Genomic DNA, 71,758 nt, shown 5'->3' with positions numbered 1-71,758 from the left:
TGCTATGCTGATGGACAGTGACTGTAAAGGGGTTTATAGGGTGGACCTGATATAGGAGAGAGCCTAGTAAACATAATATTCATCATGTAAGTGTAGATTAGTGATACCAAAAAAAAAAAAGGCAGTTACTGTGTGGTGACTTCCAATGAGTTCTACACAAGGGTATAAAGGGCATATAAAGGTGCAGGCAAAGGGTCTGTTTGTGTTTATACAGAGGATCAAAGCCTAATTGGGCTACCCCGAAAATGAAGTAAGATACAATATGAAAAGTAACTTCCAACATCAGCACTCTCTGGAAGACTCATGCCAGAAGATGATCATCAAAAAACCCCAACAAAAATCCACGCACTGCTACAGCTGTAGATGCACTCATCCCACCAGTTCCTGGACTTGCCATGGGAATGAAGAAGGAGATATCTAAGCTGGCCTGGGCATACAGTAAAACAACAAATTTGACTGGATCTATACTGTTGGAACTCAACCAAGAATTAGGAGAAGTGCAAATTGTAGTGCTCCAAAATCTTACAACTACAGACTATTTACTGTTAAAAGAACATATGGGATGTGAACAGTCCCCAGGAATGGGTTGTTTTAATTTGTCTGATCTCTCTCAGACTGTTCAAGTTCAGTTGGACAATATCCACCATATCATAGATAAGTTTTCACAAATGCCTAAGGTGCCTAACTGGTTTTCTTGGTTTCACTGGAGATGGCTGGTAATTACAGGTATGCTTTGGTTATGTAACTATACTCCTAGTATGTTAATGTGTGTGCACAATTTAATTAGTAGTTTAAAACCTATGCATGCTGAAGTTACTCTACAAGAAGATATGTCAAAGAAATAATCAATCTTCCCATGTTTTCTGAAGCCTGCTACTTCTATAGCTTTTCTTCTTCCTTCCTAATTACAACCCTTGAATAGAATTTGTGCCTCATATCGAATTTACCGAGTATCATAATTCTTCCAAGTGGTAAAGATACCTCAAGACAAATGCTGGCCATAGAAGCCACAGGGCATAAATATGCAAAGAAGTAAAAAGCTAACCTTTTCAAACAATAAGGCTTCTCTCTCACTTACCAACTTTACATTTCCCTGTATGGCCCCGGAAGATGACTGGTTAGCCAGAGACGGGTAAGATTCCTCAAGGGCGGAACAAGCTAAGACAGGCACAGTTGCAGGGGGGTTATCAGGTGAGAAATTGGGGATCAACAGAGGTGAGGCTTAGAACCTCACCCCTCCGTTCTGAGAGAAATCTTCTGCATACGTAGATGTTTTATTGCCCTTGTCTAGCTTGGATTAACACATAGTCTACAGGCACACACCTGATCATCTACATTTGCTCTCTTACAACACTAAACTATGTTTTCTACCCTTTTCTTGTATCTACCTACCACTTCAGCATTTTATTAAAAATAATAATAATAAACAGAGAAATGTGGTATCCACATATAAATCAAGTATAAAAACCAAATGAGTATTCATATTTGAACTGACTCTTTATAGTTCATAATGCATGAGCAAAACCGGAAGTTTCTGTGATGACTGCCCTTGTACTGTTCACTATGTAACTTATTCATTATGTAAGAATTTGTTCTCCATGTAAGAACTTGTTTGTTATGCCTCAGAAGATTGGAGACTGACGAAAATTAGGCTTGGGGTGGATTAATGACTGTGCATTGAGCATTGACTCCCCTCTACAGAATTTTATTGTTGTTAACAACCATTTGATCAATAAATATGTGAGATGCCCTCACAAAAAACAAACAACAACAACAACAACAACAACAAAAAAGTAGACACTTCCAATTCTAAAATAAATGAGTAACCGGGATGTAATGTATAGCATAAGTAGTATAGTCAAAAAATTGTAACAACTTGGTATGGTGATAGCTGGTACCTAGAATTATCATGTATATAAATGTTGAATCACTGTGTTGTACACCTGAAACTAATGTAATGTAATACTTTGTGTCAACTACCCTTCAATAAAAAATAATTATCTACAAAAAAAAAATCAAATGAGTATTCATATTTGAGCTGACTGTTTATAGTTCATAATGCATGAGCAAAACCAAAAGTTTCTGTGATGACTGCCCTTGTACTGTTCACCATGTAACTTAATCACTATGTAAGAATTTGTTCTCCTTGTAAAAACTTGTTCATTATGCTTTAAAAAATTGGAGACTGACGAAAATTAGGCTTGGGGTGGATTAATGATTGTGCATTGAGCATTGACTCCCCTATACAGAATTTTATTGTTGTTAACAACCATTTGATCAATAAATATGAGAGATGCCCTCAGAAAAAAAAACAAAATACACACTTCCAATTGTAAAATAAATAAGTAACCGGGATGTAATGTATAGCATAAGGAATATAGTCAAAATATTGTAACAACTTGGTGTGGTGATAGCTTTTATCTAGAAGTATCATGTATATAAATGTTGAATCACTGTGTTGTACACCTGAAACTAATGTAATGTAATACTGTGTGTCAACTACCCTTCAATAAAAAATAATTATCTACAAAAAAAAATACTCATCCTTATAGCCTCAAACATGCCTTTGCGATCACAGCTGAACAGTACGTTAACCCTACTGCATCCTGGAGCGCGAGCTCCACAGGGGCAGACTTGCTGTTTGCTTTACTTTGGACAACCAGCCCCTAAAAGGATGGGACACAATTGCTGTTCAAGAAGCATTTGTTGAAAGAATAAATGCTTCTGAATGAATGAATGAATTTAGATGCAGAAGCAAATGCCCCCTAAAACTTGGACATAGGTTATCATCTGGAAGTGAAACTAATAATAAGATATACTAAAAGACCATTGCTATCTGTAAAAAATAATCCAAACGATTGCCTGTGTATGGAAGGATGAGATTTGGGACTGCTAAGTATAATCAAGATATGGGGTACAGTATCAAGCAGTCATGATATAAATGTGATTATAATCAAGCAAATAGAAGATTAATTTTTATATGTTGCAAGAAAAAAACTATTGTATATAACAGAATGGGATCTGGGACATAGGGGATCAGCAAGAAATTTTCATTTCTATGACTCTCTTACTAGCAAGAAGTAAACTCCATGAGGGCAAATATTTTCTTTTTCTGCTTGGCTGGCTTACTGGCTGGAGAGATGGTAGGACAGCGGGTAGAGGGATAGAGGGATGGAGGATGGATAACTGGACAGGTGAAGGGAGGGAGGAGTTGACAGGTCATTCATTCATTCATTTATCCATGTACAGAAGAATATTTCATGGTAATCCAGCACAATCCAGGAGAGAGAAATGTTGAATCTATTGAACAGAGGGGCTTCTAGCCACAAGAATCTATTTAGGGAAAGAGATTTACCATGGCTCAGTTCAGTTCATAAACATTTATTGACCACTTACTATTGAATAGTTCTCAAATGAGCTGTCAAGATTCATGGATGTTCATTAGAATATAGAATCGGCTGGCTGTGATTAAAACCAAAAACAACAGTGGCCTCCAGAGGACAGCATTAGATTTTCTTCTTATGCATACGTCTAAACTGCAAGGCAGCTCTGCTCCAGAAATGGTTGGTGCACTCTTTGGGTTAGGTTAGCCATGCTCCAGGAAAAACAGCCCTGAAATCTCAGTGGCTTCATTATAATCATTTGTTTTTCCCCTGTTCTTGGAGGGCTGCTGAGGCCGTCTGACCATCCTCTGGGAGAGCTCCCCTCAAGCAGTGGCATGAAGATTCAGATGGAATCAATCAATTGGTCAAACACAAGGCAGATTCAGCCAGTGAGGCAGCCAAGAGCCCTCTTGGATTTAGACAGTTTATCACTTGCGTGGACCGTGAAGAAGCAGAGCCAAGGATGCACACTCCGAAGGGTTTGCCCCACACACTGAAAGGATGAGCTGAAACAATATTGGCTAGGTGACAGCAAGACAAGCTGTGGGGCACCCAGTGGCTGAAGAGCTGATGCCAACCTTCAGCCCAGGTTTTACAGCCTGCAGCTTTACTCTGAAGGGCTGTGGCCAGCACTGGGGAGCAGCCGTACCACCTAGCAGGGGGAGAGAAGGGCTTGAGCAAGGACCTCAGAGGACTCCACGCAAACCTCCCATACTCTCTCGTTCCAGAAGGATCTAAGGCAAGCTGCAAGACAGCTTCATGGCACAAACCTCACGTGCAGCTGTTCCTTCCACCTGCATACCCAGCACCTCCACCTGCACTGGAGCAGGAGAATAGAAGTGGGAAGGGTGTGCAAGCTTCAGCCCAGGCAGGAGTGATTGTAGGTCACAACTGGATTCTGACCTTACATCTCTCCAGCCAGCAAGCCAGCCAAGCAGAAAAAGAAAATATTTGCCCTCATGGAGTTTACTTCTTGCTAGTAAGAGAGTCATAGAAATGAAAAATTCTTAATCTCTGATCCCCTATGTCCCAGATCCCATTCTGTTATATACAATAGTTTTTTTCTTGCAACTTGGCATGCTCTGCCTGCTTGCCAAGGAAAGGCAGGACACAGGGATATTTGAGGAACTGTGACAAATATGTCTGCTGTGGCAGGTGCAGCACTTCAGCTGCAGGACCCAGACCCCAGTCCTGGTCAGCTACCATTCCCAGAGTATATGTCTTGTCTGTGTGGTCCATGGTGGCTGCATCCTAGGAACCAGGAAAAGAACCCATTTCCATTCCTTTTAAGGGAAAAGCCATGAAGATGCATGTACTGCTTCGGCTCATAACCCACCGGCTGCATGGGTAGGAAGTGTAGCCAGGAGGGAGGGGCAGAAGGGGGGACACAGGAGGCAGAATGCATCACAGGCGTGTTGGGATCATTTGCAGGATGATTTCTGGGTAATGTGGCACCAGTAAAAGTTAAACTATGGGAATGATTTTTACAACTTGCAAATTTTCTCTCTATCTCTGTCTTTTCTCTCAACAAAATCCAATGCTGAGCCAAGAGAGAGGTGTGAAACAGCAATGAGCACATCTGGGTAAATGAGCCCAGCTTTGGCGGGCCCACGAACTGCATCAGGTGGGAGGGTCACAGCAGGGGAGCAGGACTGGGAAGGCCCAGAACCCCTCTGTTTTGTTCCTTCAGAAAGATACCTAGAAAATCCCCACTCACTTGAAAACTAAGTAATTTAATAACACGTGAGTTATTTACAATAGCCAAGAAATGGAAGCAACCTAAGTGTCCATCAGTAGATGAATGGATAAAGAAGAGGTGGTGCATATACACAATGGAATATTATTCAGCCATAGGAAGAAACGAATCTTACCATTTGCAACAACATGGACGGAGCTAGAGCGTATTATGCTCAGGGAAATAAGCCAGGCGGAGAAAGACAAATACCAAATGACTTCACTCATCTGTGGAGCATAAGAACAAAGCAAAAACTGAAGGAACAAAACAGCAGCGGATTCACAGAACCCAAGAATGGACTGACAGTTACCAAAGGGAAAGGGTCTGGGGAGTGTGGGTGGGGAGGGAGAAGGGGAATGAGGGGCATCGGGATCAGCACACATAATGCGGGGGTGCGGGGAGGGCTGTGCAACACGGAGAAGACCTGTAGTGACTCTACAGCGTCTGACTACACTGATGGACAGTGACTGTAATGGGGTGTGTGGGGAGACATGATAATGGGGGGAAATCTAGTAGCCACATTGTTGCTCATGTGATTGTGTATTAATGACACCACAATAAAATAAAATAAATAAATAAAAATAACGTGGGGCATCTCATGAAAACAAAGTACATGGAACAAAATCAAAGTCCCCGCCTGACAGCCCTCGAGACCAATGAGCGTGCAGCGTCCCGCGCAGGCCCGTCTCCTTAGGACGGCCGTTGCTGCCAATTGCGTGGAGGGTTCCGCTCAGGCCCTCCCCGACTGACGGCACTCGAGGCCAATGAAGGAGCAGCTCCGCGGAGCAGCAGCCATTGGGCGCGCGCGTAGATAACGTAATTACGGCGGCTGCGTAGTAGCTGCAGGCGCCGCCGTCGCCGTATTGAAGAGTCAGTAGGTTCGCGAGCGCCGCCAGGAGGAGCTCCTCCCGGAGCTCTGTCCGTGCTGCGGTCAGCCAGCCCAGTTCCGGCGCCTCCGGCCCGCCGTCCCGTCCGCGAGCGAGCCTGGCGTAGCCCAGATGGTGGCCCGGCGCTGTGCTCGGCTGCACCTTCCTCTCGGCGTGCAGGCCCCGGCGGCACGGACCTCGCTGCCCGGCCTCGAATCCCCTCCTCGCGCCGGCTGGGCCCCGGCGCCGCACTTGCCCCTTCGTGGCTCTCCCGCGGCGGGCGGAGGGCGGCGAACGGCCCGCACTTGGAGGCGCCGCCCCGGCCTGACCTGCGCTCGTCCAGCTCTGCCGCCTCCAGCCTGGTGCCGTCGGACCTGCGGCGGAGCGTCCAGAGCGGGCCCCGCTTCAGGGGTGAAGGCGACAGCGACGGCTCTGCGGGCCGGAAGGTACGTGGCCACGGGGACCCCTGCCTCCGCCTGCGAGCGCGGCGGACCGTTGAGGGGGCGGCCGTGCGTGGCCCGCGGGGCCGGGGGCAGCCGACGCGAGTGGGGGGCTCGCGGGGCTGGGCCTGGGGCTGCGCCGCCGACCTGCCACCGCCGCCCGAGCCGGGGCCGCAGGCAGAGGGGCCGGGCCGGGCCGCTCAGACGGGGAGGCCGGTGGGCGTCTAGCCGTGTGCACAGTTTTCCAGCGGCGGCCTCGGGGGCGAGGGCCGGGCGAGCTGAGGGTCGGGTGGGACCCGCGGCGGGGCGGCGGGGGAGAGGCCGCCGGAGGCAGCGCCTCCTGTATTAACAACTGTTTCCTGAGGCTCCTGTCGTACTTGTCATTTGGGATTACCGGTTCCGTTTCCTTGCTGGTCATTGGTCTGTTCAGATTTTCCGTTTCTTCCTAGGTCACTCTTGGAAGGTTGCATTTTCCTAGAAAGTTGACCATTTCTTCTAGGTTGTCCTGTTTGTTACTATATAATTTTTCATAGTATTCTCTAATCTTAGTATTTCAGTGGTGTCAGTAGTGATTTTTCCATTCTCATTTCTGATTCTGTTTATGTGTGTAGACTCTCTTTTTTTCTTGATAAGTCTAGTTAGGGGTTTATCTATTTTGTTTATTTTCTCGAAGAACCAGCCCCTGCTTTCATTGATTCTGTTGTTTTATTCTTCTCGATTTTATTCATTTCTGCGCTAATCTTTTTTATGTCGCTCCTTCTACTCACTGTGGGCCTCATTTGTTCTTCTTTTTGTAGTTTAGTTAATTGTGAGTTTAGACTGTTCATACGGAATTGTTCTTTCCTGAGGTAGACCTGTGTTGCAATATACTTCCCTCTTAGCACCGTCTTCACTGCGTCGCACAGCTTTTGTGTTGTTGAATTATTGTTGTCATTTGTTCCCATATATTGCTTGATCTCTTTTTATTTGGTCATTGATCCATTGGTTATTTAGGAGCATGTTGTTAAGCCTCCATGTGATTGTAGGTTTTTTCGTCATCTTTGTGTAATTTACTTCTAGTTTCATACCCTTGTTATCTGAGGTGTTTGGTTGGTATAATTTCAATCTTTTTGAATTTACGGAGGCTCTTTTTGTGCCCTAGTATGTGATCTATTTTTGAAAATGTTCCGTGTGCACTTGAGAAGAATGTGTATCCTGCTGCTTTTGAGTGGAGAGTTCTGTTGGTTTGTAAGGTCCATCTGTTCTAATGTGTTGTTCAATGGCTCTGTCTCCTTACTTATTTTCTCTCTGGTTCATCTGTTCTTTGGAGTGAGTGGAGTGTTAAAGTCTCCTACGCGAATGCATTGCATTCCATTTCCCCTTCTAATTCTGTTACTATTTGTTTCACATATGTAGGTGCTCCTGTGTTTTGAGAATAGATATTTATAATGGTTATATCCTTTTGTTGGATTGACCCTTTTATCATTATGTCATGTCCTTCTTTGTCTCTTGTGACTTTCTTTGTTTTAAAGTCTATTTCATCCAGTACAAGTACTGCAACACCTGCTTTTTTCTCCCTATTTGTTTTGTGCAGTATCTTTTTCCATCCCTTCGCTTTTAGTCTGTGTATGTGGTTGGGTTTGAAGTGAGTCTCTTGTAGGCAGCATCTAGATGGGTCTTGTTTTTTTGTCCATTCAGTGAGTCTATGTCTTTTGATTGGTGCATTCAGACCATTTACATTTAGGGTGATTATCGATAGGTATGTACTTATTGCCATTGCAAGCTTTAGATTCGTGGTTACCAAAGGTTAAAGGGTACCTTCCTTACTATCTAAGAAGCTAACTTAACTCACTTAAGTATGCTGTTACAAACACAATCTAAAGGTTGTTTTTTTTCCTCCTCATTATTTATGTATTAGGTATCATATTCTGTACTCTTTGTCTATCCATTGTTGTTACCTCTGGTGACAGCTATTTAACCTCAGGAAAACTTCCATCTATAGTACTCCCTGCAAAATACACTGTAGAGATGGTTGGTGGGAGCTAAATTCCTCAGCTTTTGCTTATCTGGAAATTGTGTAATCCCTCCTTCAAATTTAAACGATAATCTTTTTTTAAAATTTATTATTATAATTATTATTTTGTATGATTAATTTACAATTACATGAGCAACATTGTGTTTACTAGACTCCCCCCATTGACAAGTCCCCCCCACATACCCCACTACAGTCAGTGTCTATCAGCGTAGTAAGATGCTATCGAATCACTGCTTGTCTTCTCTGTGTTGTACAGCCCCCATATACCCCCTACATTGTGTCTGCTAATAGTAATGCCCCCTTTTTTCCCCATATCCCTCTCTTCCCACCCATCCTCCCCAGTCGCTTTCCCTTTGGTAACTGTTAGTCCTTTCTTGGGTTCTGTGAGTCTGCTGCTGGTTTGTTCCTTCAGTTTTTGCTCTGTTCTTATACTCCACAGATGAGTGAAATCATTTGGTACTTGTCTTTCTCTGCCTGGCTTATTTCACTGAGCATAATACCCTCCAGCTCCATCCATGTTGTTGCAAATGGTAGGATTTGTTTTCTTCTTATGCCTGAATAGTATTCCATTGTGTATATATATCACATTTTCTTTTTCCATTCATCTACTGATGGACACGTAGGTTGCTTCCACTTCTTGGCTATTGTAAATAGTGCTGAGATAAACATAGGGGTGCATCTGTCTTTTTCAACCTCAGCTGCTGTATTTTTAGGGTAAAATCCTAGAAGTGGAATTCCTGGGTCAAATGGTATTTCTATTTTGAGCATTTTGATGAACCTCTATACTGCTTTCCAAAATGGTTGAACTAATTTACATTCCCACCAGCAGTGTAGGAGGGTTCCCCTTTCTCCACAACCTCGCCAACATTTGTTGTTGTTTGTCTTTTGGATGGTGGCGTTCCTTACTGGTGTGAGGTGATATCTCATTGTGGTTTTAATTTGCATTTCTCTGATGACAAGCAATGTGGAGCATCTTTTCATGTGCCTGCTGGCCATCTGAATTTCTTATTTGGAGAAGTGTCTGTTTAGCTCCTCTTCCCATTTTTAAATTGGATTATTTGCTTTTTGTTTGTTGAGGTGCGTGAGCTCTTTATATATTTTGGATATCAACCCTTTATCAGATCTGTCATTTATGAATATATTCTCCCATACTGTAGGATGCCTTTTTGTCCTATTGGTGGTATCCTTTGCTGTACATAAGCTTTTCAGCTTGACATAGTCCCATTTGTTCATTTTAGCTGTTTTGTCCCTTGCCCGGGAAGATAGGGTCATGAAGTAGTCACTCATATTAATGTCCATAGATTTTTGCCTATGTTTTTTCCTAAGAGTTTTATGGTCTCATGACTTATATTCAGGTGTTTGATCCATTTCGAATTTACTTTTGTGCATAGGGTTAGACAATCATCCAGTTTCATTCTCTTACATGTAGCCCTTCAGTTTTGCCAACACCAGCTGTTGAAGAGGCTGTCATTTCCCCAGTGTATGTCCATGGCTCCTTTATTGTATATTAATTGACCACGTATGATTGGGTTATACCTGGTCCTATTGTGTTCCACTGTTCTGTTGGTCTGTTCTTGTGCCAGTACCAAATTGTCTTGATTACTATGGCTTTGTAGTAGAGCTTGCAGTTGGGGAGCGAGATCCCCCCTGCTCTGTTCTTCCTTCTCAGGATTGCTTTGGCTATTTGGGGTCTTTTGTGGTTCCATATGAATTTTAAAACTATTTGTTCCAGTTCGTTGAAGAATACTGTTGGTATTTTGATAGGGATTGTATTGAATCTGTAGATTGCTTCAGGCAGGATGGCCATTTTGACAATATTAATTCTTCCTAGACAAGAGCATGGGATGTTTCCATTTGTTAGTGTCCTCTTTAATTTCTGTTAAGAGTGTCTTGTAGTTTTCAGCGTATGGTAGGTCTTTCACTTCCTTGGTTAGGTTTATTCCTAGGTATTTTATTCCTGTTGATGCAGTTGTGAATGGACTTGTTTTCCTGATTTCTCTTTCTGCTAGCTCATCGTTAGTGTCTAGGAAGGCAACAGATTTCTGTGTATTAATTTTATATCCTGCAACTTTGCTGAATTCAGATATTAGTTGTAGTAGTTTTAGAGTGGAGCCTTTAGGGTTTTTTATGTACAATATCATGTCATCTGCAGATAGTAACAGTTTGACTTGTTCTTTAGCAATCTGGATGCCTTATATTTCTTTGTTTTGTCTGATTGCCATGGGAGGACCTTCAGTACTATGGTGAATAACAGTGTGGAGAGTGGGCATCCCTGTCTTGTTCCCAATCTTAGAGGAAAAGCTTCTTGCTGTTAAGTGTGATGTTGACTGTGGACTTGTCATATATGGCCTTTATTATGTTGAGGTACTTGCCCTGTATACCCATTTTGTTGAGAGTTTTTATCATGAATTGATTTTGAATTTTGTTGAATGCTTTTTCAGTGTCTGTGGAGACGATCATGTGGTTTTTGTCCTCCTTTTTGTTCATGTGGTGGATGATGTTGATGGATTTTCGAATGTCGTACCATCCTTGCATCGCTGAGATGAATCCCACTTGGTCATGGTGTATGATCCTCTTGATGTATTTTTGAATTCGGTTTACTAATATTTTGTTGAGTATTTTTGCATCTATATTCATCAGGGATATTGGTCTCTTATTTTCTTTTTTTGAGGGGTCTTTGCCTGGTTTTGGTTTTAGAGTGATGCTGGCTTCATAGAATGAGTTTGGAAATATTCCCTCCTCTTCCATTTTTTGGAAAACTTTAAGGAGAACGGGTATTATGTCTTCTCTGTATGTCTGATAGAATTCAGGGTCAATCCTTCTGGCCCGGGGGTTTTGTTCTTGGGTAGTTTTTGATTACCGATTCAATTTCATTTGCTGGTAATTGGTCTGTTTAGGTTTTCTATTTCTTCCTGGGTCAGTATTGGCAGATTGTATTTTTCTAGGAAGTTGTCCACTTCTTCTTGGTTATCCAGTTTGTTAGCATATAGATTTTCATAGTGTTCTCTAACAATTCTTTGTATTTCTGTGGGGTTGTAGTGATTTTTCTTTTCTCACTTCTGAATCTGTTTATGTGTGTCAATTCTCTTTTTCTCTGAATAAGTCTGGCTAATGGTTTATCTATTTTGTTTATTTTCTCCAAGAACTAACTCTTGGTTTCTTTGATTTTTTTCTATTGCTTTATTCTTCTCAATTTTATTTATTTCTTCTCTGAGCTTTATTATGTCCCTTCTTATGCTGACTTTGGGCCTCATTTCTTCTTCTTTTCCAGTTTCAATAATTGTGACTTTAGACTATTCATTTGGGATTGTTCTTCCCTCTTTAGATAGACCTGGATTGCTATATACTTTCCTCTTAGAACTGACATCATTGTGTCCCATAGAAGTTGGGGCTTTGTGCTGTTGTTGTCATTTGTCTCCACATATTGCTTGATTTCTGTTTTAATTTGGTCATTGATCCATTGATTATTTAGGAGCATGTTGTTAAGCCTCCATCTGTTTGTGAGCCTTTTTGTTTTCTTTGTATAATTTTATTTCTAGTTTTATACTTTTGTGATCTGAGAAGTTGGTTGGTAGAATTTCAGTCTTTTTGAATTTACTGAGGCTCTTTTTGTGGCCTAGTACTGTGGTCTATTCTGAAAAATGTTCCGTGTGCTCTTGAGAAGAATGTGAGTCCTGCTATTTTTGGGTGTAGAGTTCTGTAGATGTCTGTTAGGTCCATCTGTTCCCAGTGTGTTGTTCAGTGCCTCTGTGTCCTTACTTATTTTCTCTGTGGTTGATCTGTCCTTTGTAGTGAGTGGTGTGTTGAAGTCTCCTAGAATGAATGCATTGCATTCTATTTTCTCCTTTAATTCTGTTAGTATTTGTTTCACATATGTTGGTTCTCCTGTGTTGGGTGCATATATATTTATAATGGGTATATGCTGTTGTTGGACTGCCGCCTTTACCATTCTGTAATGTCCTTCTTTATTATCTCTTGTTACTTTCCTTGTTTTGGAGTCTATTTTGTCTGATACAAGTAGTGCAACACCTGCTTTTTTCTCCGTTGTTTGCATGAAATATCTTTTTCCATCCCTTCACTTGTAGTCTGTGTATGTCTTTGGGTTTGAGGTGAGTCTCTTGTAAGCGGCATGTAGATGGGTCTTGCTTTTTTATCCATTCTGTTACTCTGTTTTCTGGTTGGTGCTTTCAGTCCATTTACATTTAGGGTGATTATCAAAAGGTACGTGCTTATTGCCATTGCAGGCTTTGGTTTTGTGGTTACCAAAGGTTGAAGGGTAGCTTCTTTACTATCTGACTGTCTAACTTAACTCTCGTATTAGGCTATTATAAACACAGTCTGATGATGATTTATTTCTCTCCCTTCTTATTCCTCCTCCTCCATTATTTATATGTTAGGTGTTCTCTTCTGTACTCCTTTGTGTTTCCCTTGACTGCTTTTGTTGGTAGTTGATTTTATTTTTTTGCCTTTAGTTAGTATTTGGTTGGTCTGCTTTCTTTGCTGTGATTTTATTTTCTCTGGTGACATCTATTTTGCCTTAGAGTGCTTCCATTTAGAGCAATCCCTCTAAAATACCCTGTAGAGGTGGTTTGTGGGAGACAAATTCCCTCAACTTTTGCTTTTCTGGGAATTGTTTAATCACTCCTTCAAATTAAAATGATAGTCGTGCTGGACAGAGTATTCTTGGGTTAAGGCCCTTCTGTTTTTATTGCTTTAAATATATCATGCCATTATCTTCTGGCCTGTAAGGTTTCTGCTGAGAAGAATGATGATAGCCTGGTGGGTTTTTCTTTGTACGTGGCCTTATTTCTCTCTCCGGCTTTTAATAGTCTGTCCTTATCCTTGATCTTTGCCTTTTTAATTATTATATGTGTAGGTGTTGTCCTCCTTGGGTCCCTTGTATTGGGAGATCTGTGCACCTCCATGGCCTGAGAGACTATCTCCTTCCCCAGATTGGGGAAGTGTTCAGCAATTACTTCCTCAAAGACACTTTCTATCCCTTTCTCTCTCTCCCTTTTCTTCTGGCACCCTGTAACATGAATATTGTTCCGTTTGAATTGGTCACACAGTTCTCTCAGTATTCTTTCATTCCTAGAGATCCTTTTTTCTCTCTGAACCTCATCTTTGTATTCCTCTTCCCTAGTTTCTATTTTCATGTATCGTCTCATCCACCGAATCTAATCTGCTTTTAATACCCTCCAATTTGCTCTTCAATGATTAAATCTCTGTTGAAAATTCTTTCCTGAGTTCTTGAATATTTTTCTGTACCTCCATGAGCATGTTTATGGTTTTTATTTTGAAATCTCTTTCAGGAAGATTTATTAATTCAGTCTCAGTCCTTTCTCTGGTGTTGAGATTTTGCTTTGAACCAGCTTCCTTTGACATTTCATATTTGTATGTGGCGCCCTTTAGTGCCCAGAAGCTCTCCTCTCTGGATCTGCTCAGCCCCTGGAGCAATGTCCAGGGTCGCAGGGGAGTGGTGCTGGTGCCCTGTTCTGTGAGGTCCGCTGTTTTCTCCACGTGTGTGCAGTCTGATGCAGCCTCTTTCCTGGTGCTTTCAGGACTTGCTGCGTTAATTATGTTCTCATATTATATGTGGTTTTACAAGGGGTTCTCTGTCTCACCTGTCACACCACTGTCTTTAATCCAGTCTCAGTTTTGATGTTCCTCCCAGAACTTGAGTTCTGACTTGTCAACTTTGTATGGTTCTGTTGGGTGCAGTTAATTTACTGTCAGGAGAGGAACTGCTGTGATATCTGGGATTTACCTTTCTGCTTCAGACTGAAGAAGTATTAAGATTCTTAACTTATTCTTTCACAGACAGACAACAACTCAGCCCACCTTGTGGGCTGGGCAGGCGGCCTTGTCTCATATGCTCCCCGATAAAGATGCTGGTATCCCAGGGAGAAACCAGAGCAGTATATTTCGTGTGTTAAGTTAATTTCAAATATTCAGGAACCACTTAACAAGTGCACACCGTTAAGCCTTTATCTGGTTCCCAAAAATTCTTAACTGCACATAAAACCCCTACACAACGCACAACTATGGGCTCTCTTGTCCCCTCCTGGCGTGGCGAGCCAGGAGCTCTGGCCTCTTACTGTATCTCTCACTGAAAGCCCCTCCTACCTTGGGTGTTTGCTAAGTTCATTCTTTCACTCCGCAGACAAGAAGAACCCGAGGATCATTTTGTGGGGCTTGTCCAGGAGAACTTCGGAGATGAGTTATCAGCATCCAAGCCTGCCTTTTCTTTCACTGTCCTTATAGAAGGAAGCCGTCTATGGCACAGAACATCAGCCACTTAAATGGAACTATCCCGGCTGCTGATCTCAAAGTCTCGAGTGACAGGATCCACTCTGTCACCCTCAGTGGATCCCCCGTCTCCCTTGGGAGCCGGGAAAGTCACCTGAGTGGAGGCCAGGATTTCCCTTCAGAGGCATCTCCCTGGATGTGAGGGACTGAGGAAGGCCGTGGGCACCTGCGAGAGTCTAGGCTGAGGCTACACTTCAGCGGCTTCTCAAAGGCCCGCGTGTCTGGAATCAGACCCCGACAGCACAACTGGGTATCATGAGGAGTGTCTCTCTTTCTGTCTCTCTTTCACTTCCAGCCTGCTTCTTCAGGCCCCCCAGCCTCTGAGTGAGGCAGGGGGCATCTCTAACTCTTCTAACTTCATCAATGTCATGGAACCCGATGTTCACCACTGCAAGGTAGGAGATGTACGCTTCACTCTTATTCCTGACGAAATGCTGTACTTTTTATCTCATAAAAATATGTCTGGTTCATTGAAGAATGCTGTTGGTATTTTTATGGGGATTGCATTGAATGTGCAGTTTGCTTTAGGCAGGATGGCCATTTTGACAATACTAATTCTTGCTAGCCAAGAGCATGGGATGAGTTTCCATTTGTTAGTGTCCTCTTTAATTTCTCTTAAGAGTGTCTTGTAGTTTTCAGCATATGGTAGGTCTTTCACTTCCTTGGTTAGGTTTATTCCTAGGTATTTTATTCCTGTTGATGCAGTTGTGAATGGACTTGTTTTCCTGATTTCTCTTTCTGCTAGCTCATCGTTAGTGTCTAGGAAGGCAACAGATTTCTGTGTATTAATTTTATATCCTGCAACTATGCTGAATTCAGATATTAGTTGTAGTAGTTTTGGCATTGAGTCTTTACGGTTTTTTATGTACAGTGTCATGTCATCTGCAGATAGTGACAGTTTGACTTGTTCTTTAGCAATCTGGATGCCTTGCATTTGTTTGTTTTGTCTGATTGCCGTGGCTAGGACCTCCAGTACTATGTTGAAAAACAGCGGGGAGAGTGGGCATCCCTGTCTTGTTCCCTATCTTAGAGGAAAAGCTTTCAGCTTCTTGCTGTTAAGTATGATGTTGGCTGTGGACTTGTCATATATGGTCTTTAATATGTTGAGGTACTTGTCCTGTATACCCATTTTGTTGAGAGTTTTTATCATGAATGGATGTTGAATTATGTCGAATGTTTTTTCAGCATCTGTGGGCATGATCATGTGGTTTTTGTCCTCCTTTTTTTTGATGTGGTGGATGATGTTGATGGATTTTCTAATACTGTACCATCCTTGCTCCCCTGGAATAAGTCCTACTTGTTCATGGTGGATGATCTTTTTGATGTATTTTTGAATTTGGTGTGCTAATATTTTGTTGAATATTTTTTTTTTTTGCTCAGAACCACTTTCATATTTTGTCTTTTCAATATACGAAGTGTTTTTCCCACTGTACCTGCAGCACACACATATATATATATATGCATAAATATAGAGTTTTCCTTTAGAGAACACATAAAATACAAAAAATTGCCATTGCAAATCTGAACTGTTAGCATCAGGAGCATATAAAATGTGTGTTCCCCTGCTTTTTTTTTTCACAAGGCTCCCTTCAATGAAGTGGCCAATTGGAGTTTGTCTCCTCTTCTCTCTGGTCCATTGATTTTAGCCTGGACATACTGATTCTAGACTTTCTAGGTGGTTCACAATCAGTTCAGGTTAAATTAACTTGAGGACAGTGTTTGAAAATGCAGAATTACTCACACTTTTTCATGCCTGTTATTAAGTATTGTTTCCAGAAGATCAATCTTTTAATTACAGTGAGCTTCCCTACTGGTGGCTCTCAGTAACAAGAAGTGTGTTGTGTGAGCTGACTGGAAAAATAAAGAGAAGGAAAAAAATTCTTTATAGCAGATTGCCTTTGCAAAAGTAACATCTCCAGGGTATTTAATAGAGTCTGGTCTTCACCAGCCTATCTAAGGTTGGTCCTATAATCTCCATCAAAAATTTACCTTCATGAGTTCATGTTTGATAGGAAGGTATTATAATAGATACATGCTAATACTTATTATGTGTTTGCTGTGCAATGTGAATTGTGCTAATCATGTTAAATTATATACTATGAGGTTGGCTCTGTTATCCTTCTGTATTTTAGAAGTGAAGAAACTATGGCTATTGTACAGTTAATCTGTGGCATTATAACAATAAGTGGAGCACTATGTTAAATTTAGCTCTATCTTACCACAAATGTAATGGTATTAACTCTGATGCTCTTCTTTTATTTATTTATTTTAAATTTTTTTGAATTTTGTTATCATTAATCTACAAATACATGAAGAACATTATGTTTACTAGGCTCTCCCCTTCACCAAGTCCCCCCAACAAACCCCATTACAGTCACTGTCCATCAGTGTAGTAAGATGTTGTAGAATCACTAATTGTCTTCTCTGTGTTGCACAGCCCTTCCCATGTCCCCCCACATTATACATGCTAATCGTAATGCCCCCTTTCTTTTTCCCCCTTATCCCTCCCTTCCCACCCATCCTCCGCAGTCCCTTTCCCTTTGGTAACTGTTAGTCCATTCTTGGGTTTTGTGATTCTGCTTCTGTTTTGTTCATTCAGTTTTTCTTTGTTTGTTTTACTCCACATATGAGTGAAATCATTTGGTGCTTGTCTTTCTCCGCCTGGCTTATTTCACTGAGCATAATACCCTCTAGCTCCATCCATGTTGTTGCAAATGGTAGGATTTGTTTTCTTCTTATGGCTATATAACTTTCCATTGTGTATATGTACCACATCTTCTTTATCCATTCATCTACTGATGGACACTTAGGTTGCTTCCATTCCTTGATTATTGTAAATAGTGCTGAGATAAACATAGGGGTGCTTCTGTCTTTCTCAAACTGGGCTGCTGTATTCTTAGGGTAAATTCCTAGAAGTGGATTGTTGCATATTTTTGCATGTATGTTTGTCAGCAATACTGGTCTGTAATTTTCTTTTTTTGTGGTGTCTGCCTGGTTTTGGTATTAAGGTGATGCTGGCCTCGTAGAATGAGTTTGGAAGTATTCCTTCTTCTTCTACTTTTTGGAAAAGTTTAAGGAGGATGACTGTTAGATCTTCATTACATGTTTGATTAAACTCAGCGGTGAAGCCATCTGGTTCAGGTGTTTTGTTCTTAGGTAGTTTTTTGATTACCAGTTCAATTTTGTTTCTAGTAATTGGTCTGTTAAGATTTTCTGTTCTTTCTGGGTTATCCTTGGAGGCTTGCATTTTTCTAGAAAGTTGTCCATTTCTTGTAGCTTATCTAGTTTGTTATATTTTTTCATAGTATTCTCTAATAATTCTTTGTATTTCTGTGGTTTCTGTAGTGATTTTTCCTTTCTAATTTCTGATTCTGTTTATGTGTGCATGTCTTTTTTTCTTGATTAGTCTGGCAATGGGTTTTCTATTTAGTTTATTTTCTCAAAGATTCAGCTCCTGCTTTCATTGATTCTTTGTATGGCTTTTTCTTTTCAATTTTCTTTATTTCTGGTCTAATCTTTATTATGTTCCTCCTTCTGCTGACTTTGGGCCTCATTTGTTCTTTTTTTTCTAGTTGTGATAATTGTGAGTTAAGCCTGTTCATATTGAATTGTTCTTCTTTCTTGAGGTAGGCCTGTACTGCAATGTACTTCCCTCTTAGTACTGCTTTGTCTGTGTCCCACAGGTTTTTTGTCATTGAATTATTGGTGTCATTTGTCTCCATATATTGCTTGATCTCTGTTTTTATTTGGTCATTGATGTGTTGGTCATTTTGGAGCATGTTGTTAAGCCTCCACATGATGGTAGGCTTTTTTGTTTTATTTGAATTATTTATTTCTAGTTTCATACCCTTGTGGTGTGAGAAGCTGCATCATTTTTGAGGGCTCGTCCAGGATAACTTTGGAGGTGTGTTATTAGCATCCAAGCCTGCCTTTTCTTTCACTGTCCTTATAGAAGGAACCTGTGTATGGCACACAACATCGGGTGCTCGTCAGCCACTTAAATGGGACTAGCCCGGCTGCCAACCTCAAAGACTCGTGCTACAGGTTCCCCTTCGTTTCCCTCAGTGGATCCCCCGTCTCCCTTGGGAGGCAAGAAAGTCACCTGAGTGGAGGCCAGCATTCCCCTTCAAAGGCATCTCCTTGGATGCGAGGTAGTGAGGAAGGCTATGGGCACCTGTGAGAGTCTAGGCTGAGGCTACACTTCAGCAGCTCCTCAACGGCCCGTGTGTCTGGAATCAGACCCCGACAGACTGACTGTGTATCCATGAGGAGTGTCTCTCTTTATGTCTCCCTTTCACTTCTAGCCTGATTCTTCAGGCTGCTCTGGCCTCTTGAGTGGGGCAGAGGGCATCCCTAACTCTTCTAATTTCCTCATCATCACGGATCCCGATGTTCACCACCGCAAGGTAGGAGATCTGCGCTTCACTTTTATTCCTGACTAAATGCTGTTGTGTTTATGTTATAAAAATGTGTGTGGGCAGCGATTAGCCACTTAAAGTCAATTATCATCATCTACCAGTCTTAAGTCTTGTGTGAGAGGTTTCCCAGTATCTGCCACTCCTTGATCCCCCACCTCCAGATGGATGGGAATGTTGGGGAGTGGCTGAGTGGATCTCCTACTTTCCTCTCCTGATCTGCGGACCACGAGGGCAGTCCGGACTAGTAGACAGTGGTCCTTGATCTCGGCTACGGTTCATCAATCTGATGGTGCTGAGTGAATCTCAGCCAGGCTGCTGCCTATGTGAGAGTTGCAGATGACCCCTGACCTCTTGTCTAGGAGGATGGTTCCCAGGTAGTGGCAGAAACTGGTGTTTTAAGAGTATAGACCCCCTCCCCTCCCATAAATGTCTGTGGCAGACTGAATTTTATCTCTGGATTTGGAAAAAGTTCCCCTGCTCCTGATTCAAAGCATTCCTCTTAGGCCTGCGCCACTTTCTCCTGTATAATGTAAATGAAGTCTGTGCAGTAGTCAAGCTGGAACCTGAGTCCAACATGTAAATGGCTTTATTCTATTAACCTCCCTTCCTTAGAGGCAGCCATCCTGGGGCTGTAGCATTTCCTTACCTGCAGCTGCAGGGAAGCGAAACAGGCTTGTGACTCTGACCAAGGCTGTGGCAGTGAGAGGTCACACAGTCTGCCCACTTATCGGACAGACAGGAGGCTCTCAAGGAATGATTCCAAGTGTACTATGCTAAAGCTTGTGCAGAGAAAACTAGATTAGAACTCCCAAAAGGCATAAAGTAGGGGCACACTGGTAAGGTCCCAGTAAAAATCCAGAGCTCTAAGGTGACTCTTGCTTAGTGGGAAGGCAAGAGGGAAATCAAGGCAGGATGCAGGCCACGGTGGTAAGGAGTGGTGATGCACAGTAGGCCTGGCAGAGGAGGTGATTGATCACCGTCACCCAGGCTCCAAGGCGAGGGGACGCCCTCATGGAGAGAGAGGCTGACCAGGTGCTGGATGTGAGGCCCCACACAGGGAGCACCCTGGCTGGCCTGCGGGGGCCGAGGTAGGTGCAGGCCCAGTCGGTCTTTGTGCCTGTGCGGTGATGTCACCCCCGTGGCCCTGCCTGGTGGCCCATATCCAGGGAACATGGGTAGTCACAGGTAAGGGAGCCACCTTTTGGGGACACCCAGGCCTGGTGTGGATTAGTGGCCCTTGGGCTTGCTGAGGTGGCAGGCCAGCTAGCTTGCTGGGAAACTGCTCCCCTCTCTGCTGTCAAGGTGGAGGTAGTGTTTCACTGCATTTAGGCATTTAGTTGTGAGTGAGTTCTATTTGAAATGGAATAGTAGCTTTTAGAGCTATGTTTATTTCTGTTTGTATGAAAAAGGGGCTGAGCCTAAAGAGTTGGGTGAAGATGGCAGGAATTCTAAGAATATTTATGTCCTTGCATTTCTGTTTAGGGAAGTGATTGTGAAGTAATTTTTTACACATGTATATAGGTGATGTGTAAAGTCACATCAATCATGTCAAGATGAAGTGATGTAGTAGAAATAAAGCCCCTACGCCTTGGCCTGATACACGGGAGACACACCATTGGCGCTCTGTGCTCTCCTGTCCTGGTTTATTATGTTAACTAACTTCATGGTTCAGAGTGGTCCCAACCACATTTCAAGCCAAATCTTTCTAAAACTGCATAGAAACACTTGGCAGGATATCCCCAGAGGCTAGTGGAAAAATTACTCTTTCTGATCACTGTTTGTTTGCCAGTTCTCTCATCCCACGTTCCTTTCCTATTTTTACATTTCCTGTGATTGTAGAACGAGAGGGGCAGTGGTGTGCGTCTCTGCTAGACAAGCCTTTGGGGCTGTTCAGGGGCTGTGCTTCTGTGGTGATGGCAGTCCTCTTACCTTAAACTTAGCTTGTCCTCTGATGTATTCATATGGGGTTACTTCTCTTACGCAGTCAAAAGTGTAGGAAAACCATTAGCTTTTTATGTTCTCAGTTGTATTTCAGATCTAACCTGGTTTCTTAGGCACATTATATGTTCCTTTTGAATTGTAAGCATAAAGCAACAGATCACTTTTTATGTTCGCCTACATCGTTAACTATAAAGAATTACATCAGCATGTAAGTTTTATCAAATTGTGGAGCATACCAGTGTTCTAGCTTTGAATAATTCTGTGTGATCGCTTAAGAATCACTTACGTCTGGCACACAGTGTATCAACACCTACCATCATTTGCAGGAATGTCTGCCAGTTCTAATTCTTTGATTTTTTTCACTGTTTGCTCACTTTCACCTAGGAACTGATGTTTGAGTATGTTTTAGAGATTTTCTGATTAGAAAATATTGAGATGAAACATTGAATCTCTTCATGGTCACATGTCTGTTCTCGTTATTGTAATCTGAGTATTTGAGTTACAGACAGTTGATTTTGTTTCATTACTACTGAAATATAGAGATAATATTGGAGTTTGTGAGCCAGTCACACTGGACCACTTTATTTTATGTTCTTTTAAGCAGTCTTTTGAATATGTTCAGCCATGAAGTGAAATACACACCCATAGTATCTGAATCTCTGCATATATTTATGATGACATTTTTTCAGCGGGACCCCAGGACACAGCCATACCAGTGAAACTATGACTTAAAAAAGACCCTGCCAAATAAAATCATGTATAATAAGTAAATACGCACATGCATTCTCCATTAAATGTGAAAACTGTACCATAGTTTGGAAATTATCTTCCTGGGTTAATTATTTCTCTGTGACATAAATAGTATCTTTAAAAAACAAAACAGAACTAGTTGACAATAAAAAATAATAGTAATTTCTAACAGATAGTTTAAAGGTAATAAGTGTTGAACTATGAAAAGTGTTTTAGTACATTTGTATTTTAAGATCGTTTCAGATTTACAGAAAATTTGCAAAGAAAGGGCTGGGTTTCTCAGTTTGCTCAGATCACCTCGCCTCTGCCTACCATCATTACAGTTCGTTGTTACAGTCACAAACAGTGATGCTGCACTGTCACCATCCACCATCCATTCTTTCCCTCAGATTTCTGTAGTTGGACCCTTTCTCGAAGATCCAGTTCAGGACACCTCAGTACATCCAGTGACCTAGTCTCCTTAGGACACTCTTTGTTGTTGGCATTTCTGAGACATTCTTTGTTTTGGATGATCTTTTCCATTTCAAGATTCTTTGCCATGAATATTGTAGAATTTTTCCCCGATCGCATTTAATGTGATGTTTCTCTCATGATTACTTGGAGTTGTGTTTTACGGGGAAGAAGGTCACAGAGGGCAAGTCCAGTTCACAGCACCTCATGTCAAGGGCAAGTGCTGTGAAGGAGACTGATATTGTTACTGTTGTCCCAAATGGCAGGGGTTTTTTTTCTTTCTTAAAGCTGAGTAATATGCCACTGTGTGTGTGTGTGTGTGTGTGTGTGTGTGTGTCTCACATGTTTACCCATTCATGTATCTATGGACATTTAGGCTGCTTTCTTATCTTGTCTATTGTAAATACTGCTGCAGTGAACATAGAGATGCATATGTCTTTTCAAATTAGTATTGTCACTTTCTTGGGGTAAATACTAAAGCAGAATTGCTGGGATATATGGGAGTTTTATTTTTGAATTGTTTGAGGAACCTTCATACTGTTCTTCGCATTGGATACAGCAATTCATATTTCGAACAATCAAGGGTTGCTTTTTCTCCACATTCTTGTCTACTTACTTTTTGTCTTAATTCTAACTTCCGTTCTAACAGATTTGAATTGAGATCTCATTGTGGTTTAGATTTGCATTTCCCTGATGGTTAGTGATACTGAGACTCTTACCACGTGTCAGTTGGCCATCTACATGTCTTCCTTGGAAAAATGCCTGTCTAGGTTCTACCCATTTTTTTAAATTGGATTGTCTTTTCAATAGTAGTTGTAGGAGTACTTTGTATGTTTTGTATGTTAACCCCAAATTGAATGTGTCATGTGCGAACATCTTCTACCATTCAGTACATTATTCTTCTGTATGGTTGATGGTGTCCTTTGCAGTACAGAGCGTTTTAGTTGGATGTGTGAGAACAATGGCCAGGGGAGGAGGAAAATGGCCCTGGGACTCCTTTATACAGGAATCCAATGCTCTGTGATTCCCAAACTTGTTGGTGAAGTCTTAGCAGGGACTAAGGTTAGATTGGGAGGATATGGAGATGCAGTGGCTGATGGTATTGAGGTAGAAGTTTGGATGAAAATTGGGTGTTTGAGGAAGTTTTGCTTGAGATGGTTGCATCCCCTTTATCTGAAAGTATTATTGGGATGGATACTATGTCTGACTGGGGTTGGCTTCCCCTGCCTAATACAGTAAAACAGAAGGCATGTAAGCCCGCTCTCAGGCCTGTTTAGTCGGACATGCTAAATTGGGAATGGCTGGAACTTGACAAACATATCACCATTGTTAGGAGTGACATGCTGGAAGCTGGAGCGCTGGTGTCCCCAGATTTGATATGCAGTAGTCATGTGTGGCCTGTGCAAAGGTGGATGGCACATAGAGACTATTCAAGCTTAGATAAAGTGGGTACCACCCATAGTCCCAGCAGTTCCAGGCATGGTCTCAGCCGTACAGAAAGTACAGCAGGTTGGACGAGGCTGGTACCCCTGGATGGACCTTGAAAATGCTTTCTTCTCCATCTCAGTTCCTGAAAAGAATTGAGCCCGGTTTGTCTTCAGGTGGGAAGGATCCCAGTTTGCCTCTGCTGTGCTAGGCGGGGATCTGAGCTCCCTGGCTGATTGTCACCACGTGGTCAGGAAGGATTGGGACTTGGTGCAGTGCTGGAGTGTAATAATACACGATGTTGGTGACATTATGGTAATACCAGAAACAGAGGAGCTGGCTAGGACTGATTTCAGTGCAACAAGGACATATGTGACCAACCAGGGCTGGTTAATAAATCCAGCGAAGGTCCAAGGTCTTGCTCAGTGAAATTCATAGGAACAACGCAGGCAGGAGCCACCCAGGATATTCCACAAGTGTGACTATCAATAAACTGCTGTCACTCCCCCACCAGGTCCAAACAAGAAGCCCAGCACTTTTTTGGTTTATTTGGATTTTGGAGGACTTGTATTCCACACTGGGAACTATTTCTAGCTCCTGTGTGTAAGACTCCAAGAAAGAAAGCTGCATCTGAGTGGGATCCTGAACAGAAGCAGGCCACGTCAGAACTACACATGGCAGCTGTGCACTTGACACCATCGGGGCCCTTGTGACCCCCCACTCAGACATGATTTTGGAAGTGTCTGCTCCCCACACCCATCCGGACTGCTGCTTGTGGCAAAAAAAGGAAATGAGTACCTCCCAGCTGTGACCTTTAGGATTTTGGACCAGAAAATTTCCACATGCTGCTGCCTGGTACACACCACTTGAGAGACAATTATTAACATGCTATTGGAGATTAATCAAGACTGCCTCAGTGACCGAAGCACATAAAATAATTTTGAAACCTGAGATGCCCATAACGTGTTGGGTGATGTCAGAGAAACACCCTAATGGGGAAGGCAGAGTCCAGAAGAGTCCCATAATCAAGCAGATATGGTTCCTACAGGGGCAGGCTGCCGGGGGGATGCATGGAGGCCCACAGGAATCCATGAGCAGGCAACCTCATCTCCTCTGGGACCGACGCTGGAGCCCCCGGGGAGCTGCGTGGATGGTGCCCTAGGAACAGCTCTCAGCTGAACGACAGAGCTGCTTGGTTACAGATGGCAGTTCCAGGAGGCATGGCCAGTACCCTGGTTGGAGAGCTGCTGCAGTAAGACCAGAGGATGGCAAGACTGGCTGGGCAGAAGGAGAAAAAAATGATGTCAGTGGGCTGAATTCCGTGCCCTTTTCTGGGCAGTGACGGGAGAATGGAGCAGTGAGGAAAGCCCCTCGTGCTGGGGTTCTTATGACACGGGGCTGTGGACACTGGCCTGGCTGTGTGGCCAGGTAGACGGGAAATGGGAAACTGGACTATGAAAGGAATGCCCGTTTGGGTGACGGCCATATGGATATTGCCCTGGGAATTTGAGGGGCACGTTAAAGCAGGCCATGTTGGTTTGCATCAGAAGAAGCCTTTCTAGGAGTGGGAGGTGATTGGAGCCACCAGGTGGGCCTGCTGGTGCTGCCCTTGGAGGCAGCCGCTGGGGTCCATACAAAGAGTGGCCTTGGGGAGCTGCAGCAGCGTGCACACAGGCTGAGTCTACACGTATTCCTCTTGCACCCTGTGAGGTGCAACCTGTGAGGAATGCCAGCAAGACCTGTTCCGACTGTCAGCTAAAGAGACAGAGACTGCATTTGGCTATGGGGGAAGTTTCCCTGTGGGCACGCCCTGCACATAGCTGGCCAGTGGGTTACAGTGGACAATGCTGGTACCTCTTGGAGGCTGTAAGCAGGTTGTTAGCACAGTAGACACTTCTTCTGGACTACGCTTCGCATACCCGGTGGTACATGCAAATGCTGAAGATACCATTTAAGGTTTGGAACTGAAGATTCTGTACCAGTTTGGACAGTCAAGTTACATCTCCAACCAGGGGACATGCTTTACAGACCATGGTGTTCCACGGTGGGCCGAGAAACATCCCATCAGATGGATGCACAGTGTTGCATGTCACTCTCAGAGCAATGGTTTAATAGGAAATTGGAGTGGGCTTTGGGAACATTGGCTGTCTAAAATGGGAGATAAAGGCACGAGGGGCTGGCTTACATGCCTTCAAGAGCGGGTGCCCACACTCAACGGGAGGCAGGTAAGGGAGGGTAGATTCCTCTGCTTCTCCAGGGATCTGGGGAAGGGGTTCTGGGAGAGGTTGCTAGTGCACTGTTCTGTGCTTCCCCACATCACCACAACTTTGTTTTTTCCTAACCAATCCAATGATTCCAGGAACAGAGCTGCTTCTGAGGGTGCCAGAAGCAGTGTACTTTACTAAGCAAGAAAATGTAACCATACCCCTAAATCTTTATGCCGTAATTCCTAAGCGCCTGCTGAGGTGAATGGTGCCTTGACCCCAGGTAGCCAGGTCAGAGCTGATAGCACAGCGATCGCTTTTCTGTGAGGAATCCGCATTTGATACCAAGGAGCCCGCTGCACGAAGATGCCCTCCTCTTACTCTGCTCTCTTCCACACGTGCTGCCGTCTGCCCTGAATTCTTGCTCCCCTGGGATCGTCCTCACCACTGCAACCACAGTGCAGACAGTGTTTAGCTCCGTCCTGCACCTGAGCTAAGAGGCGGGCGAGGAGGCAGAGGAGCTGGCACTGCTGTGGGGCTGGGTAGCTGAGGACTGGTCCAGGGAGGGGCTGGCTGGTCCTCTGGGGCCTGAAGGTGGGTCGGATTGAAAAGGAATGGCAGGGGCAGGGCCAGAGCCTGGAAGAGTCCCGTGTGACTGCTGCGGAGGGGACTCGGGCAGTGACCAGCTTCACCTGCACCTGTGGCTGCCAGCACACCTCCGGGCCCCGTCATGTGGCCTCTCTGACAAGATGTTTTCAGAGGCTTTAAAAGAAAGAAAGAAAATGCTATTGTAATTCTCTTCCCGGTTTACTAAATAACCTGCATGTAACCCATAGAGTGTAACAAAGCAAACCCACTTCTCCCTCTCCCTGAATTGGGTGGGGACTTGGCCCATCCCCACTGCTGTGTAGTCACTGCTTGCCTTATGGCTCCCCCATGCTCGGTGGGATAGATGGACTTCAGTCTAGGCTGTTTCCTCTCTCCTGCCTGGCTTCTGGGGGGCCTGTGTGGCTGCCCTCCTGATCACAGCTGGGTTGGGCTGGGGCTCCTGCATACAGGGACAGGGATGTCTGTCCCTAGCCCTGGCCAGGACCCAGGCACGGCTTTCTTAACCTCACCTGCCGGGACTGCACAGCCCCGAGGTGACCCAGCTTCCAGTTCCACTGACAGCTTGAGGTTTCCATATCCTATCTTCTTTGGCCCTCTACTTGCCTGCTGGAAACACTCCACTTAAAACTTCAGGGTATCTGAAAATGCAGGGTTTAATACATCCAGATTATGGCTAAGGACCACTGGTATTGAATGATTGTGTGTGTGTGTGTGTGTGTGAGAGAGAGAGAGAGAGAGAGAGAGAGAGAGAGAGAGAGAGAGAGAGAGAGAGAGAGAGAGCAGGGCAGAGGGGAGAGGGGAGAGGGGAGAGGGAGAAGAGAGAGCATAAGCTAGCAGGAGAGCCCTTTAACAGGTTTATCCAGTTTTCCCAGCATAATTTGTCAAAGATTCTATCCTTTCCCCATTCCTATTTACACTTGGGTCCTTAGTCGTTGGTTGTCTATGCTTATTTCTGGGCTCTCTCTCTTCTGTTCTGTTGCACTACATGTGTATCATTATGCCAGGACCATACTGATTTAGTTACTATAACTTGTAATATAGTTTGCAGTCAGAAAGTGTGATTCCCCCCATTTTGTTCTTTCTCAAGATTGTTTAGTGCTTCTGGGTATTTTGTGGTTCCATCTGAATGTTAGGGGTTTTTAAAAATATTTTCGTATAATAATCATTGTGGTAATTATGGGGACAACATTGAATCTGCTGATCACTTTAGGTCAGATGCCCCAAGGCGCAAGTAACAAACAAGAGGGGCTGCATAAAACTAAAAGCTCTGTACCGCAAAAGATATAATCAAATGGAAAAGCAACCTATAGATTGGGGGAAATACTTGAAAATCATCTAACTGATAAGGGGTTAATATCCAAGATATGTAAGTCATTTCTACAACTCAGGAGGGAAAAGAATTGGAAAATGAGCCAAGACCTTGAGTAGATACTTCTTTAAAGACAGAGAAATGGGAAAGATTCACATGAGGAGACATTCAACATTACTAATAATCAGAGAAATGTAAATAAAAACCAAAATATACTCACTCTTCATTTAGAATGGCTATTATAAAAAGAAGTGTTGGCAGGGATGTAGAAAAATCATAATCCTTGTACATCCGTGGGCTGTGTCTGTATCTGTCTGTGTCTCAACAATTGACGTGGGAGATTCTTCCTCTGTCAGTAATTATCTGTAAATTCTGGTTGCTGTGTGGCATTCTATGGGGTGCAGAGAGTGCTGTGTATATCCATTCCCTGTTCATGAGCATTTGGTTACTTTCTAGAACAGTGATTTTGACTCTGGTTGTTGGGACCAGATAGGTGCACAATATTGGGGATGTTTGTGTGCAGGGACCACTGTAGGCATGTACACAGCCTTAGTAGATGCCGGCTGTTTTCCAAAGAGGTTCTACCAATTTAAATTCTCAGTAGCCCTACATGAATGATCTGATTGTTCCAGAACCTGGGGAGCATGTGGTATTCCTGGTATTTTTTCATTCATCTAACCTCATTTCTGTCTTAAAACAGGTCATTGCAACTTTTATTAGCATTTCCCTGAAGTTAAACAGGGTAAAGCTTTTTAAAAACACTTCAGTTGTTTGCTTATCCTCTTTTATCTAATGTCTACTCTAGCTTTGGCCATATTTTTCTAGTGGGCTTTCAGTACTTTGTTTTATTGGATGAAATTATTTACCTAATTCGGCTTGATGTCCTTTACCAGATGCAGGTAATTTCAGTCTCTCCCACTCAGGCTTTCCACTGCTCTATCTCACTGGTGAACTTTGATAAAAACCAGCTCATAATATATCTTAATATGATCCAGATTGTCATTTTCTCCTTTCTGTGTTTCTCGGTATGAGAATACAGAACCTGCATTTCTTCTCATTGTGAAATGAAAGAGCTCTGCTGTGTTCCAAATTAAGGCAATGTTTTGTATTTATGTTAGAACTTAAATTAAAAAATTAAATTAAGAAGTGATTGATTCCAGCAAAGGCTGGATTCCTGAATGGCAAGACAGTTGAAGAACAAATATCTCAACAAAAGCCCAGTGTGAACAATACTGGAGATGTCAGGACAGAGTGGAAGGAGAAGTGGGATGTGACTGAAAGAGGAGTGGAGGAAATGTGGGGTAAGAAATCGATACCAAAAATGAAAATACACAGCATGCTCCCCGCTGATGAAGGACAGTAGTCCACACATGCAGTTAACATTCCCTAAGCACAATATTTACACTGTATAAACCATAAGGGGTTACAGTATGATAGAAAAACCAGAATTAACGTAGCAGACTTCAGGGAAATCAGAGGCCAAATAAGCAAGAAAAAGGCTGATAGGTGATGTCTAAGCATATATACATAAGGTAGATATCAACAGAGCACCATTTTAAAAATGCCAAGAGAAATTTTCATGTCAAACCAGAATTTTATACCCATCAGCAGCATTAACCACAAACATGTTTTAAGCAAAGGTTAAAGTGAGACACTTCATAGTTGGCAGCCTTGAATTAGATGAACTACTAGAATTAAAGTCCAAAGGAAAGTAACCCCAAGTTGAAAACCGGCAATGCAGGGAGAAATGAAGAGGAAAGGACAAGGCAGTTTATGAAGAGAGGTGAATGTTAGTCTGTGAGTTCTGGAGTGAGCTCTCCTGGAGATTAGACTATGTAGAATTAAAATGCATGGTAACGGTAATAAAAGTCAGGAAGGTTAGGAGAATTGAAAGTGTTCTAATGTATTAATTAGCATTTGGGAGAGTGGTAAAAGTAATTATTTTATTAGACTATATATTTTTTATTTTGGTATCATTAATGTACAATTACTTGAACAACATTATGCTTACTAGAGACCCCCTATTATCAAGTCCCCCCCATACCCCATTATAGTCACTGTCCATCAATGTAGTAAGATGCTATAGAATCACTACCTGTCTTCTGTGTGTTACACTGCAATCCCCGTGGCCTCCCACCCCCTACACCTACATTATGTGTGAGGATCGTAATGCCCCCTTTACCCCCTTATCCCTCCCTTCCCACCCATCCTCCCAGGTCCCTTTCCCTTCGGTAACTGTTAGTCCATTCTTGTCTTCTGTGAGTCTGCTGCTGTTTTGTTCCTTCAATTTTTCTTTGTTCTTCTACTCCACAGATGAGTGAAATCATTTGGTACTTGTGTTTCTCCACCTGGCTTATTTCACTGAGCATAATACCCTCTAGCTCTATCCATGTTGTTGCAAATGGTAGGATCTGTTTTCAGCGCAAGAGCCATGCCGAGAAAGCATTTCTCGTATTTATTGAATAAATGAACTTACAATGAACTCAAACATCATTATCTGGCCTTGAGTCTGGCCCAAGGACGCGACGCTTCTCAAGGATACCAAACTGTGTGAAAGCATCTCCGAGCAGTGAGAACTGCTTTGGTTCTCATCACTCAGTCCTTAACTACACATCAGAGTGTGTGGGAAAAACAATCAAGTCATGTGTGCTTATACATTTGATTTCTACCTTACCTGAATTATGTATTAACCCCATCAATCCCACATATACACCTCTTCTTTTAAGTAATACAAAGATATAGGAGTATAGTAAGTAGATCAGTTCTAATAGAAGGTTTTTTGACATAGTATAGTTCTTTACATTCTACAGTATAAAATAAAAATCCATGTTTTGAACTTACGTAAAGGAGAGTAAAGAGAGAAAACAAATGTAGTGTAATTAGAAGGTAGCTGCAGGTGAGCAGATCCAAGCCTATAGACTGTGTTTTTATCTGAGCTGGGCAAGGGCAATGAAACATCCACAGGTGCAGAAGATTTCTCTCAAAACTGAGGGGGTGAGGTTTTAAGCCTCACCTCTGTTGGCCCCCAGTCTCTCACCTGATGGCCCCCCTGTGACTGTGCCTGTCTTAGGTTGTTCCTCCCTTGAGGAATCTTACCTGTCTCTGGCTAACCAGCCATCTTCCGGGGCCATACAGGGAGATGTAAAGTTGGTAAGTGAGAGAGAAGTAATATTCTTTGAAAAGGTTAGTTTTCCACTTCTTTACAGATTTATGCTCTGTGGCCTATGTCCAGCACTTGCTCTAAGACATCTTTGCCAGGAGAAAGGATTATGATGCACAGCAATTTTAAGTATAAGGCACGAATTCTTGTAAAGAGCTATATTTTGAAAGGAAGAAAAAAAGCTATAGAAGTAGCAGATGGAAGAGAATATGAGAAGCTTGATTATTTCTTTGACATGATTTCCTGTAGAGTAATATAAGCATGTGTAGGTTTTAACAAACTACTAATTAAATTGCATACACACATTAACAGAATAGGAATACAGATACATTGTAAAAGCAGACCTACAATTACTGGCCATATCCAACGAAACCAAGAAAAACCAGTCAAGTAACCCAGGCATTTGTGAAAACTTATTGACCATATGATGGATATCATCTAATTGATTTTGAATAGTTTGAGAAAAATCAGACAAATTGAAACAACACATTCCTGGGAACTGATCACATCCTACGTGCTCTTTTAACAACAGACAGTCCCCAGCAGTGCGATTCTGAAGCACTGCAGCTTGCACTTCTCCCAGTTCTTGGTTGAGTTCAGATAGTATCGAAGCAGTCAGATTTGTTGTTTTGCTATAGGCACAGGCCAGCTTGGATATCTTTTTCTGCATTCCAGTGACAAGTCCAGGAACTGGCAGGAGGAATGCAGCTGCAACTGCAACAGCGGCAGGATCTCAGAGTTTCAAGTTTTCATCAAAATCAGATGGCAGAGCTTGGAGAAGTCTCTTGTGCTTATATCCAGATGGTCTATTAGGGCAGGAAGAATGCGTCGCACACCACAAACACCTCGATAGTGTGAAGAAAGGGCTTGATACGTTTTGTCATTACACAAAAATACCCAACTATTTGGAAGTCTATATCCAGAAGACCATTTTACATTGATTGTAGAATTATGGTAAGAGGGTACATGAGTACAATCAATACATACACAATCAGTAATTATAGTAGTACTAACAGGTAAATTTAATTGGGCATCAGGAGTAAGCATCTTAGGGGGAAAAGTGATATTTCTGTAACATAAACCATTCAGTAATAAAGTTTAGCATTATTCTTTTTGACAGTGCTTTTCAGGTAAATATATGTCAGGTAAATAAGCCAAATTAATCAAATATTTTCCTTGATGAGAAGAAGAAATTCCTCTGACATGTTCCAGGGGCCCTCGGGAAAATATCATAGTTAATTAAGAGGTAAAAATACTTTTTTAAAATTTGGTCTTGGTAAGTTGACAAAAGTTTTTAAGGCACTTGCCTAAATAGAATTATAGTTATTAAACAACACTTATTATTTAACTAGAATGATAATAAGAAAGTTTAAAAGCAAATGCAGAAGGTTACATAGTTGTTAACAACACTTAGCTTAGTCTTTTTAACATTAATATCTCATTTTCTTAAATACTCAGACAATTCATTAAGACTTTAAGCATAAGAAACTGTTTTAATAAACAATTAGAAAACTTTTTGCAATCTTTAAACGACGTTAAAGGTAGACTAATAAACTTTTGTTCTTTTAACAAAAATTCCAGTCTTGCTATGTACTTGATATCAAGATTTCTTTGCTTTAATTTCACATAGCATGATTATATCAATCTTCTATAAACCTTTTACAACTTTCCTCTTATATTCAGTGTTTTCTTTGAACAGACAGCTGTACTTTTGAATAGTTATCTTCTTTTACTTACAACACAATGCATTTTTATTCCTTATACCTTCTCTTATTAAAACATACATTCATTAGCATACAGAGATGTTTTCCTTATTATATTAAATAGTTTTAATTAGAACTTAAAACCATTTGGTACCCTAACCCTCAGTGAACACTGAAAAATAGGCCATTGTGAACTGTTACACCAGCATTTTTCAGTTTGATACATTTATGAACATATTTTATCATTTTTGGAAATGTGCCTTATAGCACAATTTCTCATTAAGCACAAAATATGTCTATATAACTTAGCAAACTTTAAGAATTTTGGTTACCACAAAAATTCTCAGGCTGTTTGCAGATATATACACTGTTATACATTAATACATTATTATTATTAAGGTGTTCATTTGCTATACTTGTTTACTTATTTTTAGCAACCATGCCAGATCACTTATAAAACTTTTACCAAACATTAGACAAAGTCAAGCTTTTCTTTAAGCATCTTCTTGAAATATTTAACAGGTAATATCAACTTAAATGACTTTAAGTAAACTTTGACAGCTGATAACTGTAAGGACATGTCTGTTTCACGTAAACTTAAATTAGCATTAATGCTTAATATTTTTTATTAGATTTTCTGGAAATTTTAGAATGCCCAATGTTCACACACACTTGTTTTTAAATAAATTTTTATTAATACCATCTGGAGGTAGGAAATATTTTTCATTTACATGCTTAGACACACAAACATACAGACTGAGACATAATGACTACAGTTAGCAACACTTTTCATATAAAAACGTATACACAGACTAACATAAAGATTTGAGTTAGTAATATTCAATTGTCTTCTTTCTTTTTAGCTTACTTGATTAAAGTACTTCAGTTTTCAAGAATACACTCTAAGGGCGAGCAGTTTACATAACTGGGTTAAGGTTTAAACAGCCCCAGACTAAAAGGGCCAAAGAAGGCTCTGAACTGATAGGGACTGTGTGCGTCTAGGGGGTTGGAAATGAAATGCAAGTACAATTTTAGCACCAGTTATTTAAAGCCAGGCTGTATTGTAAAAGATAAATTTCTTGTCTCTCAGGGACTCTAGTTTAAAACTTCTCAATTTTCAAAGATAATGATGAACTTAATAAGTAGAATAGATTTTCACTAAGAGAATTTAGAAAACTAGTTCCATATTGTAGTAGTTCACGGGACTTTTGACTATTTTCTTTCCTTGTGGCAAAATATATTTAGCTGCATAACATTATATTGCATAATTCTCTCAGGGGCCAAGCCTCTCCAATCAGAGTTTGTACTGAGGCCAGGTTTGTGTGCAGAAGATAAGACACTTCTTTCTTAGAGTTTAGGGATTGAATTACTCTCAGTTAGTTTTCCTAGTTTTTTTCTGCCCGAGCTCTAGTCATTCCTTGAGAGGCCCCTGCCTGTCTGATAAGTGCAGGGACTGTGTGACTTTTCGCTGCTAGAATCTTGATCTGAGTCACAGGCTTGTATCGCTTCCCTGGGGCTGCAGACAAGGAAATGCTTAGCCCCAGGACAACTGCCTCTAAGGAAAGGAGTTAATAGCATAGAGCTATTTACATGTTGGTCTGAGGGTTCAGCTTGATTACTTTACAGGCTCTATTTACATTACACAGGAGAATGTGGCGCAGGACTAAAAGGACTGCTTTGAATGGGGAGCAAGGTAAATTAATAAGAGTAAAGGTTTGTGTAAGTCAATTTTTAATAATTGAGCTTTTTGAATGTGTTGTGCTACCTCCTTGAGTTCTTCAGCTTTGCAGGTTAAGACTCTAGGACTATTAAGATCTAAGGTTCTTTTCAAAGTATTGAGGAGATGTTGCAATTTATAAGTAGGAATATTTAATAACGGTCGGATCCAATTGATATCTCCTAATAATCTTTGAAAATCATTTAGTTTTAAGATGATCTCTCTTTATCTGAATTTTCTGAGGGATTAATTAATTTTCTTGAATTCTATTCCCCAAATAATTCATTGGGTATTGTATTTGTATTTTATTAGGAGCTATTTATAAGCCCCATTGTTTTAATTCAGCTTCGGTTTCATTGAGAACAGTGGTAAGAGATAGATGTTTATGTAGAGCTATGAGAATATCATCCATATTATGAATGATATAAGCTGAGGGCCATTTCCCACGTATAGTCTGAAGGGTCCTATGCACATAATTTTGGCAAATTGTGGGGTTCTCTAGCATTGCTTGAGGAAGCACTTTCCACTGAATTCTTTCTGAAGGGGCCTGTAAGTTTAAAGAAGGGACAGTAAAAACAAATTTCCCCTATCTGTTATAGCCAAAGGAATTGTAAAAAAGCAATGTTTATGGTCAGTGATAGCCATATTCCAGTCTTTTGGAATCATAGCCGGAAAAGGAAGTCCTTGTTGTAAAGGTCCTATAGGTTTAAGAACTGCATTAATTTGCCTTAAGTCATGTAAGAGTCTCCAATTTCCTGACTTCTTTTTTATAATAAATACAGGGGAATTCCACGGGCTCATGGAAAATTCTAATCTATCTAGCTGAAGCTGTTCTTAAACTAACATGTGTAAGGCTGCCAGTTTTTCTTTATTAGGGTGCTATTGATCCACCCAAACAGGCACAGGGATAATGTTTCCCTGTCTGTGAGCCTTTTTGAAATCTTTTAATACATTACTCCCATCAGCTTGTCTGAGGGTTCCCTGTGGAGCCAACCAGTAACAATATTTCTTAATATATTTATAAAGCTGAGCAAAATCTCTTTTAGAAGTTTTCACTCCTGATGTTTATAGGAGGGCACAGAGGAATTTTAAATAATCCTCCAGTTAGCTGCTTTGGTTTCAGTTTGGCCCATTATAGTGACCTGACGTCTCAATCCTGTCCCTACGCGCGATTTCCCGGGAGTCTTACCAGATCAGCGATCTTCACAGCCTGCCCGTTCTGCTTTTCACGGGTCTCCCGAGTGGAGCTTCCCCGCTCTGGATTTCAAATGTCGCCATTCTGAGTTTCAACGGTCCCTGCTCTGAGTTTCAGCGGTCCCTGTTCGGCCGCCACTTGTTGGTCCCCTCATGTCAGTCCCCTCCCTGCCTCTAAGCTGCAGATAAGGGAGGAGGTGCGATGAGTTGTGGAAGACCTGAAAGGACCAGCCAGGTGGCTCAAGGCGTAACAGCTCAGGAGCCATGCCGAGAAGGCATTTCTCGTATTTATTGAATAAATGAACTTACAGTGAACTCAAACATCCTTATCCAGCCTTGAGTCTGGCCCAAGGATGCAACGCTTCTCAAGGATACCAAACTGTGTGAAGATGGCTCCGAGCTGTGAGAACTGCTTTGGTTCTCATCACTCAGTCCTTGATTACACATCAGAGTGTGTGGGAAAAACAATCAAGTCATGTGTACTTATACATTTGATTTCTACCTTACTTGAATTGTATTAACCCCATCAGTCCCACAAGGAATCTTCACACAAAACAGATCACTTTGCCCTTTAGAATCCAGGCCCATCCCTGAGGCAATGCATGAGGTGCAAACACAAGCTACATGGCGTGGGGAGCCGCTAGGCCAACTATCTGGGGCCTGGTGGGCCTGTGGCTGCCTTTGGTATCAAGCACAGAGTGGGCCTAGGCACACAGCTACATGGGAAGGCAGGAGCCCCCAGCCTGTGCAAGTGTGGCAGGAGCCCCTGGCTTCTGCAAGCTGAGGGGTGAGCCAGGGGCCTGACTCCAGCAAATGGGCCCTTTACTCAGGACCCAAGCACCAGTCAGCTGAGTTGGTACCATTTATAGGTTTCAAAAGCTGGAAGTTCACAGACAGTTGTTACATGGAAGACAAATTTCATTAAGCAGTGCAGAGTATCCACTCTCACCCTGCTAGCCCCTACTCCCGGGGACTCCCTGAGCCTTGAAGGTCCCCTGGCCGTGCAGGCTGCGCGGGACTGTCTCCCCCTCTTCTCTCAGGGTCTGTGCTAAGGCTGCTCCACATCAGACTGGCCTGCACGTGCCAAACAGTTGATGGAGCCTGGTGGAAAGTCAGCAGGGTCCTGGGGAGCCTGTAGGTCTAGAGGTTCCTGGGCTCCTGCCTCAGGACCTGGCACCTGTTGGGAAAAAGGGGGACAGCGTGGAGTTTTCTGCTAGAGTTCCTGGGCCCGTTTTGGGGTGGTGGGAGGACCCCTTAAGTTCAAGTCAGCAAGCTGTGGAGAAGCACCTGTTTGGAACACAAGTCTGCGAGGAGTTGGTAGAAGGCAGAACTGGGGACAATGAGCTTCCTTCCTCTGCTGCCTCCCAATAGCATCTTGACTTAAAGAGCAGCAGAAGCAGCCTTAGCTCACCCAAGGTGGTCTTAACGCCTAAGGCTACTGGGTCCCACATCTGGCCCTCCCCAGCCCAGCTTCTCTGCCAGCCGTGGCCAGCCAAGGCATCCGCAGGTCTCTTCCCCACCTGCCTTTGGACCGTGCTGCCTTCACTCTGCTCTGGTCAGGTAAACTCCACATGGGCCTGACTGGCAACTAGCTGGCCTGCCTGAACAAGTGACAGGAGAGGTGTCGACCCAGTCTGGGATGTGCAGGGGGAAGAGGGACACACACAAAGATGGTGTGACAAAGAGCAGGCTACGGAGGACTTTTCTGTTTGGGAAGGAGGGACCCCTTGGGTTGAGTTTTGAAGATGATGTACGATTTCAACAAGTGGGACTCTAGGGTGAGAAGGCAGAGTGTGCAGAAGGGATAGGGCTGGGCTACAGACTGAAAGCTGGAGGCATCTAGGGACCTGGGTCAGGAGGACCCAGGGCTGGTGAGGGTGCACCAGGGTGGGGTGTGGGGAGCCTCTGCAGTCCTGTGGACAGGGAAGGTCACCCACAGAGGACTGCCCTCAGCTGTGTGCTACATTCTCCTGACTCACAGACTCCCGGGCCCAGTCCCCTCCTCTCTGCCCCGGGACCCCTGCCCAGCTCTGTCTTGACTCCGCCTCCCAGGGCCCACGCCAGGGCAAGCACCTTGGGAGAAGACGGAGGGAAGGGTCTCGCCACAGGCTGTTTGTGTCTGAGCCACAGGGCCCACTGACCACCTGACCTCTTCGTATGGGCAGTCCCTCTCACGGATCACCTCTCTGGGGGACTGGTGGCCAGCAGGTCAAGGTGTATGTGTGAAAATAATCACACCTTTAGCCATTTAAAGTGTAAAAACTCCTTCTTTTGGCCTTAGCCTTCACCTGGTCTAATGTGCTGACCAGATCCCAGTGGAGCGGGAGAAGGAAGCTGAGACTCAGGACTTCCCCATAAGCACCCTGGGCCAAAAGACTGGGTTTGGGTGGATGACGCTGAGGATTTCCCAATCTGCATGCTAAGCCCCTAGCTGGGAGGCTTCCTTGGGCAGCCTTCTATTTTCATGTAGACATCCCTGTGCCACCAGTGCATTCCTGGCCAAGCACGGTGCATGCAGAGGCAGGGGGCCAGCGGCCACAGAGCGAGATGAATGGAATCATGTTGCTTTGGATGAGGGGGTTTTCGGTGCCTTGTGGGCAAATTAGCGACAGTCTCAGGCACAGTGTCCAGTCGTGAGGGCAGTGACCTCGGCCTGTATCAGCATTCCATGCACTTCCTACCTCTGTCTCTCATCTTCCTGGCCAGAGCGCTGTTGCTCAGCTGCTGACATGGGCTGCGTCTGCATAACTGCAGTGCAGTCATCATAGAGGGGCAGGTGCTGCCACTGCTGTGGCTGCTGAATCCGCTGCTTCTGCATCTGTTGCAGCTGCTGCAGCGAGTATTGTTCCTGCTTCTGCCGGAGGAAGAGAGACAAAAGGGCTTTCAGTGTCTGTGAGAGCTTCCCAGAAACTCAGTAAATGCTCCCACCCCCTTTTCCCAAAGCCAACACCACAGTCAGCCTGCCTCTCTGGGCCTAGTGTTCTGGATGAGTGTCCACCTGTTTGGCTGGGCACTGGTCCCAGCCACGCCCTGGCTGTGAGACACTGTTATCCAGCATGTGTGAGCAGGGACACGTCTGTGTGTGTCCAGGTCTAGTTCGTTGGGATTTTTTATCTCAGGCAAATGAATTGCAGCCAACTGACCAGCCACTACCGCCTCAGGAAAACCAGGGGAGCCCAGATGTTTATGAAAATGAAGTCCCCTTTCAGCTACAAAGTGAAAAGAGGCCTCCATGCCCCGATGGAGTCATCACAAGGCTCCTCGGGCTCCATAGGGAATGTGAAAGAGTGGGATGAATGTGAACGACTCACACACTGAGGCTTCTTGAGGTCTAGGGACATCCTCTTCATCTCCTCAGTGTGTCGTTTCTTGGGTGCTGGCTCCAAAGACTGAGGCTCAGGCCTGTCACCGTGACAGGTGGTGGCTGGCTGCATCTGTAAGGATACAAGACAACAGAGGTCTTATCCAGGGGCCAAATGTTTCCTTAGACCACAAGACATGCTGGGCATGGAGCAAGACAGTCTCCATGCAAGCCCAAAGGAAGCCTTGGCTACATGGAGCCACATCTGACATGGCCTGAGCCTGGCTGGGCCCCCCTCAGCTCCAGCAGCCAAGAGAAAAAGGAGGAGAGCCCTTAGTCCATGCTGAACATCACTGCAGATGTCCCATGCTCCCCTGGGACAGCAGCTGTCACTTCTAACAGGCCCTACAGACCAACTCCTCGAAGATTATCAAGGTCCCTTTCTCCTCTCCCTCCTGCCACTTACAAGGAACTGGTTGCCTCTTACCTGAAACTTGGATTACTGCATTGCCTGAAGCTGCCTGCCTGTTTATCATTTCCAGTGCATCCTGATGTTTTTTGATGTCAGCCTGCAGCATTCTAGTCTTCTCATCTAGTTGTTTCCTGAACTTCCTCATCAGTTTTAGTTCCCATCTTCTGATGTACGATGTAATTGATGGTGGTGGTTGTAATATCTGTGGAGAGAAATTGCTTATGGTTCATATATAGGGACACTGGGCTCACCAAATCCTACCATATTGTTTCACTTGCAAGTCTCAAAAGACAGAGAAAGCAAACAACGGCCCTCCACTGCTGATTTTATTCATTACTAGAAAGTTTGCAGAAATGGCTAGAGAATCCAAAAATTCTACATCAGAAGTGGCTCATGGGGATCATTTAGTCTGATTTTCCTCCTAAACATAAAGCTTCAGCATTGGCCCAGAGACCTGAAGCAACCTGCCCAAAGTCCTTAGTAGAAGAGTCAGAGGACAGTGGGTCAGGTCATCACTGAGGCTTGTGAAACACCTCCCCCTCGCTGCCCGTTAGCAATGCAGAGTGCAGAAGAATGCACAGGCATTCTCTCCATCATCCCAGAGCACTGCACAGGCAGTCACAGACCTGACCGTAACGCTGCCTTCTAAAGTAGACGCTACCCACACGGTCACAGTGCTTGGAGGCATGCTCTCCTCTGGGCCATGGAAATCTCGTTTTAACCTGAGTAACAGCCTCAGGTCTGGAAACGAACAAATGTATGAATCTGTAGAAGGAAAGAGTGTTGGGAGACAAAGCGATGCTTCAGGTCGGCTGGAGCAGAGGCGATGAGACAGACCACATGTGGGAGGGAAGTGGGAAAGACCTGTGTGCAGACCATCCACATTCAGGTTTCTCTTCATCAGCCACCTTGTGCTGCTGTGATGAGGAGTAGTCTAAAACACAGGCCTGATCAGGGAAGCAACATGCTCACAGCCATGGCAGACAACATGCCTGCTGATAGCGGTATGGAAGATGAACTAATGGGAGAGAGTGGGCCTGGATCCAGACAGAAACTGGTCAGGAGGCTGTGGAGGTGACTCAAGGTAGAGATAACAGGGGCCTGCAACAGACCATAGACAGGAGGCATGGGAAGGAAGGGATGTATTGGAGAGGAATTAAGACAGTGGGTAGGACTTCTCAACTGATTGCTGAGGGGAACGGGAAAGAGGTGGAATTCTTGGAAAATAAGTGTTTGTCAAATGAGAAACAACTCTTGTTTGCCTTGATCTGTGCCATACACTGTGTACATAAACAAGAGGAGAGAGCCCAACATTAACCTGATGAGAGTACACATACGTGCAATGACTAGAGAACAAAACCAACACTCTCTATCCTACCACACTATGAGCCTTCAACCCCTTTATGGTTAATGGAAGCACATAGCAGAGTTATGAAAAGAGAGGGAAAACATCCAAGCTGCTTCTTGTAAATGTATTGCTAGCAGTGCAAACATGCCAGCAAGGTAGGCAGACCATTTCAAGATGGAGACACTGAGACTCAGGGATGCCTCAAGGCCACCCTGCTGGGGCTGGACTCAAACATGACCTCCTGGCCTGCGGGTCTGCTCATCAGGAGCGGATGCCCTTGGCATTAGGAATGAAGTAACTAGTCTTACACTTGGTAGTTAATGCATACAATTCCACAGAACAGACCAACATCAACTCATTATCTTGGCTGCCAATCCACATAGTAATAATCTCCTCTGCTAAAAAAGATGATTGTCCAGATCTGTGATTATGTACACAAATGTTGAGGGTAGAAGAGCAGCAGAGTAGTTAATCTAACTGTTTTGATTTGGCCTTGGACCGAATACTGGTGCTGACGTTTGAAGATTGTGTGTATCTAATATTCTGAAAGGCACGGTTCTAACCTAATAAGAGTTCCACTGGGAAAACCTAGCTTGTGGTGGAGAGGTGTTGATATGGGTAGTCAGGAAAGCCATTGTCCCTTGAGATGGTCAGCATCCCCTCAGAAGTGATGGGAGCATAGCTCTTAAAAATACCATCTTAGTAGTTAAGCTTCCTATTTGGCTCAAACCATCTCTCAAGCACAAAGTGTCTGCGTATTTCACATTAAGAGTGGAACGGGGATCTGGTCTTTCCCAGAGAACCTCCAACCTCCCTGTTTGCGAGGACCCACTGGATCATCAGCGGCATCTGAAAACCTAGTACAACAGAGATGGTGATACAGGTCAAAAAGAGATGAAAAGAGCACTTTCTGCAAAGTGAAATTGGGCAAAAGAGTGGAGACTCGGGGATTTGCAGGGTTAGTGGTCCATTCAAATGTGTGGGGCAAGACTCCTAGAAGTACCTCAACACTGCTGCTAACAGCCATGCTGGAGGGTGAGAAGGCCTCCTGCTCTGCCTGGTCCTCCTGCTCCGCCTGGTCCTCCTCCTCCACCTGGTCCTCCTCCTGCACCTGGTCCTCCTCCGCCTGGTCCTCCTGCTCCACCTGGTCCTCCTCCATCTCCTCGTCCACCTGCAGCACCTCCTCCATCTCATCCATCTGGTCCAGGTCTTCCACCTGCCCCAGCTCGTCTTCAAATTCAAGGCTGTACAAAGGTGATACATCTGAAGAAGAAAGCAACATGGAATTCATGACCAAAAAGTAAAAATACCAACATTGTTGAAGAGATTGCACAAATTTCTTTTATAAGTCATAAAACAAGAGAGTCCAGTTTAATTCCATGTTAAGGCTTAATGTGCCAGAAGCCAGGAATAATTCAGAACATTACTTAGAAATCTGTTCATATTTGAAGAAAAAAGAGGGAGTGCCTGACTTTACCTCCATCCACTCAAGCACAAGAGAGTACACCAATCCATTCATGTTAAGCGTCTTTTCATTTTAAAATTCTTTTGGCTCTGCTTCTGGAAGTTTGGTTCCTACAACTGATAAAATCAAAGTAAACCTAGTCATGAATCACTTCTAAAAAGCCAGGTTCCTCAGAATGTGGGTATCTCAGGAGTCTTGAAGTGCCCTTGGAGGTGTTGTGTATTGATTCTACTTCAGCAGTCCCAAAAAGCAAAGTGGGGAGCATGAGTTGAATGCAAATGGTTGAGTCATTTTGGAAAAGAGTTTGGCAGCTCTTTCACACATACTTCCCAAAGGACCCTGTAGTCCCAACTCCCAAGAATGTATCCAAGTGCATAAAAAATTTATATTAACACCAAGAAAAGAACCTGTGCAAATGTTTATAGTAGCTTTTTTTTGTAATCACAAAATACTTGGAAACAACCTAGATGTCCTTCTGTAGATGAGTGGACCACAACTGTGGTACATTTATGTAGGCAGTACTACTCAGGAAGAAGAAAGGAACCACTTATTCATGTAATATGGATACATATCTCACATGCAGTTTATTTATCTAGGCTTGAGAAACGGCTTAGACCAAAAAGGCTAGATACTGTATGGTTCCATGTACATGAAATTCTGGAAAAAGGAAACCAGAGGTGGACTGCAGATCAATGGCTGCCAGAGGATGGGGACAGAGCTTGAGTCCAGAGAAGCAGCACAAAGGGATTGGGGGATGATAGAAGTGTTCTGTCTGCTACTGGGGTGGTGGATACAGGACTCTGCTTTTGCCAAATCCACAGAACTGTGCACCCCCCAAGAGTGAATTTTACTGGGTGCAAATTTAAAACTAAATTGCTTTTATGCGTTTCAGAAATCACAATCATGAGTTCATGGACTTTGTCCCCCTCCCACCAAAATCAGTTGTTTTGAAAGGATGTTTTTAAGCAAAGCTTTGAGGTTGACAGCAGTAATGAAAAGGTTGTTAAATACAGATTTTAAAAATAGAGGTATTTGTCTGATTTCACTTACATGTGGAATCTAAAAACCAAGACAGAGGTACAAAACAGAAATACACTCTTAGACACAGAGAACAGACTGGAGATTGCCATGGGGGAAGGGTGAATTAGGGGAAGGGGATCAAGAGGCACAAACTTCCAATCACAAAAAAAATAAGTCATGGGGATAAGAGTGCAGCATAGGAAATATAGCCAATAATACTGTAATAACTTTGTGGGGCGACAGCTGGTAACTACACTGATTGTGGTGAGCACTTCATAATATAGATAGCTGTCAAATCATGATGTTGCTCACCAGAAGCCAACATAACATTGTACCTCAAATATATGTCAGTTGTTTGAAAAATGACATAAATAAATAATAGGGGCACCACCTCTGTATATGGAGATTCTGCAACACAAAGTCTCAGTGAGAACATCAGCTAATTCAAAGACATGCTATCCACTAGGAGTCCACCACTGTGGTTAAGTTTTCATTGCTCTCAAATCACATTCAAAACTAGATTGAAGGTGAAGAAATGTAGAACTCGCTCTAGTGACCTCACACCATTATAAACAGAATATGATCTTCATTTCAGAGACTGTGACTCCCGAGTAAGTCACTAGTTCTCCTCTGAGAGTCCCTATCCCAATGCCCAAATGTACCAACCTGGTGATGCACATGCGCTTTCCAAGGCCCATGTGCTGGACTCGTAAGAGGGATCAGACTCTGTCCCAGTTAGAGACCGAACAGATTCTGGGGATCCGTATGGCTCGGCCATTATAGTATCAGTTTGATCCTGGGAATTTCCAGAAGAGAAGGAGAAGATGACACATCAATTTAGAGACAAAGAGATATATAAACAACAGGAAATACAGGCAGAACACAAACTTTGACACATTTTACATTATAATTTCTAACATAGCTTCAAATCAACTGGAATGTTTAACACAAAGCCATAGTGAAACATGTCCTTGAAAAATATTGCTGGAAGATGATAACAAGCACCCATTATGGGTATCACATGCTATACATGCATGAAACCAAGAAGGGAGACACAGTGTAGATGTGCTAAAAGCACAAGCAGGAGAAAAATGTGTGCCCATCGAAGGCCATGGCAAAAGGAAGTATGCTTTCAGAGGTGTTGGTACGAAGTCAACCTGCTGGTCAGTGAGATGGGAAGGCTGTGGGAGACAGGCACCCTCAGTGGCTGGGCCATTTGTCCAGAGGTCCAGCACCTGCAGCTGAGGCTTAGGGCAAGGAAGGGCCAGCTGGGGCCTGCTTGATGACCACTCCAGGTTTCGAATGCAGATGAAAATTCAAAGTATTATTAGCAAATGCACCGTAGTAGCAGAGAGCTGGGAATGGTGCTGGAGAGCTTCTAGGGCACCCTCCTCATTTGATAGCATCATAGAACAAGTTGGGAGCAGAGTGAAAGAGAAATCCATTGGTTTCAAACCCAGCACCCTTTTCCCCAGCAAAGTCAAGCCATTTGCTGCTTCAAACCATTTGTATTACATTCCTATTCAGTGACCCACCTCCGTTTTCTTACCAGTTGGATGCTGGATGCTTTTGCATCTTTCAATATAGGGTTGTCTAGAGTAACAACTGACAACTCCAAACAGGCCAGTGTTGGTTTTGTGCGGCTTTCTTCATGTTTCCCTTGCTTACTGTTGGCGGAGATCCTTGGGTCTTGGGGTTTATAGCAAATGTGGAAAATTTCTGGCCATTATTACTTCAAATTTGTTTTCTGTATATCCCTGTATCCTACTCTCATAGTAGCATCATTCCACTGCAGGAATTCAGGCAATATACTAATAAAGTACGTTCCTTTGAGCATTATTACATCCGTACGAGGTAGCCTCAGAGAGGTTATCAACAGTCCCATTTTACAGATGAGAAAACTGAGGGTCCCCATGGTAAACAACTTCTCCCAGGTCACATAATTGGTACGTGGCAGAATCAGGAATCAAACCTTATCTTCTGACATCTACGCCATCTTTCCTCTCTTCTGCACTGCCACCACTGCAGTGACCCAGCCTAGCAGCTGTGTTACATGCGTGCACGAGCAGCAAGTAGTGTGAAAGATCGCCACTGGCCAGGCTTCTAGGATGCTCTTTCTGTTCTTTTCCACCTGTTTTCTTGCAGTTCAATCTTATCTCCCAGACTAGTTTCCAGTCATTGGGGTAAAACCCAGGTCTTTGCCCCACATTCTGTGAATGTGTATCCCTACAGGAGTCTCTCTAGTAACGTCTGCTGAGTGGATATGTGCATGATACATTCAATGGCTTAGGAAAAGGATGGGGACAATGTAGGCTAGTTAGGGACTGGATTCTGCCCACGATGAGATGCTGCCGTCTCATGCGTGTACTCACACAGCCTATTGCAGCAGGCAGGTCAGTAAACTTTCATTCTGAAATGTACTCACAAGTCAAAAAGACCTTGAATGATGGCATAGAGTTTATCTTAATTCTTTTTGAAGGTGCTCCTGGGACCATCCCAAGCATGGCAGTTACTGACGCCCAAGAGAAATGGCTAAAAAATGGCAAATGTGGAACACCACCCACATGCTCTGTCCATATGGATACTTCCTGAAATCAGGACCTTTGTGTGTTGGCAGCACACACTAACTAAAGAATCAACATTAGTGGGGTAAAGGGCCACTATTTTAGTCTCTGGCTCTCTATGTACATACATCTGATGCTGCAGGAATAGGTTCAAAATACAGGGATTCCATTCCGGAACTTCTTGGGCCTTGATTGCATCTATAAACAGGTGAAAAGAGAGGTGGTAAGCATATCTCACTTGGCATTTGAATCTAAATTCCGTATAATACAGTAAAAAGGTTCAAATAAGAAAAATATTTGTTTTATTTTTCTTAATACAGAGCACCATCATCTTTGAGGTGTTGCTTTTCCTGCAGAGAAAGTTGCTCTGCAGGATATCTATGACATAATGTAAATCATCCAGCCCATCATTAAAATGAAGTTTGCTGCAGGCCTCAATGCCTTGACAGTGGTGAGTAGTTGGGAGAATAAAGCAACAGAGATCAGCCAAGATCCAGCCTATGTTAAAAGAAGAAACTTAATCCTGTGTCTTTGCTGAGTATTAAAGCACTGATGGCCTAGTGTTGACTGTGTAGATAGGAGATCGACTGTAAACTTAGCCCTGGTTTTCTTTTTCATTCTGCAAATCAGCCCCATTAGAGGCAAGGTGGACATACGGCTAATTGTATACTTGTATCCTGGGAATCCGAAAGCAAGGTAATTGAATAAGACATGTGACAATCTGAGCATATGATAACCCAGTGAATAACCAAATGAATAAGTAAATAATGAATGAACATATTAGGCAGAGAGGAGACAAGATGAGAGGGAAAGGAAAAGGAAGAGAGGAGAGGGAGAGGAGAGGGAGAGAGAGAGAATCATGCTGCAGCAAACGGGGCAAGATGTTAACAGCTGTGAGCACAGACAAAGGCGCGTCTAGATGGTAGTTGCTGCCAATATCCAAATCAAAAGATAAAAAGTTAAAAAAACAGATCAATGGAGCTAAAGCAAAAGAATATCCCTGGATACAGAGAGTAAAGCCAAAAGCATTAAGGCAAAAGAGAGATGGAGCCTGTCCTGTTTCTTGGGATCCTAACACACAGCCTGACGTCTTCATTGCAGGCTGACAAGTGAAAACATTACATTGCTAATTGTCTGATTAGAACAAGGAGCTGCTGGCATAGTTACCCAGAACTACTTTCCATAGACTAGGCTAATGCCCAGATACTTCAGCCCAGATTTTTGTAAACTCTGGTATTAGACTTCTTTTCATTAGTGTCTAAACCTTTTTTTTTAGTACAAACCCTTATTTAGAGCTTTTCATAAAATATTAACAATGAAATTGCTTTTATCAATTGTAAACCTACTAAAACAATCAAATAATTTTATGCCTTTAGATGATCAAAATAATTTGCCATGTAGCTGAAGGTGGAATATGGGTCGACTAGAGGTCATATAAACACAATGAAATATAAAACTGAGAATCCTGAGACTGCTATCTCTTCTTCTAGCTTCTCTTTTTAATGCCTTCCCTCTTCAAGGACCAGGCCCTTCATCTGCATTGGAGTGGTAATTTCTTACAGTGTCAGAAAGGTTATTATTTTAAGCCTAAATTCTATGAAGATCAGTGGCATAGATGTACTAGGTGATTCATTTCTGCATCAAGAGTATTTTTCATCCAGTTAAACTCTGCTTAAAAATAAAATGCAAGTCTCCTCACTCTCTGAACTCTATCTGAATATTTGCTGTAATGATCTGCTTACTCACACAATCATTACACAACCTGGCAAGTCAGTCTGTTTTACATTGCATGCAAGAACATGCTTAAGTTGTGCGCTTCTAGGAAAAGGGTGTGGTTTGCTGCTGTTGTATCTCAGACATCCTCCTGATAGAATAGTGTCTTGAGGTCATGCTGCTTAAACATGTTGTTTTATAGCCATCCTCTTCTCTGCATTATTTATTAAAAGATCTTCTGATAAAGTAAGAAACTAATGAAGGAAATGGGCATGCCTAGGAGGCCTAAATAGGCACACACATGACAAAATCAGTTGGAAGTGACGCCAAAGCACATTCAGAGAATTGAATGGCTGTTAGTCTTCAGCTTGGCCATGCACGTGTCCCCAAGTCCTATGAGCCCTGTACAAATACAATGCTAAACACTTGCAAGAAGTTTAAGATTCTGCAAAACAACAACAACAAAAAAATTTTGCTGTTGCGAGTGAGTGTGACCGTGGTACTGGTACCTTGGAATGAGCAGACCGGTGACATTCACCCCACAATCACAAATACTGTCTCATGTTAGCAAGAGCTGTGGGACACCAAACAAAGGAAATGCAAAGAGACTGCCACTGGGAGTTCTGCTTTTCATCCCACTGCTCTGTGTGCGGCTTCAGCCAATGGTTCCCAGCCAAATACTTCTGAACTGTCCTGCCAGGAAGGGATGGTTCTCCCCTGTTCCTTAGATCCAGACTCAGATGAACCTCAGCCATTGCCTGTTTAACTCACTTCTTTACCACTTCTTCCTTCCTTACCTCCTCCCACTACCAAATCCTAACAGCGCCCACAGCCTCCAGCAACCTCCTCTCACCACCAGACCTCACACAAGCATGCCTTCAACCGTAAGGAACCTCTCAAAACCTTCCCGTGTTTATTTGATTTTGCTAAGCATTATTTGCATGCAGTGCACATCTTTAATGCATTCTTTTGCTTTTGATTGACATGTACATGTACATGTACACTGTGATTCAGAAGGAAAATATAGTCCATTCTCAGTACTCTACACTGTGCAAGGTCTAGTATTATGACTTCCTACATACAAACTCTTTATCTCCAAGAAGAGTTCACCAGGTATTAAAGAACTAGATAGTACTTCAAATAATTTCTATTTTGCAGAAAACCTTGGTGCATTGTTAAATAGCAGTAGAAAGGGGTTTTAGTGGTATTTGGCAAATTAGCATTTTCCTGTGGGTTAGGAATGTATTTTTACTTTTCCCACTCAAAATAATGGAACACTAGCTTCCATTCTCCAAACATATAACACATTTTGAAGAACAGACTAGATTCACAAAAAGAGGGACACCTGTATCACGCAGTCACCACAGTGCACACTTGTTCTTCCACTATTGAAAAGTGTTTCAAGACAATGAAGTAATCAAGGACTATTTTTAAATGTACTGTCTAAATTTGAAAGTCATTAAATGTGCGTGTCAGTTAAGTTTGCTCTATTTATTGCATTTTTAAAACAAAAAACCAATCACTTCTACTTATTTTCAGTTGAAAAAATTCAAATTATACTAGTATTTTAGTAGTATATTAGTCGTGTTCCTGGGAAAGGGAATTGAAACTGGTAAATTGCTGTTCTGAATCCAATTGTTTTTCATTTTGAAGGAGAAAAGTTTGTGTAGGTTATTTCTTGTGTTGCAACTCTGTTTAGTAACCATACATTCTCGGTCTGTATTACCTACATCACTGCCACCCTCTCACCTGCTGTCCATAGATAGATGTTCCTCCTCTGACTCTTTTATTGGCAGAACATCTTCACTGGCTTCCTTTACAGTGAAAAGTTCCTGCAGAAAAACTGGAATTTTAGATACTTAAAATGTACACATTTGCATAGTACGTAATAAATTTGGAAGCAATCTCATATCCAGTGTCACAACTACTCTGCATATAAATGTATGAAAGACACTCAATTGTATAGACATGAAAACTGAGGATTACAGAGATACAAGGATTTGGTCCAAGACAGCTGGTAGATCCAGTACCAAGGCAGACCCTTTCCAAAGCCAAGCTCCGAGCTCACTGCCCTTGTCACCGTGTACCCAGCCACTTGGAGAGATCTTCCCCAAAGCCCTCTGTTCTTACAAGGTTTATTCTCCATAATGACCACTAATATGGAACAAATATCCTAGAAACCCAGAGAAAAACTGGAATAGATCACAAATAGAGATCTTCGTGCCACAGGGAGGATTAGGGTGGGGGAGGGTGGTGTGCTAATGAGATTTTTTTTTCTAGGGTTACAAGCCATTTTATTTATTTATTTATTATATTTAATTTTGTTCATTAAGGAAATAAATTCCTAATGCTAAAGCTTTTGTTTTAAGCAAATTTATTTGGGGAAAAAAATCTTTATGGCATTTAATTAAAGGTTTTTTTTCCTGCCAACTCTTAGCACTGGAAATTTATATTACATGTATGACTAAATATATGCACGTATATGTATCTGAGCATGCATATAATGCAAATTCAGTGCCAGTTAAAAAAAATATTCTTCCAGCTCCTTTTATTAGAGGAAGACTGCACTTTGCAAAATAAGAAAATTGGCACAGTCCAGATAAAGGTTATTGAAAAATTAGTAATGGGACCCAGTGTAGTCATTTGAAAGAAGCTGAACTGTCATAAAGTCTTACACATGGAACAATGGTAGCAGGTCTTCATTTTTGTCTTTATCCTTCGGTCTGTTCCTCAAAAAGGGCAGTCTTCTTAGTGCAACCATGCTGCTTTTCTTGGTCCCCAAAGTTTGGCCATCTTCTAAAGAGTTTGAACCTACTGAAGAACTGTCTTGACTATCTTGATGGGGGAGTTGAAAAATCCTTCACTGGAGTCTGAGCGGGTAGGTGTTAATGTTAGAGATTAATATCTTTCTTAGACTTTATCAATTTCCTCATTTTCAGAGTAATCCAGTTGCCTCTCCTTCTAGGAGGAGATGGGTCATAAAATTTGTATTGATCCATTATTTTTTTTTCTAATTCCTCCTTTTGTCTTAATTCATTTAACTTATCAATGTACTGTCTTTGTTCAACATGAAAAAGATCCTTGCTTTCCATATTTTGTTCCAATAGTTTTCTGTTCTGTAGCATTAACATCTGAATTTGATCTAGCAGATGTCGATTTTCTTCTTCTAAATTTCCTTTAAGTTTGCTTAGCAACTCACACTGGTTATTTAGCTTGGTGGATGTGATGTCCAACTGTTGGTACCACTCCTTTAATTGGGAGAATTCAGCTTCTAATCTTGTTTGTTCCAGTTTGGAATTATTTAGAAGACTTTTTAAATTTTTTATGGTCAGTTTGTAAAGCTTCAGTCTCTTTGAAAAGCTGATTATATGTAAGGGTCAACCTTTCATTTTCACCACAAAGTTTCTTGTATTCTGTGGCTACAGTCTCATGGATTTTGTTTTCAAGCAGCATTTTTTCCTGTTCTACTTTCAGTGTTTTTTTCCAAATCTTCCAACTGTCCTTTCTGCTTTAGTAACTGATTGTAACGGACTTCAAGTTCTTTATGTTCTACCTCAGGATTTTTGTGGGCACACTTTAGAGTTCCATGTTTAGTGAGGAGAGGCTCAGACTCTGAAGCCTGCCATTCATGAAGAAGTTCCAGCTTTTCCTGATCTTTGATCAGATAATCGTAGAGAGATTTCAGGTCTTCTTGCTCTTTAAGTACAGATTCATTTTCATTTTTGAAGGAAGATTGTTGGATTAGGAGTTGTGCATTCTGGTTCATAAGTGTGGTTGTTTGGGAATTAAGGGTGGCATTTTCAACATTTCTTTCTACTTCAATTACTCAACTTTGGACTTTGAGCAGCTCTCTAGTTGTTTCTTGATCTTCTTGCTCCCATTTGTTATCTTCACTAGAGGTTGGAGGAGAGGTCTGCACCATCCTTGCCTCATCTTGTCTCTGTTTGAGAGCTTCATAATTCTTTTTCACTGTTTTAAGTTCTTGGCGCAACTGCCGGTTATAATTTGTGGATTCTTCTAATCGAGCTTCTAAAGCAGCAGTTTTTTCTTTTTTCATTTCAAGGGACTTCTTTAGAGTGGATTCTAGTTTTGATTTCCAGAGGTTTGTACCTGTCAGCAGTACTTTGCTCATCATGTAAGTCTCTCTTTATTTAACCCTATTTACTCGAGCTCATGAGTTAATTTTTCAAGAGCATTATTGATTTGTTGAGTCTTTAATTTTTCATTAATCAAATCCTCTCTTAATGTAACCAAAGTTTTTATTTCAATAGATGCTCTTTTCATGAGCTCCTTATTCTCTTTCTCTAATTCTTTCAGACAAATGCAGGATTCTTTATAAACACCAATCTCTTTGAAGAGGGTTTTGTTTTCTTTTTCCAAATTTCAAATTTTCACATTATTTTCTTCTAACATAGTATCTTTTATTTCTGCTTGTTGTCAGAGTCTCTTATTTTCCTTCTCCAATTGTTTCTTATCCTTTTCTAGTTGAGAAGTCTTTTGCTCTAATGACTTATTTTCTTTTTCTAATTGTTCCAGTCTTTTGCTAGATACTTTTAACTCTTCTGGGTTTTTCTGCAGTGTTTGATTTTCCATTTCTAAGTCTTGAAATTCATTCTCTAATTGCTGAATTTTCTTATTGCTGTTTTCTAGAGCTTTCTGTAGCCTTTGATTTTCGGTATCTAAAACCTGGTAGCTAACTTCTAAGCATTCTGTTTTCTTGAAAGTTGCTTTCATGAGCTCTAACCCTTCTTAAGTTGTTCTTTTTCACTTTCCAGTTCTTTATTTTCTAATTGTAGCTGAGCCATTTTCATGCTTGCACACTTCAAAGATTCCACATTCCTTTGCAGTTCTAAGTTTTCCTTGTCTAGTTGGGAATTCTCGTTTTGTAGGGATTCTAACTGTAAAGTAAGGTTTTGAAAGCTATCCAGTTTTTTTTTAATTTCCTATTTTCTCTTTCTAGCTCTGAATTTTCTTGTTCCAAGGCCTCAATTTTTTCACAAGTAATTTTTAAATTGGTTATCTTTTTCTGTAACAATTCATTTTCTTTTTCAAGACGATGCAACTCATTTTCAAGTTCCTCTGCTCATTCTCCTTTTTCTTTATGATGTTCCAATTCTTTTCTAATTTGTCTTTTTTCAAATTCAATCTTGCTTAGCTTGCTACTTGTTTCTTTGATAGATTCATGGAGAATTTTATTTTCTTTTTCAATGTCTTCACCCTTGTTTCAGCACTTATCTGGGAGCACTGCCTTAAGGAAGACACACTTTCATTCAGATGTTCATTTTCCTGTTCTAATATTTTTATCTCTCTCTGAATTTTCTCTAAGTGTTTCAATTGTTTTCTCAAGTTGAGCTTTCTCCTTTAGATTCTTGCTTAAATTCTGACACTTCTGAAGACTTTGCTTTTCTTGAATAATCTCATTTTCAAGAATTTCAAACTTTTTATTTACTCTTTGATTTTTTTTCTCAACTTTCAGGATTTTGGAAGTGTTACCTTCTGCAGAATCCATACTACTCCGAAGTTCTTCTACAATTTTTGTCAAACTCTCGTTTTCCATTTCTAATTTCAATAACCTACTTGATGTCAATTCATTCACCTCATGGCCCATAGATTTTTGTGGTGCTTCAGCAAGTTCACTAGTTCTGGATATTTGTTCCAGCTCCCAGCCAAGATGTAATGATTCATCCATACTCTGTTTTTGTGCCATTTCCAAAGTCATATTTTCTTCCATTAATTCTTCTATCTTTTCTCTATCCATATCACATTCCATTTCCATGTCATGCAGTTTAGCTTTTAGCTGTAAATTCTTTTTCTAATTTATGCAGTTTATCAGAATGAGCTCGAGTACCTTCTAATTGGTCTTCCAACATGGTTTTTGTTTCTAATAAAACTTGATTGTCTTCTTTTAATTCCTCAACTCTTGCCTTATAAAATTCAATATCATGTAACCTTTCTTTGTATCTGATGACTTCACTTTCCAGCTTATCAACTCTGATTGCCTTCTCCTGAAGTGCACCTAATTCATCTCAGTACATTCTTGCAGAACGAGCATCCGAAAGCAAGTTCATGTTCTCTTGTTGCAGCCTTTTTAATTCTGTTTACATTTGCTCAAGTTCTTCTTTGCAGTCCAATAACTCTTCAGTATTTTCGTCCAATTCCTCCCTAAGCCTTCTTATCTTGGCTTTAGCATTTGCCAGTTCCACTGGCAGATGTCAACTTTCTGTTTGCTTCATGCCTGGAGAACCACAGGGTAACTGTACAGATAAGGAGGCATGGGGTAGAAAGTGAAGACCATCTTGCTCTTCAGAGAGTGCTATGATAGTCTCTGAATGTTCATCTCTTTCATCTATAAGTCTTTTTAGATGCAATGCCATATTATTCAAGAATGGTTCCTTTTCCTCCTGAGACATATCAGTCTCTTTCATCCACTGAAGATCAAACACATTCTCCTGATTATCGATTACCTCTTGAATATGTGCAGCAACTGCTGCTTTTGTGTCAAAATTTAAGCCTTGAATTATTCCAATAAATTTTTTTATCTGACACTGAACTGCACAACCCAGTAAAAGTAAAAGCAACTTTTTAACTTCTTCCGTGCCTTGTTCAGAAAAAGGATTTTTTCCAATGACTAAGACATTTGGCAATGACATCACGATCAACTGCTGCAATGTCTCCTGGTAATAAAATTTTATCTGTCTCACCAAAATGGATAGATTGTGAATTCTAAGTGAGGCATCATTGTTGACTTTTTTATTTACTCTCTGACTCTCCAATTTAGGATTAATTTGGAACATGACCTGGTTCAAGAATACCCCAACCACCAAAGCCACATATTCATCCAGGTTGGTCCCATTTCCTTCAGCCAGAGGTCCAAACATTTTAATCTGCAGCGGCGGCGGCAGCCTCTCCATTGCTCCTCAGCAAGAGTTTTTCTTCAAAAAAAAAGCTAATGAGATTTTTTTTCTCTTTCTCAGAGGAGGAGGTAGATTTTGGGGGTGCTCTCCAAGATGGGATGGCTGCATCTCATGGCAGACAGCTCATACCCCAGAATGCTGCCAGCAAAGGATAATGAATGTGGTAAACAGGCCAAGCAACTTCCTTCAATTGCTCTTCTCTTGTTGCTCCTCAGCAACAAGAAGGCAGGGGGACAAGCAGGACCAGCCTGTTATCCCCGGGGCTGAGCCAGAGGGCAAGTGTCGGCGGCTTGGACACCCTCCCCTGAGATCCGGGGAAAAACAAAACCACACCAAGCTGGGAGATGTGTCAGCCTCAAGGGCGCAGCAAAACTCAGCTTTATTCCATCAGAGGCTTAGTTATATAGGGGAAGATAAGGAAGTAACAGAAACCAATGGGAATTGATTATCTCATCTGTCACTAGGGTCTTAGGCAGATTTCAGGTTAGGTGGGGAGGCGGAGTTTGGGCCAAGAGCGCATGCGCGCGGGAACTCAGTTGGGCCACGAATGCGGAAGTAATGAGGGAGGGTGGAAACCTCCAGCCTGTGGCCGCCTCCTGGTCACAAGCCCAAAAGAGGCAAAAGGTCCCAACATTCAACCGCTTTTCTCACCATCTTCAATTTGTAGAAATGTTATCTATCACTCCTCTAAAGCTGAATGCACAGGATTCCTTCACAGTTTCTGAAAGGTGGTTAAAGCCCACATTTTAAACCAGAGAGAAAAGCAAAGCATGTCTGTTGCCCCTTCTGGATCCTAATGATAACAGTAAACAATGATCATGATGGATATAAGAACTCACACTGACTGAGGGCTTACTATATATGAGGTGCTGTCTTGATGCTTCACAACAACCCTATGAGGAGATACTATTATCACCCTTTGTAGAAAAAGGAACTGCCTCTAAAAGATCTCAGTAACTTGGATGAGGTCCTGAAGCTATTAATGAAAGGATGGAATCCAGATGATCTGGCTCCAGAGGTATCTCTCCTAAGGTGGTTGAATGTATTATATGTCACAATGTCATCACAGTATCAGCATGGCTCCTGAACCCTGCCACATGCTCAGTCCACACAGTCCCAGTCCTGCTAAAGTCAGTTAGTGGCACTTCCATTCACTGAACTTCCCAGGCTTAAAAGCTGAGTTATCTGTAACTCAGTTCTCTCTTTTCTCTCACCTACTTGCAATGTATCAGCAAGGACTTTGGACTCTGTCTCCAAAATATAACAAAGCTCTGTACATCTATCTCCATTCCTCCCATGGAAACCTAAGCCCTATCATCTCCCACAATCCTCTTTTTTTTTATTTTGGTATCATTAATATACAAACATATGAGCAACATTGCAGTTATCAGATTCCCCCCATTACCAAGTCCCCCCCACGTACCCCATTTCAGTCACTGTTCATCAGCATAGTAAGATGCTATAGAGTCACTACTTGTTTTCTCTGTCACACTACCTTCCCCGCCCCCCACATTATACATACTAATAGTAAATGCCCCCTTTTTTCCCCTTATCCCTCACTCCCCACCCATCCTTCCCAGTCCCTTTCCCTTTGGTAACTGTCAGTCCATTCTTGGGTTCTGTGAGTCTGCTGCTGTTCTGTTCCTTCAGTTTTTTCTTTGTACTTATGCTCCACATATGAGTGAAATCACTTGGTACTTGTGTTTCTCCGCCTGGCTTATTTCACTGAGCATAATATCCTCTAGTTCCATCCATGTTGTTGCAAATGGTAGGATTTGTTTTCTCCTTATGGCTGAATAATATTCCATTGTGTACATGTACCACATCTTCTTTAGCCATTCATCTACTGATGGACACTTAGGTTGCTTCCATTTCTTGGCTATTGTAAATAGTGCTGTGATAAACATAGGCGTGCATCTGTCTTTTTCAAACTGGGCTGCTGCATTCTTAGGGTAAATTCCTAGGAGTGAAATTCGTGGGTCAAATGGTATTTCTATTTTGAGTTTTTGAGGAACCTCCATACTGCTTTCCACAATGGTTGCACAAATTTACATTTCCACCAGCATTGTAGGAGGGTTCCCCTCTCTCTGCATCCTCGCCAGCATTTGTTGTTCCTAGTCTTTTCTATGGTGGCCACCCTTGCTGGTGCGAGGTGGTATCTCATTGTGGTTTTAATTTGCATTTCTCTGATGACTAGTGATGTGGAGCATCTTTTCATGTGCCTGTTGGCCAGCGGAATGCCTTATTTGGAGAGTGTCTGTCTGCCTCACTATTCTTGCTCCATCTCCTCTCTCCTTGGTCCTCTACTCCATCCCTGCAGCGGCCTGCCTGAGCTTTAATTTCATCATCCTCTTGCTTTTTGCTGCACTTGGAGTGACACCTAAGCTCAGCAGCACGCCTCTCGGGGTTCTATGTGATTTAGCCCCTGCCTGACCCTTGTACCTGAGTTTCTACTCCTCCTTCTATCTGGCACCTTATTCTAGCCACACTTTGTTCCCTGGGACTCCCCGAGCAATTTACAACCTCAGATTTATATAGCTTCTGAGCCTCTACCTGAACTGCTTTCCTTCTCTGCTGGGTTGTCACTTTGTCATCATTGGGGAGTCTCTGTTCAAAAGACAGGTCATGAGAGGGAAACCTTCCCTGAAGGCTCTGAACTCACTACCCCCACCAGTCACTGGCACATGATTCTGTTTTACCATCTCCATAATACTTGTTACTATTACTTGTACATTGTATATTCCCCTAATGTTTCCCCAGCACCTGGGACAATGCTTGGCACATAGGAGATGCTTACTAAATCTGTTACTTAGTGGATAAATTCATTGAGCCTGAATCTGGCCAATAAATTCTGAAGATTGATTTTCTTTTTAGAGACAGAATCTGTGGATGCCATATCAGGAGGAATCGTAGGTGAGCCATGAGGGCTGGGGAAGCTGCCTCAGAACTCAGCTCATGACACAGCCTTCTTGACTCACCTGCTAACACGGTCACTTCTCTGAATATGGCCAAGCCCCCATCTCCTATAGGCCTCTCTTTTGTTACATCAAAACCACTAGTAAATGACTGGGCATCTCTTTCCCATGTGGCCAGAGTGCCACCCAGAAGCTCACCTTCTGCAACACAGGGGCTGATCTTTCCTCACTCGAGGGTCTGAGTACAGCCCTGTGCACACACTGGGGGCTTTAGCAATGCTGTCCAGTGGCTGAGGGACCAAAGGGGACCTGGGCCTTCAAAGGAAACCCGCATCAGCACAGGAGAAGAGGCACACCTACAGCATACTCCCCCTCAGGGTCTCGGTCCTAAGGACGGAGATGAATCCATGAGATAAAACCGATCCTCCAAGGGCAGATATGTGGTGCATGACTGAACCTCCTTGCAGGTGGGGAAGAAGCTGCTGAACAGCACCAGAGGCTCTAGGGCACACAGAGATACACGAGTGACAGTCAAACAGGAGGGCAGGCCACCTACGCAACAAGATGCCTCCTGCCCCCTAAGCCTACTGTTTGCCAGCCTGTCGACAGTCTTCAGAACTCTGAGGCACAATGTGTCCTATCTTCTCTTCATTCCAGCCACCCTCCTCACCCTGGTCACCACCAAAATGTGAGGCAGACATTACTGAAAAATAATTGCTGTGACTTCGGGGTGACTTTCAGTCTTGCATGCTTATCCCACGGAGGGACAGGTCACTCTGCAAAAGAAACTGTGCCCCCGCTTTCAGATGGAGCACAGAGGTGTGAGACGTGGGTGTGTAATTTGTGTATGTATGTCATTTTTTTCTGAAAGGAATCTGATGTTTACTTTCCAAGACACATGATAAGTGCATCAACCATTGTGTGAGCTCATTTTCGTTATTTATTCATTAATTCATTCATTTGTTATATTTTTACGCCTCAGCAGCAAAGAACTGAGTTATACTCTTAGTTGACGGCATGTGATGAACACAGGTCAAGGCCCTGCCCTTGGTTTTCCTTTTGTTCTCTCTGCCCCTTCCCACCCACACAGGCAGCCCACTTTCAGCCACCACCTTAAAAGTATATTCTTATAAGAGATGGAGTCTGGTTTTATGTATATATTTATAATTTAGAAAAGTGGCAGTGTGCCCTAGATCTTACTCTGTTTCTTACTATTTTCAGCCAGTAATAAGGTTTTAAGGTCTCACCATGTTACAGTATGTATATCTAAAGTTCATTGCTTTTTTGAACTATTACAAAGTTTTCAATGTTGTATATTTCTCAAATTTTCCTTTATCATTTCCCATATGATAAGCACCTAGGCTGTCTCCAACTCCCTCCTGTCACAAACAACACTATGACATGTGTAGTACATGTCACCTTAGACATCGATCTCCCTACAGGTTAGCCTCTGTGGTATCTCCCCCCGGTGGTGGGCGTGCTCAGGCACAGGGCAGCAGACGCAGCTGAAGGCCACTGTTGTTCAGAATGGCTTCACGGGTTTACATTCCTCTCAACACTGTATTAGCATGTTTGTTTCCTTCATGCTCTCCAATACTTGGTAATATTCACACTTCTAATTGCTGCCATTCTGATGGGTGAACGGTACTATCTCATTGTTTTGTACATTTTTTATTCTTCCCTTATTAGTAAGTTTGTGTGTATTTTCCCATATTCGTTGGCCTACTTACCTCCGTTTTAAGCCCTAGATTTTCTTTTTGATTAAAATGTCATTAATACACAATCTTATGATGGTTTCACATAAGCAGCACAGTAGTTTCAATATTCACCCATATTATCAAGTCCTTAGCCACCCCATTGTAGTCACTGTCTATCAGTGTAGTAGATGCTGTAGAGTCATTACTTGTCTTCTCCGTGCTGTAGTGCCTTCCTGTGACCTATCTATATTGTGATTGCAAACTATAATGCCCCTTAATCCCCTTCTCCCTCCCCCTTCACCTACCCTCCTGAACCCCTCCCTTTTGGTAACCACTCACCCTTCTTGGTCTCTGTGAGTCTGCTGCTATCTTCTTCCTTCAGTTTTGCTTTATTGTTATACTCCACAAATGAGTGAAGTCATTTGGTACTTGTCTTTCTCTGCCTGGCTTATCTCACTGAGCATAATGCCCTCTAGCTCCACCCATGTTGATGCAAATGGTAGGATTTGTTTTCTTCTTATGGCTGAATAATATTCCATTGTGGTTCCACATTCAGGTGCTGTATTCTCAAGCTCTGAGTGGCTCTTTTTCAGAATTTCTATGTCTTTGTTGAAGTACTCCCTGATATCTTGAATACTTTTCTGCAAATCCATGAGTATGTTTATGACTTTATTTTGAAATCTTTATCAAGAAGATTGGTGATTTCAGTTTCACTAAGCCCTCTTTCTGGTGTTTTTTTCTTGTAGTTTTGTTTGGACCAAATTCCTCTGCCTCTTCATTTTTTGTGTGTTTCATATGGAATAATATCTTTGTGTAGGAGGGGGCCTCTAGCACGAAGAAGCTCAGTTTCCTGTGTGGGAGCCCCAGCTGTTGGCGTGCAGTGGGTGTGGCACCTTTCTGTATTGCTTGTAGTGGTCTGGTTTCAGGTGAGCCGTGTGGGTCTTCAGCTGATTGCATAAGCAGGGAGACTACTTGGGGTGTGCCACTGGAGCTGCCATGGGCAGAGCCGCACTCCCTCCAGGACTGGCGCCTGTTCTCCACAAGTGGCTGGCATCTTAGCCTTTCCAAGTGCTCCACCCATCTTTGCTCTCCAGCCCCACTAATCTGTGGTCACTGGTTGAGATAGTGTCTGTCCAGTTTCCCCACTGGGAATTTACCTTTCTCTATGTCAATTCTGTGTGTCTTCTTTAGGGGGAAGACACTGTGTGGGGCCCACACTTAAGGAGGGGAAGTTAGCCCCACCTTTGTGATGGATGGCTGAGTGTCAATGTCAATTATTTAGTATTATTCTACAGTTGGAGATCTCTTTTCAACCTCAGGGATGAAGATCTGTGTAATCACTTTTTTTTTTTACCACTGTGGTTGCCCACATAGTTATTCTAGGATTTGGGTTGCAGTCCAGCACTACAGTGTTTGGTGGCTCAGCTCATGACTGCTTTGGCCATGGAGAGCTCTTCCCATTGGCTCCTGTTTCCTTTTGACATCTTCAGTCTTTGTAAGTCCTTTTTTTTTTTTGCTACTTCCCTGCTTTGTGATACTCTGTGACTGTGCTGGCTTCTATGTGTACTGTCTCAGTTCTAGTGTTAGCCGTTTATTCAAAAAGCCCTGGCTTCCTTTATTAGGGAATGGTATTAAAATGTATGTGCTGGAGCTAAATGTGCTCAGTGGACTGAGTGGATAGTGCAAGGAAATATATGCACTTGTTCCACCCTATGTATACGCACCTGATTATTTCTATGTGGAGCTTTCTGTATCCATATTAAGCTAAAGATGAGTTTAAACTGATGACTCAACCAGATCCATTGTCACATGTCTATCATTACCTTCTCCCTTGCATATGTGTAAGCTCTCCTTGCAGTATGGAGAAACCTGGCTCCCACCATCTGTCATTTATTTAATTCATTGGTTGCTCCATTCCAGATTACAGATAAATTGGTCTCAGGGTGGTCATCTACTACCCACATGGGTGACAAATAAAACTCTAGAGCCTGAGAGATGTAGGAAATAAAAGGGTTTGCTGAGCTGTAACAGATGCTAGCCAGAAACAGCATTGAGTCATGGTACAAGAAGTTTATGCTTTACCAGCAGTAAGACCAGTCAACAGAAACCACTTGTCTGCTGTACTGAGGAAGCAGGTGAGATTTATAAGGGGTCTCAAGGAAAGAAAGTTCTGTAAACTTACATTGGTTGTAGATAAGGAAAACAAGGTAAAGTGAAGTGGTGCAAGTCCAGGGACAGGTGGATAGGCGATAAAGAAGGCTTGGAACTGGCTTTTGATGATGGTCAGGCACTTTTCACATGTAAGAGAGATGTGGTGGTTCTGAGGACCTTCTAGATAATTGTTGAAATGACTTTATCCAAGCATGTGCAGTCTCTGATTAGCTGTGTCTCATGGCCATAGAGTGATTACCTTCACTTTCCTCTCTTTCCCATTTTCTGGCCCTATGTCACTTAAATTTTGATTTTTTTCCTTATCATGGGAGAGATCCTTATAAAATAGGGTCCGTTGTTTCTGTACAGTACAGTTTGTCTTTCGTCTACAGATTCCATTCACTTCCAGAGTTACCTAGTTCAGCACCTTTTGTTCCACCACCAACAGCTTTTTCATACATTTTTAATAAAGTTAGATTCTTTGTCATATTTTGTATTTCACTCTGTATTCATTCTAAGTAACAAAATTAGAATTGATTTTGATTGCCTTGGTGCACTACGTAAAAATCTATGGGCTTAAACAAATGCACATGCATGAATATTCTATACAACACTCCAAACCCCTATGCTGTGATCCACTTACCATGTTTGTAGTTCTGCCTTGTCAATAATGTCATATAAGTGGGGTCCTTTAGTGTGAAGCCTTTTCACACTGGGTTCTTTCACTAAGCATTATACATGTGTTAAAATTAAAGTCACAGGTCCAAAATGAAGTCATTCATGTTGAAGACCCATGTCATCAAACCAAGATTTAATACCTAGCCAAACTGCAGTATCAACCTCTTGATCCCCATGCCACCCCCACCACACATACATGAATGTAATCTTTAGAATGGAGTGAGAATATGTTCTGAGAACTTCCAAACAAAAGGAAATTTTCAGGCAGGCTACTAAGAGCAGGTCGCACAGTGGCAGTTCCATCCAGGTCACCCCGGTGATGGAAACATGCAGGCCTAAATCTGAGCTCTTAGCAGCCCCTTCCTACTTAAGAGTAAAGTGGAGACAGAGTGAAGTCTTGGAAATAAAATGAAATAGCAATGAGACAAACTGAAGTGATCTGAGTAGTGAGGCAGCTTTATTTGAAAGTACACACTTAAAGAAAGGAAAGCTTGGGTGTTCTCAGAGAATAGGTGCACTGAAAGTTTGTGGATTCTGTCTTTTAAGGCTTTCAAGAAAGGGGCAAAGGGCAGGGGTTGGGTTTCTTGGGCATAGGTTTGATTTTTGGTCTCAAGGTGCTTATCTCTGGTGAGAGACACCATGTCTCCTTTCCTTTATTATCAGTCCTCCAGCTAATTCTGCTAAAGAAACCCAACACAGGAATGTATTTATCCTTGTTCTTCAAGATACTGATTACCCTCAAAGCGTAGGGACATATCAGTTTAAACTGCCTGCCCTGCCTTTAGATAGGCTGTTGGGTTATTGTCTGATTACCAGAGAATATGTTAGGAATTTGACTTTTCAACTCTCTGTTTTTTAAAATGGAATCACAGCCTTAAGATGGGATCACTCCTGTTCTTACTGTACTGATTATATCTCAGCATTTTTCATCATGAGCAGGAAAAGTCAATCATGATGCTTGTCCCATGTCCCTGCCTTACTTCAATGCTGTTTTTTTTAACATCATCAGCCTGTAATTTATGTCCAAGAGGCATGTTTTGGGGTGGCATATTCTGGTCCCTGTCACATGGACAACATCCTACAATTTGCTCATACATTCATTTACTGCAGCACATCCTGATTTCTTTGAAGTTTTTAGCATTTAATCATTTAATCTTTTAATTTTTTAGCATTTAATCATTGCATAGTGGTTTCTGTTGAAACACAGTTTTTCAGAGAAGTTGTCTAAATACTGGAGCCACGATTATTGGATCCTCGGGTAGGAGCTGCTTTGGAAGAAACTGCCAAGCTGTCTCCCAAAGGGGCTGCACCTGCATGTGAGCAGCAGTGAAGAAGGAGTTCTGGTGGTCTTCACCCCAGAGCAATCAGCGCCGTCACCTTTCTGGGGTCCAACAGTTCTCCTAGGTGTGCAGTGCTGGGTCATTTTAATTTGATTCCCTCATGATATATGATGGTGAGTATATTTTTGTATCTTTTTTGTATCTGATTTCCTTCTTTGGTGAGGTGTGTGTTCAGATCCTTACCCACCCACTTTCAATGGTAAAATAATTTATAATGGTTCCTTCTATTTTATGGGGTATTTATTTTGGTATATTTTGAGTACAAATACAAGATGGTGTAGATTTTCTTGGTTCTATCTAGAACTTTTATAATTTAGCATTTAAAATTTGTCAATAGAGAGTTTTGAGTGGATTTTGGTGTAAGTTGCAAAGTTTGTGTGTATGTGCTTTTTCCATACTGTATGGTCTCCAGTGAATTCTTCTTTTACTGGAGGAGACCTGGGAAAGTCCTGCCCATTGCGGTTTGGATTTCCAGTTTCCCAGCGAGGGGGCGCCCCCTCCTCTGAGCTGCGAGCTCGCTCCCTGTGCTGCCCACCACTGCCGCCAAAGCGCGGTGTGGGGAGGGGCGCCTGCACGCATCAGGCTGTCCCATGCAGCGCATGTGCGGCCAGTCAGCGGGCCTTGGCTCCGAGTCTTGCTGGGAGGAGCCTGACTTCAGGGCACCCACGGGTGGCGTCCACAGTAACAGCTCGGTTTCCTCTGCACTGGCGGTGGAATGGAAAGGTGAGGAGAGTGGGGAGAGGCTTCCTGGTGTCAATGGCCAAGCGATGCTCGTGAGAAGCTGGGGAAGGATGGTCCTGCAGTGTGGAACTGGGTGTTCGCAGAGTGTGGGGGGCAGGGCGGGGCACGGGGTGGGTTTGGCTTACAGGGAGAGGGGTCAAGCGCACCCACCCCCAGGATCCCGTCTCTCTGTTCACGCAGCGCGGCCTCGAGCGGCGGGTAGATTGGCCACACCTGCGGGATGACCTCCGGCTTCCAGGGATCCATGTTCACAAGCGTCTGAAATGCGAATGGAATCGAGGGAAGTTTGGTACTGAAAATGGGCATGTGACCCGGGGAGCACACAGGGGCTGTTTTCCTGGGTTATGGTTATGGTTATGATTAGGGTTGGGGTTTAGGGTTAGGGTTAGGGTGAAGGTTAAGGTTAGGGTTAGGGTTAGTGTTAAGGCTAGGGCTAGGGCCAGAGCCTTGGCTGGGTTAGGGTTAGGGCTAAGGCTAGTGGTAGCTTTAGGGTTAGGGATAGGGGTTATTAATAGGGTTTAGGTTTAGGATTAGTGTTAGGTTTATGGTTTTGCAGTCTACATAGAGTTCTGCTGTTGTTTCCTCAAGTCTAGTGAGTATCTCATAATCTTTGCTTACACTGTTTAGGAGTCAGATTGCTTCACGCTTTCATTACATTTCTTGGTTTTTAATTTATTCTGCCATTTGATGCTTTTTATTGTCACCTATGTATATCACTTCCAGTGCTTTGTTTTGTGCTTTAGTTGAAAGTGGTTGCTCATCCATTCTTGAATGATTGGGAGTCCTGTTAAGACTGCGTGTGCCCCATGATTTGTGCAATTCTGAGGCTGAGTGAGGGTGAGATGGGCTTTTCCTTGTGCTGCTGCTCTCATGGCATGGTATCAGGGATGTGGTGCTGGGAGTCAGTTGGAGGGAATCCTGGGGTGACACCTGGGGTACTGCCCTGTGGGTGGTATTTATGAGGGTAAGTGGTGGGTCATGTGTGCACTCCAGGTAACTCACAGTTTGGTACTAGCTGAGCCACCTTGTCCAAACTAACTGACAGGCCCATGCATGGTCTCAGCCACTTGGGACAAGTCTAGAGAATTTCCAAATTGGTAGCCTGCCAGGTACTGCTAGTGGCATGGAGTCAGTTTTTTGCATGTTCCCCATTGGACCCACACCTGGGAATTCCCACATTGGTACTCATGGTCCCTCCTGCAGGTAGCTGTGTTCAGCCGCTATGCACACAAGTGGTGAACTTGTAGCACCTGTGAACACTGGGCTGCCCTGAGGAAACACCATAATGGTACTCACCTATCCCACTGGGGACCAGGAGCAGATCCTGCACATGCATGTTCCCTGAGGACCCAGAGAATCTGGGGCTGATCCAGGGAATTCCCATGAGGGAACCAACTGGCTGCAGAGGCATGTTTTGACCACATGCAAGAGCACTGCCCTGTGGCCCCAGTGGACTCTGGGCAGTTATGGAGAATTGCCTCATTGGTTCCTGCCAGTTCACACTGGTGGCCGGGGTGCAGGCACACACTCATATTCCCAGTGATGTCTGGGGGAGTTGCCTGTGTCACTCTGGCCCACAGATTCATGCAGCCTCCCTGTGAGCTGGGGAGATTTTTCCAGTCCTGCAGACAGGGCCTGGCCTGGTGGATAACATCGAGCAACAGGTGGGACTGTTGGTTCTCCTTCAGGGACCCTGGACATATATGGAGGTCAGGGAGCATCCTAGACCAGGTCCTAGGTTGGTGGGTGCACCCAGATCCTGCTCTTGGCTGCACTGAGATGTGCATTTGGTGCACAAATCATGGTCCTGGCTATCTCCTTCAGTCATGGGGATTGACTCTGATGGTTACCTTGCCAATATGTTGATGTTCTATTCTGAAACACAGGTCCTTTTACCACAAGCTACTTGCACTTTAAGCCACAAGGATTTTTTCCTGCACCTCAGGGAAAGGAGTTTCTGCCTTGCTCTCTCACGGATACCTCCCCACTTCCCAGTGCCTGTCCCTGTGCTACTGGAGGGATTCCCTTGTCTCTGTTGCTGTGTGGTTTTGGTGATTTCTCTTAGATCTTTCTGAGCCTCCATTGCATAGAAGTTGTTCATATTGTTCTCCTTTGTCACTGTGATGCCCTGTGTGTGTGTGTCGATTTTGTGTGTATGTGTGAGAAGGTGGATTCAGGTTTTCTGTACTTCGTCATCTTCCTAGAAAATCCAAAGAGCTCTCTTACCTAGAGTACCTCCACCCCCACCTCATCTCAGGAATATGTAACCAAACTCCAAGCAGATGTCTGGATTATGGATGGCATTAGCTTCTCTATGTTGTTTTACTTAAATGAATAGACATGTGATAACATTTGATATATTAAGTTACCCACATTAGGAGATTAGAAGGAAACAGAAGAATTATAACAATACATCATAGTGTAATTATGTGAATGTAGCCTCTCAAAATACCCTACTGAACTGCTTATTCACCCTTATGCTTGTGTTGATTAGCAGTAATAAAATGTCTCACCATGAATCAGAGAGAAGTGAATGAGATTGTCATTGTAACATAGTCTGAGGCTACTATTGACTAAATGACATAAGACAGAAGAAGGATTTTCTACTTCTGTACTGCAGTAGATGACAGGTAAGTGAACTTATGGAAATAAAAATGAAGGTAAGTGCAGTCTACTCTAGAGAGGTTTGACAGTCAGAGATCGTGAATACTTACTGACTTTCAAAGAGCACTGCGTAGCACCTACAGTTTTCTGCTTTGGGATTTAAAAATGTGCAACCTGGCTCTTTGTTTTTTAGGAAAGTGATGGTAATGATGGCTTGTTCCAAGAGAAGGCTTTCCTCTCTCTTATGGTATACCCAGTCTGGCACTATCCCACAAACAGCATGTAAACATGTCGTCCCAGTTTTTAATCCTTAAACTTCATGTAACGCTGGCAGCTCCCACATGCAATTATCTAAAATTTTGTGTGTGAGCTGGCAAAGAAAAGCATCTTTCAGTAGTTGTGCAGTAGGGAGTGGGTCAGAAGACCATATGGGCACATCAGACCAAGGTATATCTAAGAATCAGCTTTTATACTTCCACTCAGTTTATTTTGTAATATCTTGTCATGGGTTTAAAATAGAGGAAAATTTGGGACAATACTCAACCACTTACCATCTCATACCAGCTTTTGGCATGTTCAACCCAGTTTTGACTTTGAGCATTTTCTTGTTACTATTAGTCTACATACCACTAGTGGTAACACTGTGTGGAATTTCTTCTTTGATACTTTCACATTCAACTTTTTTGTTTCTTAGATAAAAGAGTTTTTTGTGAGATGTTAGACTATGCATTTTTAAAAATTTTGTACTTTCATTGAATGGAAACTTCAGGTGATGATAAGTAATGCTCCATTAAAAAAATAATGGATGTACTTAAAAAAAAATTTATTTATATTTTGGTATCATTAATCTACAATTACATGAGCAACATTATGCTTCCTAGACTCCCACCATCATCAGGTCCCCACCACATACTCCATTACAGTCACTGTCCATCAGCATAGTAAGTTGCTATAGAACCACTACTTGTCTTCTTTGTGTTGTACAGCCCTTCCTGTGCCCCCCCCTATTATGTCTGCTAATCATAATGCACCTTTCCCCCCTTGTCCCTCCCTTCCCACCCATCCTCCTCAGTCCCTTTCCCTTTGGTAACTGTTAGCTCATTCTTGGGTTCTGTGAGTCTGCTGCTACTTTGTTCCTTCAGTTTTTTTCTTTGTTTTTTATACTCCACGGATGAGTGAAATCATTTCATACTTGTCTTTCTCTGCCTGGCTTATTTCATTTAGCATAATACCCTCTAGCTCCATCCATGTTATTGCAAATGGTAGGATTTGTTTTCTTCTTATGGCTGAATAATATTCCATTGTGTACATGTACCACCTCTTCTTTATCCATTCATCTACTGATGGACACTTAGGTTGCTTCCATTTCTTGGCTATTGTAAATAGTGCTGTGATAAACAAAGGGGTGCATATGTCTTTTTCAAACTGGGCTCCTCCATTCTTAGGGTAAATTCCTAGGAGTAGAATTCCTGGGTCAATGATATTTCTATTTTGATTTTTTTGAGGAACCTCCATACTGCCTTCCACAGTGGTTGAAATAATTTACATTTCCACCAGCAGTGTATGAGGGTTGCCATGTCCCCACATCCTCACCAACATTTGTAGTTGTTTGTCTTTTGGATGGTGGCCATCCTAACTGGTGTGAGGTGACATCTCATTATGGTTTTAATTTTCATCTCTCTGAAGATTAGCGATGCTAGCCATCTGAATTTCTTCGTTGGAGAAGTGTCTTTTCAGTTCCCCTGCCCATTTTCTAATTGGATAATTTGCTTTTTGCTTGTTCAGGTGTGGGAACTCTTTATATATTTTGAATGTCAACCCTTTATCAGATATGTCATTTATGAATATATTCTCCCATACTGTAGGATGTCTTTTTGTTCTATTGATGGTGTCCTTTGCTGTACAGAAGCTTTTCAGCTAGATATAGTCCCACTTGTTCATTTCTGCTTTTGTTTCACTTGCCTGGGGAGATATTTTCATGAAGAAATTGCTCATGTTTATGTCCATGAGATTTTTGCCTATGTTTCTTTCTAAGAGTTTTATGGTTTCATGACTTACATTCAGGTCTTTGATCCATTTCAAGTTTACTTTTGTGTAGATCCATTTCAAGTTTACTTTTGTGTATGAGGTTAGACAATGATCCGGTTTCATTCTCTTACATGTAGCTGTCCAGTTTTGCCAACACCACCTGTTGAAGAGGCTGTCATTTCCCCAATGTATATCCATGGTTCTTTTATCATATATTTATTGACCATATATGTTAGGGTTAATGTCTGGAGTCTCTGTTCTGTTTCACTGGTCTGTGGGTCTGTTCTTGTGCCAGTATCAAATTGTCTTGATTACTGTGGCTTTGTAGTAGAGCTTGAAGTTGGAAAGTGAGATCCTCCCTGCTTTTTTCTTCCTTCTCAGGATTGCTTTGGCTATTCAGGGTCTTTTGTGGCTCCATATGAATTTTGGTTTTTTTTGGTTCCACATGTATTTTAGAACTATTTGTTCCAGTTTGTTGAAGAATGCTGTTGGTATTTTGATAGGGATTGCACTGAATCTGTAGATTGCTTTAGGCAGGATGGCCATCTTGACAATATTAATTCTTCCTAGCCAAGAGCATGGGAAGAATTTTGATTTGTTGGTGTCTTCTTTAATTTCCCTTAAGAGTGTCTTATAGTTTTCAGAGTATAGGTCTTTCACTTCCTTGGTTAGGTTTATTCCTAGGTATTTTATTCTTTTTGATGCAATTGTGAATGGAATTGTTTTCCTGATTTCTCTTTCTGGTAGTTCATCATTACCGTATAGGAAAGCAACAGATTTCTGTGTATTAATTTTGTACCCTGCAACTTTGCTGCATTCAGATACTAGTTCTGTTAGTTCTGGAGTGGATTATTTAGTGTTTTATATGTACAATGCCATGTCATCTGCAAATAGTGACAGTTTGACTTCTTTTTTACCAATCTGGATGTCTTGTATTTCTTTGTTTCGTCTGATTGCTGTGGCTAGGACCTCCAGTACTATGTTGAATAACAGTGGGGAGAGTGGGTAATCCCTGTCCTGTTCCCAATCTTAGGTGAAAAGATTTCAGTTTCTTGCAGCTAAGTATGATGTTGGCTGTAGGGTTGTCATATATGGCCTTTCTATGTTGATGTACTCGCCCTCTATACCCAGTTTATTGAGAGTTTTTATCATGAATGGATGTTGAATTTTGTATAATTCTTTTTTTTTATTTTGGTATCATTAATCTACAGTTACATGAAGAACATTATGTTTACTAGGTTCCCCCCTTCACCAAGTTCCCCCCACATACCCCTTCACAGTCACTATCCATCTGCGTAGTGAGATGCTGTAAAATCACTACTTGTCTTCTCTGTGTTGCACATTCCTCCCCGTATCCCCCACGCACTATACATGCTAATCATAATGCCCTCTTTCTTTTTCCCCACCCTTATCCCTCCCTTCCCTCCCATCCTCCCAGTCCCTTTCCCTTTGGTAACTATTAGTCCATTCTTGAGTTCTGTGATCCTGCTGCTATTTTGTTCCTTCAGTGTTCCTTTGTTCTTATACTCCACATATGAGTGAAATCATTTGGTTCTTGTCTTTCTCTGCCTGGCTTATTTCACCGAGCATAATACCCTCTAGCTCCATCCATGTTGTTGCGAATGGTAGGATCTCTTTTTTTCTTATGGCTGAGTAATATTCCATTGTGTATATGTACCACATCTTCTTTATCCATTCATCTGCTGATGGATATTTAGGTTGCTTCCATATCTTGGCTATTGTAAATAGTGCAGCGATAAACATAGGGGTGCATCTGTCTTTTTCAAACTTGATTGCTGCATTCTTAGGGTAAATTCCTAGAAGTGGAATTCCTGGGTCAAATGGTTTTTCTACTTTGAGCATTCTGAGGAACCTCCATACTGCTTTCCACAATGGTTGAACTAATTTACATTCCCACCAGCAGTGTAGGAGGGTTTCCCTTTCCCCAGAACCTCGCCAACATTTGTTGTTGTTTGTCTTTTCGATGATGGTGATACTTACTGGTGTGAGGTGATATCTCATTGTGGTTTTAATTTGCATTTCTCTGATGATTAGTGATGTGGAGCATCTTTTCATGAGCCTGTTGGCCATCTGGATTTCTTCTTTAGAGAACTGTCTATTCAGCAACTCTGCCCATTTTTTAATTGGGTTATTTGCTTTTTGTTTGTTGAAGTGTGTGAGCTCTTTATATATTTTGGATGTCAACCCTTTATCAGATCTGTCATTTATGAATATGTTCTCCCATACTGTAGGATACCTTTTTGTTCTATTGCTGGTGTCCTTTGCTGTACAGAAGCTTTTTAGCTTGATATAGTCCCACTTGTTCATTTTTGCCTTTGTTTCCCTTGCCCAGGGAGATATGTTCATGAAGAAGTCACTCATGTTTATGTCCATGAGATTTTTGCCTATGTTTTTTTCTAAGAGTTTTATGGTTTCATGACTTACATTCAGGTCTTTGATCCATTTGGAGTTTACTTTTGTGTATGTGTTTAGACAGTGATCCAGTTTCATTCTCTTACATGTAGCTGTCCAGTTTTGCCAGCACCATCTGTTGAAGAGACTGTCATTTCCCCATTGTATGCCCATGGCTCCTTTATCGTATACTAATTGGCCATATATGTTAGGGTTAATGTCTGGAGTCTCTATTCTGTTCCACTGGTCTGTGGGCCTGTTCTTGTGCCACTACCAAATTGTCTTGATTACTGTTGCTTTGTAGTAGAGCTTGAAGTTGGGGAGCGAGATCCCCCCTGCTTTATTCTTCCTTCTCAGGATTGCTTTGGCTCTTCGGGGTCTTTTGTGGTTCCATATGAATTGTAGAACTATTTGTTCCAGTTCGTTGAATGCTGTGCATATTTTGACGGGATTGCATTGAATCTGTAGATTGTTTTAGGCAGGATGGCCATTTTGACAATATTAATTCTTCCTAGCCAAGAACATGGGGTGAGTTTCCATTTGTTAGTGTCCTCTTTAATTTCTCTTAAGAGTGTCTTGTATTTTCAGGTATAGGCCTTTTACTTCCTTGCTTAGGTTTATTCGTAGGTATGTTATTCTTTTTGATGCTATTGTGAATGGAACTGTTTTCATGATTTCTCTTTCTGCTAGTTCATCATTAGTGTATAGAAAAACAACAGATTTCTGTGTATTAATTTTGTATCCTGCAACTCTGCTGAATTCAGATAT

General features: G+C 42.5%; 1 protein-coding gene, 1 long non-coding RNA gene and 1 pseudogene across 6 annotated transcripts; 1 reads left to right on the top strand and 2 right to left on the bottom strand.

Moving 5' to 3' along the window:
- The first annotated feature begins 25,607 nt into the window (after nucleotides 1-25,607).
- Nucleotides 25,608-27,786, top strand: LOC130680125 (uncharacterized). The gene is made up of 2 exons (XR_008993150.1): nucleotides 25,608-27,253; nucleotides 27,328-27,786. It is a non-coding gene; the product is annotated as an uncharacterized LOC130680125 (long non-coding RNA).
- A 7,574-nt stretch (nucleotides 27,787-35,360) lies between these two features.
- Nucleotides 35,361-50,415, bottom strand: LOC118922984 (circadian clock protein PASD1). Of its 5 annotated transcripts, none has more exons than XM_057490248.1 (7): nucleotides 45,926-47,974; nucleotides 43,900-44,029; nucleotides 41,752-42,011; nucleotides 39,416-39,602; nucleotides 38,939-39,061; nucleotides 38,309-38,481; nucleotides 35,361-36,804 (listed from the first exon to the last, which is right to left on the bottom strand). In XM_057490248.1, the coding sequence occupies exons 1-5, from the start codon at nucleotides 46,040-46,042 to the stop codon at nucleotides 39,033-39,035; spliced, it is 723 nt and encodes a 240-aa protein (XP_057346231.1). In that variant the 5' UTR covers nucleotides 46,043-47,974; the 3' UTR covers nucleotides 35,361-36,804; nucleotides 38,309-38,481; nucleotides 38,939-39,032. The 5 variants fall into 5 exon arrangements, with proteins under 5 accessions (XP_057346231.1, XP_057346233.1, XP_057346232.1 ...); XM_057490250.1 differs by having other exon boundaries at nucleotides 41,860-42,011; XM_057490249.1 differs by lacking the exons at nucleotides 35,361-36,804; nucleotides 38,309-38,481; nucleotides 38,939-39,061; nucleotides 39,416-39,602 and adding an exon at nucleotides 49,260-50,415 and having other exon boundaries at nucleotides 39,701-42,011; nucleotides 45,926-45,995.
- Nucleotides 50,413-54,620, bottom strand: LOC118923005 (girdin-like; annotated as a pseudogene).
- Between the last annotated feature and the right edge of the window lie 17,138 nt (nucleotides 54,621-71,758).

Source organism: Manis pentadactyla, chromosome 12 (genome assembly GCF_030020395.1).
Source record: "Manis pentadactyla isolate mManPen7 chromosome 12, mManPen7.hap1, whole genome shotgun sequence".
NCBI lineage: Eukaryota > Metazoa > Chordata > Mammalia > Pholidota > Manidae > Manis > Manis pentadactyla.
This window is presented reverse-complemented; position numbering and strand designations above follow the sequence as displayed.

Coding starts and splice junctions, on each gene's coding strand:
- LOC118922984 (XM_057490247.1), bottom strand. CDS start 46,042: ATGCCAAGTGAGATATGCTTACCACCTCTCTTTTCACCTGTTTATAGA. Junction 44,030..45,925: donor CTATTCCTGCAGCATCAGAT/GTATGTACATAG, acceptor GGAAATTCCCAG/GATCAAACTGATACTATAAT. Junction 42,012..43,899: donor AAGCGCATGTGCATCACCAG/GTTGGTACATTT, acceptor TTTCTTCTTCAG/ATGTATCACCTTTGTACAGC.